We start from the raw sequence: 72,089 nt of genomic DNA, 5'->3' as shown, positions 1-72,089 counted from the left end.
AAGCGCCTTGTCTGTCTACTCACTTTGTCCTGTCCTAGCGCTGTTTGTTCCCGTCCTAATGATGTACCGACCAGCACACTCCTTCACTTGACAATGTTATAAGGTGATTTGCAGATGACGGTCTTGTCAGTTAGTTCGAAAGGGACCTTGTGCGACCTCATCGCTTGTGGATAGCTTCCTACGCGTACAAGTTCAGGGTAGGTCTTTGAAATATCCTCTACGCGCTTGACAACTCGTAGGTTATCTTGTCTACCCTGCTGTGTCCCCTTGGTAGTCCTTCGACTAAAACTGCATCATCCCCGGATACGTTGATTTTCAGTTCCTTGATATCTGGTCTGGATAGCAGAAAGTCGTACGTCACACCCTCTAGCACCAATACTTTATGGCCTTGGAACTCAATGTTTACCGAGGCCCACTGATTATGCAATGTCACTTTTGCATCATAACCTTGTACCCGTAGCACTCTTCCACTATGCAGGTGACTTGCATCCAGCCGCTTGGCATTTATTATAGACACAGAAGCGCCGTTGTCCACCAAAGCCATCATATGTCTGTTTCCCACTTTGACGGGAATGTGAAGTAGGCTAGAGGAAGTTAGATAAACAGTCTCAGATGTGGTCATCGGGCCGGACTGATCACCCTTGTTTATTGTGTAGTTTGTCGGCAGAAACTCTTCAACGTCGTCGTCGGCATTGTTAACTCGACCTGTGGGAGCGCATCAACCCAAGTTCTCTATGCTGCTTGCAAGGTGGCTCTGTTCTTGCGCGTCAGTCTGTCTGAAACAGTTATTTTTTTCTTCTGAAGTAGATGGTATGTGCTGAAGGCACTCCAGGAGCTCATCTATAGTTTTAGGTGATCGTGCTTGCATTAGCTTCAGCACTTCTGCATGCAGGTCGTGCATTGTTAGGGCTATTATGACGGAAGATAGAAGCACGGAAATACTCGACGAGGGAGCCTTGCTTGAATTTGAAATTAAGCCCGGGGTCCCATCTCTGTACGAGGTTGCTTTGGAAAGTCGTCAAGAATGTTTCCTTCCGCTGACTCCAAGAGTTTTCATCTTCAATAATGTGCAGCTCATACCACTTGCGTGCAACACCTCTTAACTACGCATGTTACGAGGGCGGTCCGATAAGTACTTAGCCTTCAAAAGAAAATTTTGGAATGGTGTCGATTTATTTCTCAACATAGTCCCCTTTCAACTCTATACACTTGACCCAGCGATCCTCCAACTTCTTGATCCCGTCAGAAAAATATGTTTTCTCCTGAATTGCAAAGTAGGCTTCTGTGGCGGCCATAACTTCTTCATTCGACTCAAATTTTTGTCCGGCGAGTGACTTTTTCAAGTTGGGAAACAAGAAGAAATCACTCGTGGCCAAATCGCTGGATGGGGCACCACTTCGTAGCCCAGTTCGACCAACTTGGCCGCGTGAGCTGGCACGTTGTCATGGTGGAAGAGCACCTTTTTCTTCACCAAATGTGGCCGGTTTTTTTTGCAGTTCGGCATCGAATCGGCCCAGTAGTTCGGCGTAGTAGGGTCCTGTCACCATTTTGCCCTTCTCAAGGTAGTCGACGAAGATCACACCTTGAGAATCCCAGAAAATGGTGGCCATCACCTTTCCGGCCGATGCGACAGTCTTTGCCTTCTTCGGAGCAGGTTCTCCGGATGCAGTCCACTGTTTCGTCTGTTCTTTGGTCTGGTGTGTACCAGTGGATCCATGTTTCGTCGACGGTCGCAAAACGACACAGGAACTCCTTCGGATTACGCTTAAACAGCTTCAAACACTGCTCTGAAGTGGTCTCACGGACACGCTTGTTGTCTGGAGTGAGAAAACGCGGCACCCATCGCGCCGACAGCTTTCTCGTGCCCAAAATTTCTTGCAGGATATGACCCACGTGGTCTTTTGAGATGCCTACTGCCTCAGCTATCTCGCGCACCTTCAGTCGGCAGTCTGCCAATACGAAGTCGTGGATTTTTGCCACGTTATCGGCCGTGGTAGCCGTTTGCGGGGCCCCTGGGCGAGGCTCATCAAAAACCTACGTGCGACCACATTTAAACTCGTTAAACCAATTTTTGACGGTTGCCATCGAAGGAGAAGACTCACCGTAGACGGCATCCAGTCGCTCTTTGATTTCGCTGCGCTATTTCCCTTCCAAAATCAAGAATTGAATCACCGACCGATATTGCTCTTTTTCCACTTTTTTTACGGACACACAAAAAATCACCTGCTTCCTCTTCCTCAAGCAGCCAAAAACAAAACCGCGAACCCGATTCGACTGGACCTTTGCATGTGTACTCAACATCAGTATATGTCTCATGCGATAGCGTCGCGGTGAGGCTAAGTACTTATCGGGCGGCCCTCGTACAAGTGTGTATGGTAGCGGCAATTTCAGCCAGCCTGCCAGAGGTCACCTATTGCTTTTCGAATAGGTCAGAGCAGATGCTGAAGGAAAGGCGAGCGTTTCCTCAAAAGAGGAGCAGGGAGAGTTTTGTCTCCAGTAAGGGAGCTTTCAGGGCAAAAACACGCGAGGAAACTCGGTAAACTGATAGGAGTGTACCCCATTGAGCAGCGGTCAGAAGACCAAGATACAATTTCAGAGGCAGCTGCAAGCAGTGACTTGTTAAACGTGTTAGTAGCCACAAGTGTGGTGAAGGTGGTCATTGAAGAGAGCAGTGGTTTTCTTGCTTCAGTAACGGAGGGCCCTTTAGGCCAATTGTGGCGCAGGCGGCAATTTCGGCCCGGATAATTTCACCTATTTCTTTTGGAATAGGTTAGAATACATGCTGTTGGAAAGGCAGACACATTGTGAAAGCCAAGAGGGCAGCGCAATTTCAGGCATGTGCACTGATGCCGCGGGTTCTGTGAATCATGCCAAACAGAAAAGGCGGGACGCAGTCAGGCCGTGTAGAGTGAAACGTGCGAAGTGCCAAGGCAACATTAGTAAATACAATAAGGTCAGGATCCAGCCAGATTGCAAAAGCGAAGGACGGTAAATCTCAAGCTTAGGCTTGAGATCTGGGATCGGCGTGGTAACCGTCGCCTGACAGCATTGCCTATAGCGCTTTACAGGAACAAAGGGGAGCATCCTATAGGCTGCTACAATAGTCGATCACTCGCGGCGGTAAAGAAAGGCGACTGCCTAGCAGGTAATGGGACAGTGCGTGCGCGGGTCTGTGAAAGTACCCCTCTCCCAGTACTTGGAGGCTGCTTTTCTAAAGTTGCAGCTACGAGGTGCGTCAGACAAATTAGTGGCTTTTGCCATCTTTGTGACCGCACCTTGCGAAAACCTTGGAATGCGCGACGCCCTCGAGCCTGTCTGAAAGAAAAGGGCGCATTTGAGGCCCGAGAAAGAATTCAGGAAGATACGTTGCAAATTGTTTTGTTCTTTTGTATTCAGTTTGTAGGAGATTAGTTGAGTGTTGAACATTTGACAGGTGTAAGGAATATCATAGTTTTCTTTTGTTAGGTTTTTTAGCCTTTTCGACTCAGGTGAGACCCACAGTTCCAAGTGAAATGTTTACACGATTACAGGTATAGACTTAAATTGCAGTGTCAGGGTTGCATACAGTTTAAAAGGTTGTGCGTAAGTGGATCAGCTACGCTTTTGCGCGAGTTCATGACGCGTCTTGTTTTGTTGCCAGGAGTGCCTTTATTCTTTTGGAGGCACGTTTTGTGGGCGGGCTGCGTTCATTATTTTTCATTTCTTTGAGGATAACTTTTTTTGAAGGCCTTTGAGTTTTAGAAATATTTTGTTAGGCAGAAGGCATTGTTGGTCTCTAGTGATTGTGGTGGAGGGGGATTTATTTTTTTAATGTTTCCTTTCAAGGAAACATGACAGCAGAATGCTTGACAAAGAAAAGCATCAGTGTTTTTAGATTTTCACGGAGATGTAGGTGGAAGATAAAAAGCCTCTGTGGTTTTGATTGCGACTTGTTTTAGATAGCTTGCGTGAGTTTTCGTAAAGATAAGACTTCCTTCTCGAATTTCGCGATTTCTAATTACTAACGCTGTATCAGATTAGATATCAGTTATTCTGCAGTCTACTTCAGCTGATTTTGGAAAGCGTTGGATAGTTGTAACCGCGCGCACGTAGAGAGGATCTCACCTTAGAAATTGGTTTCACTGATCACTTTTAGCGATGGCATATTCTGCAGATTTCTTTTCTCAGCACCATTTAGAAGTGCGCTAGAGGAAAGGCAGAATAAGCCAAGGCTGTCGGGACAATTTAGGCAAATGATAAGGCTTTTAGATGGTTTTTCCCATTTGTTTATTGGTCATTTTTGGCCTAATGTAATGATTATGTAGCTCTAGTGTGCTTAGTGTTACAGACTGTGAATTACTGGAGGCCAGTTCTCCCTTCACCTTCCTGATCTCTGGAAGCTCTAATTCATAATTACTTAGCTTCATTACATAAACCCAGTTGGTGTCTGTTTGCGAAGGCACGTCATCGGAAGTTTCTTAGTGTTTGTCTGGATCAAGGTGCACCTTCCGTTTCAAGGTTTGCTTTTAGATAGGGGGGTGGTCAGATTATTTGAATTTGTAAAGACTGGCGATAAGCGTGGCTTGCATCTGGCACTTGCGGCATTGTGTGTGGCTGACAAAGGTTGCTCTTTGGAGCTTGTCACCTTGCATTTCTGCAGTCCAGTCAATACCTACCTGTCATGAAGCCTTTGGACAGAAGATCCTCCTTCTTGGAAGCTGCAGCCCCATGGCTTTGTGCAACGCAGGCATCTAGCCAGCCGAGCTGTGAACAAGTGGACCTCTCGATGCACCATCTGACAGCAGGCGTACATAGCATATAGTACGTACCACGTACATAGCCACACTCTCATTAGGCTTCTGAATGCGCGACTTGAGAGCCCCTTCTGCTCGTTCCCGGCGATCGGAGCTCGCGTAGATGTCCAAGAGCCTGTGACGGAACTCGCGCCATGTTGTCAGGACGTCTTCGCGGTTCTGGAACCACGTGCGAGCACCATCCAAAAGACTGAAGTAAACGTTTCGGCGCTTCGCTTCGTCGTCTCATCAATTGAACTCAGCTGCGCACTCGAAGTCCGCCAGCCAGTCTTTCACGTCTTCAAGACGGTCGCCATGGAAGGGCCTTGGCACGCACGGTTTTTGCAGCGTGTAATGAGGTACCGGAGCAGCCGTCGCATGGTTAGTCGAGGTAGTACCAGATGTAGCATCCATGTGTGCTGACGTTCATTCTCCTCTCCGGTAAAGGCTCAAACTATGCGGCCAATCCCTGGATTCTCCAGCTGGCACGGTGTACTGGCGCGAGCCCCGGTATCGGTCTAACTTTCCTGCTGCTGGGAGGTGTCTGTTGCATGGGTCGAGAATACCCAGCACCTCCACCAGAAAAATGTCACGTTTAATAAACAGGCGACTTCTAAAAGAAGCCGTTACAGTAAGTCTGAGTCGTCAAGGGGGCAGCGCAGCACCGACAAAAGACCAAGGCGCTAGTTCGAGAACTAGACTGTCCTCGTCATCTTCTGGGAGCGAGTGGCACAAGCCAGTGGCAATATCATGTACATTTCTATATAAAACCCTTTTCTCATCTCTTGGACATCTCTCTGGACCTCTCCTTCTCCTGGCACCTGGCATCCATGGAACCTTCGTGGCCGCTCGGACCCCCGACTTCACAACAAGCCCTACCTTGCTAGAACCACAGCCAAGAAAATCTCCATTGATTTTGCTCCTCTCACCGCCATGCCAGTGAATCAACACTCGAAACCGAGGCTGTGGTTTAGGCTACGTCAGTTGCTATCTGCAACACAATTTGATCCTGGGACCAATGCCTTTTTAGGGCGATCACTGGTGATATATATATGCATATGTACTTTGTCGAATGAAATATTTGGCTAGATGCTAATGTGGAAAGCTTGGACCAATTTCTTTAAATGTTCATCAGTGCTTCTCAGTTAAAGCAGAAAGCATCTTTCGTCTCTGTAGCAACAATCCTGATACTGCACAGCATGTGCACACTTCGTATGAGCAGTGTGTGGAAATCTATATGCAGCAACTGCAAAAGAATGTAAACTTTATTTTGAAATCAATCAGATTCAAGTTTGGCGTCTTTTTAGTGGGTCTGGGCACCCGCCATGGACGCGGTTCCGAGACCTTGTCTCGAAGTGGCTTCCTTGGCTCGCTGGACAGCCCAGAGTTGTGATGTCAGGTTCGAGCTGAGCAGTGCGGTCTTCCAGCGCGAGCGGAGGCTGGCGGTAGAAGAGACGGAGGGGTCAGCCTGAATTGTTTTAAGTTATGACACTCCCATAACATGTGGCTAAGTGTGGCAACCTCGCCACACGATGTGCATTTGTTTGTAGTGTAGATGTCTGGATACATGGCGTGTATAAGTCTGGGGTTTCTGTAGGAATCCGTTTGTAATTGTCTGTAGTGTACTGCTTGCGGCTTCTGGGCATTTTAAGGGATTGTATTTCTCAATGTAACTGTTCTGGGCTTGCCAAATTTGTTGCTGTTTAACATTATCCTTGCCACAAGAAATGGGCATATTTTTGTTGCTTGTATGTTTTAATGTTTATGTCAGTGTATTCTTCACGTGATGCCTAAAACTTTGTGGTTTGAATGAGAATAAAAGCAGAAAGAATTGCTCAGACAATGTTTGAGAATTGAACTAATAATGAAAATAATTTTTCATTTTCACCAATATTGTTAGAGTAAAGAGAACTTGAAATATACAAAACATGCGCCATGTTCCTGGTTTCCAACCTCTTCAACTGGCATCAAAGCAATGTGCAGATTTGGTGACATTGGTCACCATTGGTCATTGGTCTTGAATATTGGCCATAGTGATGCCCATACTGTGTGAGAAAGCAGTGGATACAGGTATGCGCCCCATTGTTCAGGCAATGCGTGTTTTCGCTTCTTGCAGCCAGCATGTGGTTTCTTCATTCTTACCATACTTTGCATTTTTGAAGCAATGCTTGTCATGTATTGGAAATCAACAAGCCTTCTTATGCTCGATTAGCTTCTCTGGACAAAAGGTGACCGTCGTACACCTTGAACTGACTCGGGAGCATTCTTGCACTTTGTACAGTATTTGTACTTTGTTGAACATTAATAAATAAATAAGTTTTAATAAATAAGGGCATTTACACAGGCGGTGCTACAAAGGGAAGAGATTAGACTGCTAGGGCACGATCTTGTACGCGTTCCAAAATGGAACGGAGGCGTTCCGTTCCATCGAGCTGCACACGATTGGCCAATTTCAACCGCGACGTTCAAATTGACCAATCGTGTGCGGCTCGATAGAACGGAACGCCTCCGTTCCATTTTGGAACGCGTACAAGATCGTGCCCCTAGTCAAGCATTTGAAAACTGCACACGGACGGATTTCTGATGTGTTACATACGCTGTCAAAATGCTAATGGATAAATGCAACTCGTTGCAGGAAAAATGAAGTCCCGGATATTTTAATGCAAGCCATTATTTGCCTACCTTAGGAACTTGGTTCTACCTGTCTAGCCACTTACTACCTGGAACAACTTTAAGGTATCATTAGTGCCACCATGATAGTAGTGAACCAGGTAGTAGTGAACACGTGCCAGTTGTTTAGCGCTGTGCTGAATAAACTACATGAATTTATGGTTGCAGTAACTTCGCTTCAAGTAACGTATTCACACATTTTGTGTGTGAAATCTTTTGGTGAACATTTCTTACAGAAATATAAGCAAAGTGCAGCCCAAGGGCATTAACGAAATTGTCATTTTTGTCTTCAGCAGGCGAGATGGTAAATATTGCACACATATTTATATACATGTGACACCTGCATTTCGAACTTCTGAGCCTCGGCTAGACTCGGTGCACAGAGCCGTTAAGGCAAACAGCGGTGTAGAAGACAATACGGCAACAGATTGGGCAAGCATTTTCACGACAGCACGTTTAAAAACAATTTCACATATATGCCTATCATCACAAGTGTCAGAATCTGAGGAATCGTCGTTGGTTAGCAGCTCCAAGGCGCATCTCACTGACACTGCGAAATAGTGCAGTTACTGTGCGCCCTGTTGACTGATGTCTCTTCTGAATAATGTCTTCATATACAAAGAGTGTTACCTGCATGCAAGTAACAGCTTTCTGCAAGACGCACAATATGTAAGCTAGAGGTCATTTTGAGTACTGACAATATAACAAAAAGCACACGGGCCAACAATGATTAAAAAGAGTTTGACATACTCACCTGGGAGTGGTGTGGAGGAGTGAAGTTTGCTAGTAGTATTTAACCTATCTACTTTTTGCGCAGCTTATCATCATGAGGAAACCTGAACATGCTAGTACCTTTCATCCTGGGTTGGAATTTCCATGGCATTTGGGAACACCACACTTGTGTGTGTGTGAGGAATAGTTTATACAGTCAACTTCCGTTGATTCTATCTTATGGGATCGGCGAATCTGGTCGAATTATCCACTCGGTTGAATTATAAAAATGCCAGAAGAAACTTCGACACGCCGTTTGCCAGTATTTGCCTTTAAAGCTACCTTCATCGCAATACAGCTGTGCTCTGCAGTGAAGCACACCAAGGAAGGATAGGTGCCATGGTTGTGGCACATAACATGTTCATTAATTTACATGCGCAGTCTCCGGTCACATTAGGCGTAGTGAGACGCCTAATAAGTTTAGTGGCAGGCCTTCAAAGTTTGACAGACCCCCACTCTTTTGTTAGAAACGTCCCCTCCACTATTGAGTTTTTTCATCATACCGCCTTCTTGTTAGGACACCAGATGGTTTTTCTTCACATCTCGGTGTGCTTTCGTGTACAATTACAAAACTCATACAAGGCACCGTTAACACTCTCGCATACGATCTGAAGTGAAGGCGCGAAAACGACGACTAACGAAGAGAGCACACACACCCAAGGGGCGCGTTCCTTAGGCGCCCTTGTCTGTGTGTTCTCTCTTCGTCCGTCGTCGTTTTCGCGCCTTCACTTCAGATCATGCTTAACCAACATGCCCAACTATCCATCCTAACCTCGTATATGAGACACACGTGTCAGGTAAATTGAGGGCTCGCGTTGCCACAGCAACATCAGAAACAATTCCGAATGGCTGCCAGTATGCTAATTTGGCATCTAGATGCTCATTTTGTGACCAGGAATGGAGTGTGTGTGCACCTGCATATTTAAGGAAGGTGTACTATATCCCATGGCAGTAGCCCCCTTTTCATTTTTGCTATGCTTCACGGCTGTATTCTTCGCACAAAACCTGACTGGTCAAGCTGACCAGTCAAGTTTTGTTATAGTTTGTTATTCTCAGCATGGTCATAGAACAGAGCAAAGATAATTGAAAATACACTAACATAAACCCGTTACCTATCAGAGAAAAATTCAAGCTAAGTGAGTTACCCTCCACACGGATTTTCGCGTCTAGGTGCCACACTTTACTCTCCCTTGATGTCATGTAGTGACGCCATTGATAGACTTTTCCTACAATAATTACTAACTCTGTCTAGCACTGCAATCATTCGGCCACCATGGGAATTATCAATAGTTCATGGATTTGTCTGTTATTCGTGCTTGTGGATTCAGACATTCTTGGGGCTTTGTTTATTATGCTTTATCTGCCTTTATTGTCTTAAATTTCAGCGCCATCTGTACTTTTCTAAGGGCAGAAGACTGTTGACATGCACAGTCGCTACTATTTGCAGCTGTTCGGCCTGTTGAGGTGGCCAAATTGAAATGCACCAAAGCTTCTGAATGCACTTGGCTTGCCAGTGAGAAATTCATACAGGTGTTATGTGCCACTTGTTCAAGCATGCGTGTGTTGTGTAATGATACTGCATGTTCGAACCACCAGATATGAAGTCATGCGGAGGTAATGCGTTCCACGCGTGAAAAAAAAGCAGGTCCGCAGCATTTTATGACATTTTATTTGTTCTAGGTGGTGTTGCAATTACACCAATCCAATAAGACAAGCCTTGGCCATTGGGTATACCAGTGTAGTTGTTTCAATATATATGTATATATATTGGGATATGAATTACACCTGGTAGCACTTTGTTCGACCACATTCTATTTAAAGGACCTGGCAAACCTCACCCTTGGTTGTGTTTAAACCTGCAGCGGTAACTTTCAAAAAGCATGTGGATATTTTGTGAGCAGAATTTACTGTTTGAGCAGCTTCTAAAAAAGGAAAGTCTCTCTCCAGCAACGCTGAGCAGTGAGAGCAATGCCGGTAGCCCGCCTCACAAATAGTGAAAGCCGACCATCGTTCTGCTTTCACAGGAGTGAGTGCAACTGTGGTTAACCAACCCGCATTTTGACCTTTTCAGCCACTCTTGAAAATAAAAGCTTGCACAATAAGTATGCGTTGTTGTACAGACCTTTCTTATATTTGTACCGCGTTATGGCTGGCCCTCGTCATCGTTCTGTCGATAACCAAGCCAACTCAATGAAGGTGTAAAAAGCACCTCTTTTGTACTGCATTTCAATAATCTAATAGACCAGGAACTGCATACACTAATAGAAGGTCACGGCCTTTTATGCATTTTCATGGTTTTGCCGCAAGGGCGCCAAAGGTCACTTTTTAAGACTTTTAGTGAATTAAAAATAAAACGTCACATTTGATAAGAAAAACATGGCTTGTTTTAATTAATAGGCAGGGTTACCTTGATTCATGCTCTGAGCAGTTAGTTGTCTGTCCAATTAACATACGGTCAAGAGCCTCCACATGCACTCTGGCAAATAGTGAACGAGCATGTAATACAGATGGTGATATAACATTGCAGTACGTGTAAAAGTGCCTGTTGCATGCTCGCTTATACTGGTAAAGGTTGGAACAGTATTAGCTTGCTCCATGTTTTGTGAAACGACCGTTTATTTTGGTTCCAATTGTCATATTCTGACTAGCTGCATTTGGCGTGCCATATCTTCGGTTGTCATCCATTTTGATTCCCAGTCCAATTTTTCTTTCCAGATTTTTGAAGACTGGGAATACATCACTAACTGCAGCGTTTCCAGGAGCTTTAAGAACCGTACAGCAAAAGCCTTTTCTTCATGAATTTTTCTCAGGATCTGATGCCTGCAAACTCAAGGCATAATTTAAATAAACTGCAATGGCCTGATGCACTTCATTAGACATGTCTGTCCTTTTTAAGACTCGCCTGCAAGTTGCTCACTCCTAGACTGATTTTGTACTCGCCTATTACATCGCATTGATATTTACATCTTGTAGCCCTTTCATGCAGTGAAAGTTGTTATTGTTCAAAATTTACTAAGTAGTGCTAATTCCGTGAACTGCTCATAAATCACCATGCTCCCAGAGTAGTAGTAGTACACTGGCATTAATACTGATGCTGCTTAATGTCTCCAAGAAACACTTCGCAAGAGGCTGTGGATCTGTATTTACTGCCTTAGTTAGTAATATACGTCAGTGCACTTAAAAAGTGATGCATCATGTACAAAAAACACTTGCAGCACAAATGTCGACAGGCAATGTAAAAAGCATGAATCCTGTCAAATGCCTTTATAGCGGACGTAATGACGGATGAATCGATACATCCCTCGCCAGTAGTAATGAAGACGTAGACGTGTGTATGTCTTTAGTACACCTGCATGTGGGCACTGGGGCCGGAGCAGGGCCGAAATGCAGGAGCGCTCGTGTACTTAGATTTAGGTCCACGACGAAATACCCCAGGGGATCAAAACGAATCCGGAATCTTCCACAACGGCATAGCTAAACCTACCCAAGTGTTCAGGACCTAAATCCTTCTTTTACATTTTTTACAGGTCACTTTTAAAGTTACCGTACCACTGTATAGAACAGGCTAAGCACATCCAGCAAAATAAATAACTCAAATTCAAGAGATACTTAGTAGAAAAAAGTTTACTGTTCTCTTCTGCACATTCATCTGACAAAACGTGCACATAGTGTGGCAGACCTTATGTCACCAAGATTCATACACCCTCCACAGCGAAATCTGGGAGCAATGCAAGGTAAAGCTGCAGAGCTTTGAATGCCGCTATTGTTGACAATATTTTGTCTTCAGGCTCTTTATCAATGTTGTACTTGTCGACCTTCGCCTCTTTCCCGTCCTTGTCGGTTTTGACGATATCGTAGGCCATCAGAGCAGAGTGACTCGCCTTGTTGGCAACTTTAGTGTAACCTTCAGCAGTCTCACGCGCTGCAACCAGTGTCATACGAGTTGAATAAGCAATTCCTGGAGCTCAGCAGCAGGACTGAAGTATTTGCTACGGTTGCCATGCCCATAAAGCACATAGCTAGTTCTAGCACTGACCGTAGCTCAGTTGGGGATGCGCAGGGCAGTAGTGGCACTGCTAGGTGCATTCATCGTAAATCAAATCAGCTTTAGCTATCGGGGACATTCAAATTCCTGTTGTACTGATCTACACTATAAAGGCTACACATGAAAGATGGGAATTTGGCCAGGTCACATGGAATCCTTTGTTGCACAGGCAATTTTGTTGTAGCATTCAACTGAACACAGTATGCTCATTTGAAGCCTTCCATACGTTGCCACATCAGATGCATGTAGTTGCACGGAAACGAGTTAAAGTATCCTACCTCCTCTTTGTGCAGCATGCCGGAAGGCAAGCTGGCAGATGCAGTACATTGCTCGGTGGTAACCATTCTTCAAAAATTTCCAGTGCGGCAAAGTACTTCGTGTGCTTTTTTTTTTTTTTTTTGTCCACCAGTTATCCTGAATATTATCCTCAACAAAGAGTATAATTCGAAAGCTTCTCGCATCCTGCACAAAACTTAGTGCAGCCATTTTCCAATAACATGATGCAACATATTAGCAGCACTCGATCTGGAGTATGCAAAGGTGCTGCATTTGTCTCCATACTTTTCTATCGTTAGCGCTCAAGTTTGAAGAATCTTACTTTGCGTCCATCCTTTGTTGCTGTTTTGAATATGAAGCCTTGCCAATTTGGTCAGTCTTTCGCATAAATGCCAGCTACTTAGTATAGAAGTGCTGCACAAGCCTCCATTTGAAAATTGAATGTGCAGGCCTTGTGCATAGCAGCAGAACACTAGCCAATAGTAGACACGTGCACTGGCATGGCTGTGGACAAAAATAAATGACATGACCTGCATTATCTAATCATGCTTGCACTAGTATTGGGAAGAGTTCTAGCACCACAGTTATATAAGGAAATCATTTACCCTACATGTGACCAGCTTTGCTCATAGCCATTATCAGTTTCTCATGCTGCAACCAGATATTCAATAGTAGTCACCACTATAAAACTTTGCTACAAATACATTCAATTCCAAACTTGACGCACAGAACTTTATCTTCAACACAGCATAAAGGTATATTTCAACTCTGCATTATTGTACAGAAATTGTAAAAATTTCACGAACCAAAGAAATTGTGCTAGAAGTTCACACACTGACAATACAGCTGAATTCGCATGTCACTGCACTGCACATGTAAGCATAAAATAGTATTACACTTAAATCACATTTTTCCTAAAGCCATCCACACAAAAAAAAAAAAAAAAATTGGAACTGTGTAAAGGACGATGTCACTTTTCACAGCCGGTCTTGTGTTATGTCATCTGTTTCACAGAGCAAGATGCACACATTGCATTGAGTATTAAACATTCAAAAGTTTGAACGCTACGTGCTCCATCACAAGCAGGTAAGCTACAATGAACAGTGTTTGGAATTTTCAACTTTTTTTATTGGGTACAATCAAGCAGACTACAAATCATGCAGATAGTGCCTTGATGTCTTTCTTACGTTGATGCCCTGCAGAAAGAAAGGAAGGGAAACTACACTACCTGCCCTCTCTTGAAGGCCCTCATGGACAACTTTCTATGGCAACAAAGGGTCACTATAGTCAAATATTTGTCACGCACACCTTCCCATGCGCCAGTCCTGAACCGAGATGCATCAGCAGACACTGCACTCTGGAAACAAAGATAACATCTTCACACCTACTGGAGACCATAGAAGTTCACATCGACAGCATAAGTCCAAAGTGAAGACGTAATTCATGCACTGGCATGCTGACATAAGTGCTATGCAGCTGAATCACGCATGGCAAGATCACAAAGTGCCTCTAATGGCCTCACTCACAAAGCCACTGCACACTGTCTGGCTCATCGAATTGTGCATTCCATCTCTGCAAGGCCTGATATTTCCCATACAGCACTTGCAACAACTGATGTGGTGCAAGCTTGCAGCTAAATAAACTACCTGATAAAATAACTTTTTAAGAAAGTTTTTGGCATAATGTATTTCTTTCCTGAAAACTTTAATGCCCTTTAGGGGTATTGACATGATCTTTTCAACAATACATTTATTTTTATTTAGCATTAGAAAGATGACTCTAGGCCTCTAAACCCTAGAAAAAATAGTGGCAAGCCTCAGAGCACCCTAAATAATTAAATATATTAGCTTTTCTATAGCCAATTTTAGTTTCATTTCCCAAAAGGATACTGTGTACCAATGTCGCCACACAGTATACAGGCACGAGAGAGCAGGTCATTGCAACATTTTCAAACTTCCCACCTTGCTCAGTCACAGTACATGCTTCTATACATTATGAGGGCCGATGTAGCAGCATAGCAGACTAAGTGAGCCACAGAAAACCATTCCTTCAACAAAACATTCAATTCTGGAGGTGGTTCAAATGCTAGAACTCGAAAATTGGATTTTTTTAGAAAGTATTTGCAAAGGCGGTGGCACACCTTGAGTTTCAATATTGCTCAAGCAGCCCACAATTATAACCTAGCTCTACCATTTCAGCCTCACGCTTATAAAGCAGACAACGGCGTTACTTTACCTCCCATCAACCTAGTGCTGTGGCATATCCCTCAACCAACGTTTTCTTTCATTTCTTTTTTTTATAATGAAGTGGTTCGGATTGAAAATGGTCCATGTTGTCATCGAGATACCATTTGTTGGCAAGGGCTGGGCAAGGGTCTTATATAGGGTGTCCCAGATAACGTTAGCCAAGCTGTTCAACAAAAGAAAAAGTTAAAAGAAATATGATGCAAGGTAAGATGTTAAAAGCTACGGTGATCAGTCATCAGACTTCTGATGATCAAACACTGTAGGTCTTATAATTGCATCCCGCAACATAGCAGCTTGGCTAACGTTAGCTGGATCACGTGATATGCATATAACTATGACAGGCTTCCAATAGTCAGCTCTGCTGCAGTACACCCGTGTTCTGCTGTGAAGCATACAGAATATATTGCTGTGAAGCACACACATTATTGCAGGTGAAGCGCATCTTTGCTATGCAGTGAAGCATATTCTTTCTGGGGTTTTACGTTCCAAAACTAGTTCTGATTATGAGCCACGCCGTAGTGGAGGGCTCCGGATAATTTTTACTACCTTTTTTACTACTGGGGTTCTTTAACGTGCACTACAACGCAAGCACACGGGCGTTTTTGCATTTCGCCTCCATCAAAATGCGGCCGCCGCGACCGGGATTTGATCCCGCGACCTCGTGCTTAAAAGAGTGGAAAGGGGCACTGTCACGGCGCCTGCCGACTACGCGTTCGTTAATTATGAAGTCCTTCCACGACAGTTACCTAGGTGCTCGCACTCTTACTAGAGACGGCACAACGCATAGAGGGCCGCGTCACTATGCTTCACTGCATGGCAGATATGCTTCAGCGCATAACACGACTGTATTGGGGCGAAGCGACCTATGGGGAATTCGTAGTTTCGGTTTACTATGCCACTGCGCAAGTCCGCCCCTAGCGGCATCCCACGAAGCCGAAAAGCGCGGGCTTAACATTTTAGCTTACTCCAAGCTGCGCGACACTTGTTGGGTAAAGCTGCGTACGGTCCTTGCCTCTCGACTGTCTCGGACAGCCCTGCGATTCAAGTACTCGTCTCGAACGTACGGCGACCTTCGGGCAGCCGAAATTTCCGGACATGGAGACGACCGACAATCCTAAACCGACTGTATGCCCCTACTGCGACCTGCGATGTTCAAAGGCGAGCAATTTGAAGCGGCACATGATAAACGTGCACAAACAACATCACCTGTCTCTGCCTAGAGTAGCAAAGCTGCAATGCGACATGTGCAACGAACGTTTCTTTGCTTTTAACGAGATACGGTCGCACTACATCAACGTCCACGACTTTGTTCCCGAGTACGAGGAGCACCGCTTCACATCAATGTCAGGTGAGAAATCTTTCGTGACAATGCTTGACGTGGTTAATCAACGGTTATTTATATATGCAAAGGTACATACATAGGCGTTGCAAGGTGCATAGGCGAAACCTTTGTGGTCCTGCACCACCGAAGACAGCAAGCACCTACACCTGACATACTTTTAGCGCACGGTTGAACATTGATTTCGGGCGGGAAAAAGGTACCTATATAACACAGCCGTTCGTGATGCCTGATCTCATTAACCTCAGAACATTTAGCACAATCAGCAACAGGCCTTGTTTGGGGCCCGGCAGTACCCAGTAAAATTCTTTCAGCGCGCGGAATGCGCCGACGGTTGTGCTCTCGATTTCATGGTGTAATGGCTTGTCAGTCGCTGCCCCGGCAGAAACATAACGCGCTGCTTTGTGCAAACCAGCGCGCTTATAAAAAAAAAAAAGAAAAAAAATCTAACTAATTCGCGGCAACTGCCGTTTTAATGGCAACAAACTGCGGCTTCTGAATTTTTACACATGGATTAGCAGGCACAAAGGCTAACCGTGCAGCTCAATGCCGAGTGCCAAAATACTTCGCAAGGACCGTTATGCACATACTGGCGTATATCGCCGCTCGCCTTATCTCCAATAGTAATCGCAATGCGAAGTCGCAGAAGAAACTTTATTCAGAGTAACTCGTACTTAATGCTGCGGTTGCACGTCGGCGCGCACAAACATGCAGGTGTAATTTGTCGCGTTGCACTTTGGTTCGGACACTTGTTTCAGAGGCGACATGCTGAATAAAAAAAAATAATAATAATAAAACATACCTACCCAGATGCAGTTCTCTCGATGAAAATTCCAAAAGCTCGCACCCCCGCTATCCATGGCCGACGCACGCATCCAGTTTTCTCGCCAATGATTGCCTTCTCTTCGGTTCCCTAGCAGTTGTAAAATGGTGTAGGAAGAATTATCAGCACTTGATTCATTAACACACGGAAAACAGCACAGCTCCCAACATTCATTTTCCCCCGCGACACCAAAGACAACGTCGCTCGCACTACCAAGGACGTCTACGCACCTGCGAGGCTATGGCGACCTCCTATGGTTTCGAGTCGGGGATCGTGTTATTGTCCTCTGCATGGTGCCCGTGTTGTATTATAACAGGGTCCTTCTATAAGTATTGAAAGACCCTGATTGTACTTAGCGGCTCAAACCGGCGGTATAGTGTTACTGTGTACTAGAATCTGCAGCCAGCAAGCAGATAACCAGCGGGGAAACGCAGACGAAATACGTGTATGGTTCAGTAAAAGGAGACAAGACATGACCGGCGAATGTTTACCTTGTTCACGTTGAGAGGCGAGCCGAGGCCCGCGGCTCGTATAGACGTAGATGCGAATTAAAGAGTGTGTTAAATAATATCCTTTGACCTCGATAAACTGATGCACCTCAAAAAGATAACGAAACTGCCTCGTAAATTAAAAAAAAAAAGGTGTCACTCAAGATATGAATAGCTTGTTTACTCTCAGCTAAGCAATTTCTTCTTTTATTTCACCAAATAAAAATACGATTCATTCGTTTGAACATACCAATACTTCGTGTTATTGCTGTAGATCTTCATTTGCAAATTTCATGACAAGCATGCATTCTTATTCTTGAGAACTTTTAGCACAGCTACATGCAGCAAATTACTGGAGTGTGCATTACACCCTTATGCTTTATCACTCTCATTTTCTGACTACAGCCTTCAAAACCTGGAAACAAAAAATGGAGAGTGACACACGCAGCCGCTTTGTAATGTCAGCTGGTGCAAAGGTCAGCAATCCTTCAGGAGCACGAGTGACACATTATCGCTGCCACCGGTCCGGAAACTTTATCCCAACAGGTACCACTCGCAGGCTATTATCCTCACTGGTGTGCACAATGCATGGGACACTAGCAAAATGCCATATAATTAAAGGTGAACATTTCCACCTTTTGTTCCTCAAGGGCTGCAATCTTTGTTGTGGTTTATTGGTAAATATATTTTTTGCTTCTGCACACTTCCTCAGAGAAAAATTTACTTATCCTCCTTTCTGATGTATGCATTCTCTTTTGGGTTCCTTCCCCCTTATTCGGTTTTATATTTTTCTGAATTGTGGAAGGTAGTAAAAATCAAGTGTTTTGACAGGAAGAAACCAGGGCAACATTGGGGGGTTTTATCCGGAAGCCCAAAGTTCAGGATCTTTCAGGTAACTTATAAAGATGATTAACACAAATAGTCTCTCTTGGACAAAAATGTTCTATTTAAGCAAGCAAAATCACTCACAGGAACATGTAATGGCAAACAGAGCTGCTTGTATATAATGTGATGAACTCATCTCTACAAATCCTCATTGTCAGGCATTAATACACTTAAAAGAATGCAGAGTTTATTGTTTTAGACTATAAGTGTAAGCTCTTGCAACAAATTTATTACAATGCCAATTAGATTAATCAGCCATTCTTTCTTGAACAAAACATAGTTAAGTATCCTTTCAACATTAGAACTACCATTTGCATTGCAGAGCAATGTCAGAGCTGCGGTACTTGGCTCACCAGCGCATTAGTGCAGCCAATATGTATGTGACATGTGGGAAATGTGACGCAGTACTCCATTGCTGATTCGTGTACATGTGACAACTGCAAAGGCAGCAAGCTTTCAATCACTCAAAGCTGACCGGTGCCGAATGTATATCTTTACAAATGCCAGTTTTTGCTCAAGTCTTGAAGTGAAAACGAGGCCATTCCATCTACACAGTAGTAAATCAATATTAATATATTGACCACTTGCTCACAAAAAGTTGGCAATGTACACCCGTGAGCAAAAGTATGCGGACCAGGGGTTGCGTGAAAAAGCAGATTTTTTCCTCTGCCTATGAACGCAACTTGAGCTTGAGGACTGCAGTCCAAACTTGGCAGTGCAAACTTTTCAGTGTACTCATCAATTCCAGTTTATGATTGTTAATTATGAGGAAATTCACTTTTTCCGCCGTATACTTTTGCTTACGGGTGTACATTACTTCATGTAGCACTTGCATTTATTATCCTTTAAAGGGCAAAAATCGGGTTAAACACAATTTTCATAAACTTCTTATTGGCTGTGCACAAATATGCTATCACATTTTAACCAAAAGGGAGGACCCTAATTTTGTATAGTCGCCTGATGATTCATCTAAGTTTTTATCAGTTGAATATTAATGATGCACAGGCAGTAGTATTAACAAAATGAGGTAACAGCATAACCACATGCTCAACTGCAGCGTTGTTTGATGCACCGCAGCTATTCCCTTCTGAAATCACAAATTGGTGAATACTTAAAGGAGCCCAGAACCAACCCTCAAGCTTAGTGAAAAAACGCACCTCGCAGATAGCATACGCTGCTGTGAACACCTCAGCCAAATTCTGCAGTTGTGTTTGGCGCACGGTGGTACCAAGCAAACCGCGAATTCACCTTTTTCTTGAACACTCTCTTTTCAACAGAAGCCTATTCAGGTGCTATATTTCCGTTATATAGCATATTTCCACACGCAGCTGCTATAGGACAATAACTGACATTAAACAAGAAGGGTGTTTGGTTCAGAATGCTTCTTCTTCTTTCTGGGGTTTTACGTGCCAAAACCAGTTCTGATTATGAGGCACGCCGTAGTGGAGGGCTCCGGAATAATTTCGACCACCTGGGGTTCTTTAACGTGCACTACAACGCAAGCACACGGGCGTTTTTGCATTTCGCCTCCATCGAAATGCGGCCGCCGCGGCCGGGATTCGATCCCGCGATCTCGAGCTCAGCAGCGCAACGCCTTAGCTGACTGAGCTACCCCGGCGGGTAGGTTCAGAATGCTGCTTCCTACTGTATAGCTAGTAGTACTGTATAGTAGTACAAGCCTATGCCCCAACCTCCAGTCACGATGATGAAGAGATAGAACAATTTGATGAAGATGTTGAATTAGCAATGAGAAAGGTGCAAACTCAGTATACTGTTGTCATGGGTGACTTCAATGCAAAAGTGGGGGGAAAGCAGGCTGGTGAGCAAGCAATTGGCAACTACGGCATCGATTCTAGGAACACTAGAGGAGAGATGTTGGTAGAATTCGGGGAAAGGAATAGGCTCTGAATAATGAATACCTTAATCAGGATGCGCAAGAACAGTAAGGGGACCTGGAAAAACCCTAATGGAGAAACAAGGAATGAAATAGAGCTCATACTCTCTGCTAATCCCAGCATAGTGCAGGATGTAGAAGTGTTAGGGTAAAGTGCAGTGACCACAGATAAGTGAGGTCTAGGATTTCTCTCAATTTGAAGATTAGTCACGAAGAAACAGGCCAACCTAGACGTAGTAGGGTAAAAGCAGACCAATACAGGCTGGTGCTCGCAAACAAATATGCAGCTTTAGAACAGGAAGATGAAGACAACATACAAGTAATAAATGACACCGCAACTAGGCTGATCTAAGAAGCAGCAATTGAAGTGGGAGGTAAGGCACAAAAGAAACCAGTAAGCTCTCCCAAGTAGCAAAGGACCTAATAAAGAAACGGCAAAACATGAAAGTGTCGAACTTGACAGATCAGATAGAATTTGCTGAACTGTCAAAACTGATCAACAAGAAAGTAAAGGATATTCGAAATCATAATGTGGTAAAGATGGAGGAAGCCCTAAAATATGGACGCAGCATGAAATCAGTGAGAAGAAAACTTGGCATAGGACAAGGCAGATGTATTCACTGAAAGATAAGCAGGGTAATATCAGCTATTTCGACGAGATAGTGAAACAGCAGAAGACTTCTATACTGACCTGTACAGTACCCAGGGCAGCCAAGGTACTTTCATTCCAAATAGTGACAAACAGGATGCAGAGGCTCCGTCTATAACTAGCAATGAAGTTAGAAGGGCTTTGCAAGACATGACTCGGGGAAAGGGGGCAGGAAAAAATGGAATAACAGTTGATTTAATCAAGGATGGTGGAGATATCATTCTTCAAAAGCTTGCGGCCGTTTATACGCAATGCCTCATGACTTCAAGTGTACCAGAATGCTGGAAGAACGCCAACATTATACTCATCCATAAGAAGCGAGATGTTAAAGAATTGAAGAATTATACACCAATTAGCTTGCTTTCAGTATTGTATAAAATATTCACCAAGATAATTTCCAATGGAATCAGGGCAACACTTGACTTCAGTCAACCAAGAGAACAGGCTGGCTTGTTGAAGGGATCTGAAGAAGGACAGATAGATCATGTCCATGTCATCAACCAGGTAATACAGAAATCTGCGAGTACGATCAGCCTCTCTATATGGCTTTCATAGATTATGAAAAAGTATTTGATTCAGTAGAGATACCAGCAGTCATAGAGACATTACGTAACCAAGGAGTACAGGATGCATACGTGAATATCTTGGCAAATATCTGCAAGGATTGCACAACAACCTTGGTTGTCCACAAGAAAAGTAGAAAGATACCTATAGAGAAGGGGGTCCCAGGCAAGGAGACACAATCTCTCCAACGCTATTCACTGCATGCTTAGAAGTATTCAAGCTCTTAGACTGGGAAGGCTTTGGAGTGAGGGTCAACAGCGAATATCTCAGCAACCTTCGGTTTACAGATGACATTGACCTATTCAGCAACAATGGGGACGAATTACAGCAAATGATTGAGGTAATAATATTGAGATCCCTCAATAGCCTGGCAAGGGAACAAGAATTCAGGATCGCCAGTCAGCCTCTAGAGTCTGTAAAGGAGTATGTTTATCTAGGTCAATTACTCACAGGGGACCCTGATCATGAGAAAGAAATTTATAGAAGAATAAAATTAGGCTGGAGTGCATACGGCAGGCATTGCCGAATCCTGACTGGGAGTTTACCACTGTCGTTGAAAAGAAAAGTACAATCATTGCATTTACTGTTGCTAACATATGGGGCAGAAACTTGGAGGTTAACAAAGAAGCTCGAGAACAAGTTAAGGACCACACAAAGAGCGATGGAACGAAAAATCTTAGGCCTAATATTAAGAGAGGAAGAGAGCAGTTTTGATCAGGGAACAAACGGGGATAGGCGATATTCTAGTTGACATTAAGCGGAAAAAATGAAGCTGGGCAGGCCATGTAATATGTAGGATGGATAACCGGTGGACCATTAAAGTTACAGAATGGGTACCAAGAGAAGGGAAGCGTAGTCGAGGACAGTAGAAAATTAGGTGAGGTGATGAAGTTAGGAAATTTGCAGGCGCAAGTTGGAATCGGGTAGCACAAAACAGGGGTAATTTGAGATCGCAGGGAGAGGCCTTCATCCTGCAGTGGACATAAATATAGGCTGATGATGACATGTTCAATGCAAATTTTCAATTTTTTGGGAGATAATGCCTATTAGACAGCAATACATATTGTATATCTCATAATTTTCGTTAGATTTTCTTATTAGTAGATTCAAGTGTATCTTTACAAACTTTGCTCAATTTTATCCCACAATCTTGATTTTGGCAATTCAAGTTTTTTTATGATATACATCTCGTTAATAGTACTTTTATGCTGGTAAAGTACACTGATTCTGCTTTTTGTTTATTTATTACATAAAATACTGAGTGCAGTAGTTAATTCAGAAAAAAAATCTGGCGTACCTACAAAAAAAATTGGAGGACGCTTAAGCTTCACCTTAAGAGTGGAACGCGATTGTGTCACTCGACCCCTTCGCATTGCATTTTTCTTTACGAGTAGGCTTCACTGCAACACACGTGGGAAAGCCAGCTTACAAAGACCAAGCTTACGCCGATACCCTTAAACTTGGCTTCGCCTTTAAACACAGATGCACTGCTGGGAAGACATTTTTCCAGGGGCAATATATCAAAATGTGAGGGCCCTAGGACCTTTTTGTATTATTTTCTTATTTGTTTGCTGTTGCCCCAAGATGCACATGTCAAAAACCCATTAGGCAGCCTAAGTCCCCGTTCAAAGTCACTTGAACTTGGAAAGTACCGCATCCCTTTTCTCTTCGCCGCTGCGCCGCCAAATGGTCAGTTGCCGTCAGGTGATCATTTTCCACCATAGATGGTCCGCGCCGTGCTGGAGCGGGCAAGCAGACAAAGGCATTGCTCGTACATGCAGCGCGTATGAGCCATTGACAAGGTCGGAGTTTTCATTTTTGTGCAATTTAGGGCATATGTAACTTTCGTAGACTTAAAATGACAAGAAATGCCCGAGCGCTGCACTTTCGAGTGCAGCAACCACCGGGAGTCCAGGAAAGCACTTTTCACGATACCAATTAAGTGGGAAGAGCGACGGCAAGCACCATGCTATCTGGTTGCACCGAATAAAGTGCGTCAATTCCACTCCCACTAGGTGAACTTGATACCGCAACGCTGAGAGTCTTTGCGGTATCATCGAACTGCTTAGATACCATAATGTGATCGAGATGCTTCACGCGTTCGCTTTGTAAAATGCGGTTTGCCTTGCGCAAACAAGGCGAGGAGATGCTCAGAAATATGCAGAACCGAGAAAAATGACCGTCGAAGAGCGTCAGAATGCGGGCGGCTGTGTAAAAAATACCTAATGTAGTGAGAAAACCGCTGCAACAAAGATCTATCCACCTGTCAATGTCGAATATCAAGATATACATTTTCTCGTGTGTTGTTTATTACTGCTTAAAACAACGGGAACGTGACATGGATAACTGTTTTAGCATGCCTTTTCTTGTACAGTTTATCTTCTTTAAAGTCGATCTGTATCAATCGTTTCGAGGGCAAGTAAATCAGTAGCCACGTTCGAAAGCTATTGCATCCATGCTTATAAACGATGCGTGGCAACACTTGATACCTAGTCAGCCTACAAAATTCTGTGTGACACACAGCATCGGGTTCGTTTTGAATTTAGAACGGGGGGTGCGCATTTGAATGCTTCACTTTCCGAGTAGATGTAATTTATATCGCATCTAGCTAAGCGAAACACGGTTTTGTTTGTGGATTTCACAGGGCCCACTGCGACAACCATCGTGCCGGTCTTCACTGTAGCAAGCCTAGAAAACCCGAGGAAGAGCTGCTCGCATTTTCTGCGACACGTCGAATAGCTACGAGGGTAAAAACTCAATGTAAACAAACCCGTGATTCATGTAGGCTTGGGACGTATAAAATCCTCAAAACACTACTAATGTTGCTTTTAGTGGTAAATTTCGCGTCTACTAATTAAGCAATTTAGTATATTCCTTGGATGGCTTCCCAACGAGCACAAAACTCATCGGGAAGGATAACAAACGAAAGGCCGGCTGCTCGAGCACCCGTCCTGTCGCTGGTCTCACTTCATGCAATTTGGCGCCGGTAAAGATCTTCCAATCGCACTTATCTGTACTGCTTCACACGCATAGAAGATGCACCATCTCATCTTTTATTAAAGGACGATGAAATGCGTTTGATTTGCGATAATATAAACCGCTGAAAGCGAAGCTGCATAGCTCAGCTGCTGCCGCCCGAGAGATGCACTGGACCAAATCTGGCAAAAACAGTGCAGTGTTGCCTGCGCACGCTCCGGCTGTTGCAGTACTTTCCAGGTTCCAGTGACTTTAAACTGCTGAGGAGGCGAGCGCTATCTCGATGGTGTTTTTGCAAGTAACCTACCCTGGTGCGCCACTGTTGGTATGGTAGAGACTCTCGCTGGAAAAGGAGTTTGCGTTCGAGTTTCGTTGTAACAGAATTATCTTTTCTCGTACATTCAAATTCCAATCCGACGCTATCATGTCTGTAGGTGGTGGTTAAGTCTTACTTTACAATTTTTCTGACAGATTTTACTATGAGAAATTCAATTAGTTCACTAATGCCTCTGCACCATGCGGAGGGGCCTGCATGGTCGGGGTGGTTCAAGATGATTTTCTGAGCCACGGACGCGGATGCCCAATTTTCTGCGACATGGCGCTCCTTAACGCTATCGCGTTAAAACACCTATTTTCCCCATCATAGTTAAAGAGTGAAACAGTTACGACTGCATATCCACTTGAATTGGTCAAATATTGAACACATTCGTGTAAAATCACACTTTTAAAACACAGTAACCTCATCTTACAAAAAAATCAATTAATGCAGCTTCCAATTGCAACCTATGACTAATACCTAATACAAAACATCATGTTAAATGGCACTGAACCACACATTGATTACTTTGTCTAAATAATGTAGTTAACGAGGCACACACTGATTGCTCTGTTTAGATTATCTGTTAATTTGGTCATTTTTTTCTTCTATTTTTGGTAGATTAATTGTGGCATTGATTGTGTGGCAGTGTATATGAACATTTTATTTGAAGCAAATTAAGCTTAAGGTTTCCATGGTGCTTCAGGTGTACTGCGGCCACACATTACTAGTATGGCCTTCTGAGGCCATACAAGTTCCTGAATTTATGGTTTGAATTTTGTGGTGTGCTTTTGTGGAAGTGAAAATTTACCACTATTGCTAGTTAAGGTATGTTATGTTTTATAGGCACTGGGACAAAAAAGATGAAATCTCAAGGTAGTGTGAAATGTGGCCACGTATGCCTAGCCACAATGGCTGTGACTGAAAGCAGCAAAGGCATCAATGTGGTCTTCCAGAACAAACATCGAGGACACGACTTCAAGCTTTGCCACATTTTTCTGTCCGACACAGAGAGGTCTGCAATCGCTGGTAAGGAAACTTGGGTGGTTACAGCCTTGCACACAAAAATTAGAATCAATATGTTCCAGTAGATCAATTTCAATGTGTGATCAGCCTTCACAGGTGCCAGCAACTGAGCTTTAGCTTGTCCATTCTATATTAAAATACCGAGTTACAGTAAACGTACACGGCAGTAACAATGCTGGTAGTGACATTTTGTGACATTTTAACATGCAAAACACTCTTGCATTACAGAAGTGCTCTCATTAAAGCAATATAAAGCGAAAGGCACAGCGTCTTGTCAATAGACCTTATGAAAAAATGTCAGCATCTGTCGATGTTGTGGAGAAACTAGCTTGTGGACTCTGTGATGGAGGATTGCGCTGGCCACGGAAGCATAAGAGCCCACTGTGGCCATCACATAGGGGTGATTTTTGCAAGTGAACACACCATGTGTTAAGTAGTTGTGCTGTGTTAGTATTGAAATATGTTAACTAGCATTTTATAGCATCAGTAGAGAAAAATTCTAGCAGTCCTTGCGGGTAAGACTGCAGCCACACTTCATGAAACGCCCTGAATGACTAGCAATAAAGGTGTCACAACCAGGGACGCGATCGGATATCTTTGTTCATTTCGCATTCTGTTCAGTTGCTGCAACGTCACAAAGTGGCAGTATGTAAAATTTGTGACAACGGAAGGGAGAGAGCAGCCAATCGGCAAGCGGTGAACTCCCTGGACGTTTTTCGTCCGGGCAGTTAGTAGTTTTCGGTAACGTCGAAATGACGACACGCTCCTGTCAATCATTTTGATTACGAGCACGTCGTATGCCAGGAGCAGAACGTGACAAAAGTTGTGAAGTTTGAGCGATCGTCCACTCGCTACGAGACCGGCTTCGCATGGCACGTCTGGTGGAGTGGATTGGTTCAAAACGGTGGGTGCGGCTACAGAATGGTTGATTGCCGTCTCCCTCCCGTTCTCCCAAATTTTGCATGCTGCCATTTTGTGACGTTGACGCAACTGAACACAACGCGTTTCGAACAAATATCTCCAATCGCACCTCAGTTCAGTCCAACCCGTATCAAAACATCTCAATTTCCGGTGAATGTAATGTGACGAACACATTACTGCGCTTTCATGATGGGAAACAATTGACCCTTTTCCTTAGTTTTTAACAAGAAGAAACTTTGTTTAAAACAAGTGTCACTTTTCTTCAGTTCTGCACTCAATAATGTTGATCTTCATACATTTCCTTAAATAAGACTCATAGTACTTGTGATAAAAATGCTACTCCATACCCCCTTAGCAAAACGGGGCGAAAAATTCGGCGGAGACTCCTTATGTGTGAAAATGCGAAAGCATTATAGTCATTTTGGTTAAATGTAAGTAGAGACCAGATGTGATAGGATTGTTGCTGATGAGTTGGCTGCATTCGTATAGTGTCAATCTTTCCATGGGCGTCAACATATGCACTAGGCACGCCTTTAGTCAGCCAGAACACTCTGTCAAGGAAGTGTGCTTGTCTAACACCCCAGGGTCCCGAGTTCGATTCCCACCCAGACCGAAATGTACCTAATCTTCTTTTCAAAGACATTCCTTTGCTTACAGGAACCTCCCTGAGAAATTTGACGTCACTCTGAGCATTTTTGATGTGTTTTCACTCTTTGCGTCATCAGCCATTTTTGATACCATCTTTCGGTCACTGACGGATTTTCGCGTAATGGGGCATATGATGTTTTTGCATTAAATGTGTTCTGATGCGCAGGCTCAATAATGAGTGATGCATTAGCCAAGCAGATGCTAAGCTTCAGGGGTGAATGTGAACTGCACAAATAAATTAAGAAATTGAAATTTTGGGGCGACTTAATTTTTGCAATGTGCCCATTATGACATTGTCTGACGAACTAGTGCTATCATTTATTTACAAGGTGTCTGCTGGCCTTAAAATAAGGCCATAAGCAAGAGGACAGCGAGACTATGTCTCTTTGATTGAACAAAATACATTATAGCACACTGTAATATCATACAGAAGTGTTACAAAAATACTCTGAACACACAATTGGGAACATAATTAGTGAAATTCAATATACAAATAAATTTGCACAATGCATAACATATATTGAAAGACGTACTAACATCAAAACAACAAAAAAGATAAGAACAGATACAGTGGCAAAAAATTGTTGCAATTTTTTCAGCTGCGCTAAAAATGAAGGCACTGTTTATGCATCCACAACATCTTCCGGGAGACCATTCCACTTGCATACAGTTCACAGGAAAAAAGAATCCTTGTAGGTGTTAGTCCTACAAGAAAAATCTTAATTTTTTTTAATGATACGCCCACGTGGACCGTTGCGTAACTTTTTCAATGTATGCACTCATGCCAAGCTTATCATGATAGAGCAAGTACAGGTAATTTAATCTTTCATGGCATCATCATAGTTGCAAGGATTCCAAGTTCGCTGTCTGAAGAAGGGCACTAACTCTAAGTATGGCGATTGTACGAGCGAAAGATCAAACGAGCGGATTTTCTTCGTACCTTCTGAAGTTTATCAATATTTTTCTTAGTGCACACATCCCAAACCATGGAGGCATATTCCAAAACTGGACGAATATAGGTTTTATAAGCCAATAAATTTATTTCCCGAGTTGTCTGGCGTAGGGATCTCTTTAGGTATCCAAGTTTTCTCATGACTTTTTCTACAAAAGTGATGTGGTCATTCGACTGGAGGTCAGAAGTGATTATTACGCCCAGGTATTTATAATGATTTACAGCAATAAGACAGCAACCAATAAATGAATACGGAAAGGTTAGTGGCACCTTTTTTCTTGATACTGTCATAGAAACAGTTCTTTGTGTATTGATGCTCATATGCCATTTTTCGCACAAATCTGGAGTTTGTCTAGAGCACTACTTAATAATGTCCGGTCATTAAGATTATTTACCTTCTGGTAAAGGATGCAATAATCTGCAATATTGATTTGTACAGGTATTTCTTTCACAATGTCATTGATGAATAAAAAAGAATAATGGCCCAAGGACCGACCCTTGTGGAATGCTTGACTTCACTGGTGCCGGGCATGAGCACGAGCTTGCGATCGATACACACTGGCTCCTAGATGATAAATATGCCTTTATCAATGACAACAGTGAATTATTTTTTAGTATGGATTTAATTTTATTGGGAGCTTTTGACGGGAGACACGATCAAATACCTTTTGGAAGTCCAAAAAGATAATAATTGACAGTGTTTGTCTAAGGCTAAGGCAAAACCATGCGTCTCATGGAGTTGGGTAACCATCAACATAACCAAGCATCATTTCAATGCATGTGCACCGGACTTTTTGTTTGATCACCCTTTCCTCCATTGTGCCCAGGAAAAGCCTGGCCATGCACACACAGGCCCTGGCTAAGCTTGGGGATGAATGCCCGGGCCCGGGCCGGGCTTCATAAAGCGAGCCCGGGCCAAAAAATGAGACCCATGCAGTGCTCTAGCTTACAATCTTACCAACACCAAGAGTGGTGGGCCGTTTAGAATAAGTCAACAAGCAATTATCAATTGTAACACATACTTTTTAAAGCTAGGTCTATTGCACTGAAAAGCCAGTCATTCATTCATCCGGAAAATGAGAAAGGGATGACTGGACCAGAAAACTTTGCAGGAGATGACTGGAAATGGTTCAGAAATTAAACACTGCATGTTGAATTATTGCAGAGATATCTGTCATCGTTATGTCACTTCAACAAATTAGTGTATATGCACACATTAAAAATATTTCCGATATGCAATTGCCACACTATTGTTACCAACTATTGCAGAAGCACTGATTGTGACATAATACATTGGTCACCTTCATTTTCTTATTCAGGCAAACTGAAAGCTGGCACAGCGATGGGAGCTATAATGGATTCGATTAGGGACAGTGTGGATGGGTCATGGAAGCGTCTGCATTTGCTGACAAGGCAGGACTTGTACAATATTCAAAGGGCTTTCAAGATCAACTGCAACGAGCGCCTGCATAATGATGACCAAACAAGTGTCCTGCTGTGGGTAGAAAAAATGAAATCGCAGGATGACAATCCTGTATTGTTTTTCAAACAACAAGGAATGGCTGACAGTGCTACAGTGCTGCAGCGCCGGAACACTGACTTGCTAAAGGATGACGACTTCATGCTTGTTTTAATGACAAAGCCGCAACAGGAGCTGCTCCAGAAGCTTGGCAGTGACCGCCTCTGCATAGACGGGACACATGGCACAACAGGCAAGTGCCAAATGTGACTTTCTGTAATCTAGAATCACGCATATTTATGTAAGACATGACAGCCCTTAAAGGGACACTAAAGGCAAATACTAAGTCGACGTGGACTGTTTAAATACCTTTCCGGAAACCTCGAAACACTTGTCTCGTGCAAGGAAAAGACTATGTTTACGAGAAAATTGGATCTGAAGGGTCCAAATACTTTTATTGCAATTGAAATCACCCGCCACGCCAACCGAGGAGTGGTGACGTTGCATACGCCATTACCGCCCTTTGCTGCCATTGGTGAATGAAACGGTGCCTGACAGATGGCGGTACGGTGCGCAGCTGCAGCTGATTTTGGTAAAGCGGCGTAGACAGTTCAGGTATTTCGCGACATCGCATGGAAGTTAAATTCTCTGCTACTTGCAGTTAGTGCGAGGTTCGCGAGCCAGAAAAACAAGCGCAACACTACACGATAACAGAAAAACTGAAATGCGAAAGTGCTGGCGGCGCAGAGTCGAGCGAACATGAAACCTTTTGACCGCCCGCGTCGTCGTCAACGGTGTCAGTTAGTTCTTTTTTGTAAAAGTGTAATAGAACTGGTGAAGTAGTATTTTCTTTCTTCTTATAATACAGTATGTTTTTATAACGAGTGGTTCAGTACTAGTGACAGAATTTAAATGAGGAGTGCCTTCGTCATCGGGCGAGTACTTGAATGTCCCGGGGGAGTCTCCTAATCGTGTCCTGCATTTACCTCAATTTCTCTATTACTAAGGCTTTGCTCGTGATAATATTGACGCTTTAGAGATACTCCAGCACTAATACATCACTTTAGCTCGACTTAGTATTTGCCTTTAGTGTCCCTTTAACAGCACAAGGAAGAGACTCAGTCACAGAAACTAGAATGGTGTTGAGTAGCAATTAAGTGTTTTCATTCAAAAGTACAGGATATATATTGTCACGTAGTAGTGACGCTGAAGAAAACAGTTGTAAAACTGTGTACGACGAAACTGGTTGTTTATTGGTCGAACCTGTGCTCACAAAAGCAAGGTACACTCAAAGCACAACGATAGCGGCGAACACAGTCGGCGATCGGCGAAAATCTGATCAGCGGCAAGACGCGTCGGCTTTTATACCTGAGTCATCGAAGGTTCCAGATTAATCCCCGATGCCCGCGTGTCTTCCAGAAAGTTCTAGAAAATTCGCGTCGGTCACACAATCAGATAACATAAGCGTCGGTGAAAACAGGCAACGAAAAGAAGCATCGATAACGTTCTAGAAACTTCCGATACAGGCACGTCCTGCGCCGAGCGATAATGTTTAACATTTGTTAGCCGGTGGAAAGCGGCCACCGGTGAAAGATAAACATGTATACGTGTCAATATTTCATGAAGAAAAGGTAAAAAAAAGGAAAACATACAAAAATAAAGGAAGAGGACATGTTTATTATTTCATTATTTGAATTAGAGAACATACTGAAGGACATCGACTTAATTACATGGATGCATAAAGTTCAGCTTCAAGTACAACATCCTTGCTCCAAACTGTTTTTACCCATCATGATAGCTCGAGGTTACCATTATGCTGAGCAAGGATGAGGTGGGTTTGAATACCTGCCATTAAATAACGACCACATTCCAAAGGGGTTGAATGCAACACCCTCGAGCACTTAGGTTTAAGTGCACATTACAAAAATACCACGTAGTCAAATGTATCGGGGAGTGCCCCACTGCTGTGTTTCACATAGCTTGCTTGGTAATTGCTTCAGGACATTGGACGTCCTAATTTTATTGATTCAAGCAATACTTGGCTGCAACAAATCCACGAAGATAACTGCGTACCAGCTCGCAGCTTAACATTCCAAAATAACTCCGCACTTGTTTCAAACATCTAGAACTGCAGTGCCAGGTTCTTGCAAATAAGCTACAAAAAATCATTCCAGCATTTCATGTTTTCTGGTCGCAGCCGAATTTCCTATCCAGCTCTGCTTGCACTGCTCAGGATGTATTTGAAGTGTACACCACAGCTGAAATCAGCAGCAGCGATATCCTCAAACACGCCTCTTATCTATGTTGCCCACGGATGATGACTTACGCAGGAGCCCCATTGTACTGACAGCAGCACCAATGTTTCATCATGATGTGGGGAAGTGAACAAGGCCCGGTCGGCACACCTACTCCTTTGACCACCGTAGCATTGATATTATTAAGCGTGTGGCAAACACTCCTCTCCTCTCGTCTCTCCACCCGTTCTCTATGCTTTAGATCCTAAACATAAGCAAGTTGGTGGAAGAGGGAGAAGGCAAAGGTTCCACAGTTTTCTGGAGAGTCAGTTCAACTTTCGAAGAATCAAGCCTTCCAATCAGTTTGAGAAGCCTTGCTCTAGAGCATTCAATGTGGCTTTTACTGATTGCACTACGAAGCACCCATTGCTTGTTTATATACATTCTTTACTTTCATATAAACTAATCGAAATGCCCCTAGAAAACTTTTTTTTTTTCCTACATGTGAATGGTTCCTTCAAATGTTGCAAGAAAGAAACAAACGAAGGTGTTTATGGTAAACTTGCAACATCAGTGCCACAGCAGTGGTCAAACTGCAGCTAAAAGCACCATTCCCAAAGTACAAAAAATTTAGAGTAACAGGTCTTTTTGCACAAGACATCACTTGAACATTTTTGTAAAAATATAACCTGACCACGACACTGTTCACAATTTTGTTTACATTATTTCTGCAGGTTACGACTTCCAGCTAGTGACGCTGCTCTGTGTCGACGAATATGGAACAGGTTTTCCTGTCGCCTTTTGCATAACCAGCCGAGTTGACAAACAAGGCATGGAGGTGTTTTTCAAAGCTCTGCGCCAGAGAACAGGCCAAATAACAACGAAGGCATTCATGAGTGATGATGCACCGGCATTCTACAATGCATGGAAAGCAGTCATGGGCAGTGCTGACCGGCAACTGCTGTGTGCGTGGCATGTGGACAAAAACTGGAGGGAGAACATTCGAAAGCACGTGAAAGACCAAGAACTCCAAGCACTCGTGTACAAGGTTAGTTACATAATACCTTACGGTGCTGGCTTCAGGAAGGGATATTCTGCGATGGATCATCTCCATGTCATCAACCAGGTAATAGAGAAATCTACGGAGTACAATCAACCTCTCTATATGGCTTTCATAGATTATGAAAAAGCATTTGATTCAGTAGAGATACCAGCAAGAGGCTTTGCGTAATCAAGGAGTACAAGATGCATATGTGAATATATTGGCAAATATCTAGAAGGATTGCACAGCAACCTTGGTTCTCCACAAGAAAAGTATAAAGTTACCTATCAAAAAAGGGGTCCAGGCAAGGAGACACCATCTCTCCAATGCTATTCACTGCATGCTTAGAAGAAGTATTCAAGCTCTTAGACTGGAAAGGCTTAGGAGCGAGGATCGACGGCGAATATCTCAGCAACCTTCGGTTTGCAGATGACGTTGTCCTATTCAGCAACAATGGGGACAAATTACAACAAATGATTGAGGACCTTAATCGAGAAAGTGTAAAAATTGGGTTGAAGATGAATATGCAGAAGACAAACAATGTTCAGTAGCCTGGCAAGTGAACAAGAATTCAGGATCGCCAGTCAGCCTCTAGAGTCTGTAAAGGAGTACGTTTATCTAGGTCAATCACTCAATGGGGACCCTGATCATGATAAGAAAATTTACAGAAGAATAAGATTGGGCAGGAGTGCATACGGCAGGCATTACCAAATCCTGACTGGGAGCTTACCACTGTAGTTGTAAAGAAAAGTATACAATCATTGCATTCTACCGGTGCTGACATATGGGGCAGAAACTTGGAGGTTAAAAAAGAAGCTTGAGAACAAGTTAAGGACCGCACAAAGAGCGATGGAACGAAGAATCTTAGGCCTAATGTTAAGAGAGAGGAAGAGAGCAGTGTTTATGAGAGAACAAACGGGGATAGCCGATATTCTAGTTGACATTAAGAGAAAAAAATGGAGCTGGGCAGGCCATGTAATACATAGGATGGATAACCGGTGGACCATTTAAGAGTTTCATAATGAATACCAAGAGAAGGGGAGCACAATCGAGGATGACAGAAAACTAGGCAGGGTGATAAAGTTAGGAAATTTGCAGGCCCAAGTTGGAATCAGCTAGCGCAAGACAGGGGTAATTGGAGATCACAGGGAGAGGGCTTCGTCCTGGAGTGGACATAAATATAGGCTGATGATGATGATGAGCTTATGGTGCTTAAAGGTACAACCTGTCTTCTTGTACAGAATAACAATGTGAGACTGCATGGCTGAAAACAGCTAGGCTGGAGTGGTGAATGCAATCGCCACCACTGATGTTGCCGAAATGGTATGCTAAGAGAAAAAAAAATACAATAAAAAAAAAGATTAACCTGCATCACAGGGTGGGCCCCTTATAACTGCTGAAGCTATTGTAATCAGGGTGTCAAGTTAATTATAATTTCCTGACATTTCCAGGTCTTCCAAGACTTTCGCAAAATAAATGACATGATAAAAAATCATAAGAGGGCAGAACCACATTTTCAACACAATTTTTTTCATGTCAAAAAAGTTTAGCAATCGAGAAGAAACAAAACCTGGAGTATAAAAAATTCGGCAATCCTGGAGAAACAAAAGTTAGAACATTTTCAGCTTACACTGGGAGCAGTCCAATAATATGATTCCAGTTAATTCAATCAGAACGAAAGGCCCTGTCCAGCACCCCAAAATGCTTTCGTGGGCACAACTTTGTTATTTCAATCATAGTATTGGCCTTGGCCAGATAATTCCAACTGGGCTGATCAGTATGCACATGCTTAACCCTAATGGTGACTCCGATAGCGGCAGCATCTGTCTTGGCGGCATTTAGACTACAGTGAATGCATGATACCTAGTACATGATCTCCCATCAAAAACACTTCCTTGTCTGTACACCTGTGATGGGTACCAAAACCACAAAAGACAGGCTTTTTGTTTCTGACAAAAACTCTAAAGCTTCTGGGAACAAATGTGCTAAATGTTTAGGATACTAAAGAGCAAGGTAATTTCAAATGTATTAGTGAATTCTCGTTCTACGAAAGCAATAGAGCCACTCTTACAATGAGCAGGTGCTTGGCAAGCCAAAAAAGTACAAAAACAAAAGACATATGGTGGCACTGCCTTGCAGTTTCCACATCAGCACGCTGTGACATCCTAGATTTTGATGGCATCTGCTAGGACCTAATTAATAATTTATCAGTAAAAATGCACTATATACTAAGCGAGATAAAGATAGCATGGGGCAAGTTTTGCCAACTTTTACTGAGCCACCAAGACACAAATACGACAAAGTACTTTGAAATCAGTGACGTCAAACTACCAAGCTAGCGCTGAGGTTCTGGCACAAAATTTACGAACTTGGACCTTCCTTTCTGCTTTAATAATGCACCTATTATTGGGAAATTAGGAACAATACATTTTCCAAAGGATACTTTCTCACTCCGAAGTGATTTAGTGTTATTTTTTTATTTCCCTTTGAGATTATGCGCCTAAGTTATCACTTGCAATGGGATACAAGCAGATGTCCTATGAAATCAAGTGAAAGTGAATCCTTGCAGGGGGTCTTAAATTTCGACCACTGTTATTGTTGGACTCTATGAGTGCACAACCATGCAGTGATAAAATTCTAATAACAGTACAACTGTAAATAAAACCCAACTCATCAAGCAAAATGTATATTGAAAGGACCCAAAAGGCCTCTTCAAAAAAAGTCAGCAAACTGACCATAGCTCTCAGATTTAAAAAGCTCCTGAACCACCCCTTGGGATTGGCGAAAAAACAAAGTCAGCGGATTTGCAAATCTCAGGCACTTTTAGTGAATCTATCTTGCCTCCTACGCTGGTGGGGCTAGCGCTGCCTACCAACTTGAACGGCTGGGCATATGCCTATGTTCTCGTTGCTGGCAGCGTGGCCACAACATCATCATCTCCGACTCTCGCCTCTTTTCTTACATGTGCCGAGCCAGACGGTGCATGTAAGTAAATCCGGGTATGTCAAGTGCAGAATAGCGGATGGTGGTAGCTTGCGCACTAACAGAGATTCAAAAGCAAGTTTCCTACCCCAAGCACGTCAACCGGCTCCTGACACTGCCAAAGAAGCTCTTGGAAGATCACAGCTTTGCCGAGAAATGCGTCAATTCGGAAAATGCATTCCTCGGAGGTTTACTTGAGCAGCTCAACGATCGCATACTACTTGGGTACTGCTTGGTGCCGAGGAAGGTAAACATGTTCGCAATGATTGAGCAGTTAGGCAAGCCCACATTTTTTCCGACCCTCAGCATGTCGAGACTCAACAATGAGGGCCTGCTTGAAATCATCGAGAGAGTCAAAGGGCTGGTCAAGGTGCACCGCCACAGGGTTAATGCCATAGCCAGCTACAGGAAATATGGGTCACTTAACTTCAATTCCCACTGTTTGTGGGATCTGCATAATCTTTTTCTTGATATTTTTTAAGTGTCTGCACAAGAGGGTTATTGAGTTTAAAAGAAAAGAAAACGCCAACCAAAATTTATTTTAATTTTAAAATGCAACGTTTCGAAGCCTGACCGACTTTTTCTTCCTAGAAAGCATTTGTCAACACAAGCATGTCCTTCACCAGCTAAACAGGGAACACAGTGGAGCTGCACAACACTGTGAGCCCTTTTTAAGCAAAGCTTTCTTTGCTTCTTCCTTTAGAATTTTCCACAGCTGTTGCTGTTTTGCACGCTGTGTCGTGAGGAGTCTGTATATACATGGCATGAGCACGGCAGACAGAGAGGAAAGACGACATGAAAAACTGATTTGGACCTTTCAATTGCATCACCACAATGCCCTCTGGAGCTCCCTGGGGTGATATCGAACGTGATGTTCTTTGGAGTGTATTAAACCTTGAGACAGCAGATCGTTTTCAGAGACAAACATTCTTAGACCATGGTCCCACGCATCGCAGGCTTACAAGGTGCTGCGCGCATTGCTCCAGTTCATGAAATCGACTGGCCTCAGTGACTGATTGTGAAGTGTAGGACAACGACATGTGTTCACATTGAGAGTACCTTCTTCCCTCTCCCTTTTCATCGCTTTAAACCCCTTCCTCCATGCAGGGTAGGAAACCGGACGTGCATCTGGTTGACCTCCCTGCATTTCCTTCTTTTTCCTCCTCTCCTCCTACCGGGGTGTCACGACAGTACCTTCTAGACAGCTGTAGTTATCCATGACACCCACCTTAAGGATTACGGAAACTGCAGCACTCACATTTGTACTAACACGGAACAGTCCTGAGGGGAGTAAGAATTGTAGAGGGGAGATAAATAGAGGACGCGGATAGAACCAACACAGTCATGAAACGAGTGAATAACAGCATTGCCACTCTTCACTTGCAACTCGCATACATAGGGGGAGTGCAGGAGAGGAACAAGGTGAGGCAAGGAAACACTAAGTCCCTCAATGCACGTGCCACAGCCGATTTTGCTGGTTAGTGAAAATGCGTATGAAGGAGCGTTACGAAACACTACCACGAAACCCTTGAAGCCGACGCCTTGATGTCGACACCCTCTATTTTATACCCCAAGTGTTACCCCCCCCCCTCCCCAAAAAAAAGAAAAAAAGTAATTCGGGTTCAGTGGACTTCGAATTAGTTTCAGTTCATTTCTAGTTTGAAGAAATACAAATATGTAACGGTTTGGGAGCTGGTTCACAAACCAGTTCAGTAAAATAAACTTTATCCCACCCTATAGACCTTTCCACAAACCGACGTTCTTGAGTAGAACCATTGCCCGACACGGGCGACGTCTAGCATCAGAACATGCTATGCCTCCATTTTGGACTGTGGGCCTTGCGAGAGCAGGCTGGCTGCACTTCGGTTGTGTGATCTTCGCCGAGAATTATTTCGACTGTTTTCTTCCGCTTCGCTTGTCATGTGCCACTTGACTTGTTACATGTTTCACGTTCTCGCGTGAGCGCTCAGTGTGAAGTGAAATGGCAATAGAAAGCCCAGCCAGTGTATGTGGTGTTTCGTCGTCGGTAACGGCCGCAGCCGCGTCTGCTTCGTCGAGACCTGGCATGCTAATCAGCGCTATTTTAAGTGCGACACACTTTAGGGCCCGGGCTGTCGGCGTCCGTTGCGCGTGATGACGCCCGGGCTGTTGACGTCGGCATCCGTCGCGCGTTTAAGTGCGAAGCACTTTAGGGGCCCGGGCTGTGGGCGTCCGTCGCGCGTGATCACGCCCGGGCTGTAGCGCTACTTAAGCACCGGCGCATCACTGCTTCGCTCTTTTCCAGGTTTCACGTTAGTGGAGCTACATTTCTTATCGCGCTCTTTGCTGCTGTCGAATGTAATATATCTTTTTTTCATTGTTATTACTGGGCACATGTGACTGTAGTCGTCGATTAAATATGATCACCATTACGTTCCGCGGTGGAAGGTTATCTCATTTAGCGAAAGCAGGCGCGCACGTAGCTGTCCGGCAATGCTTAGAACCAGGCGCCGACGCATGTCAGCGGTTGGTAGATATCCGGTGGTTACCCCATATGCTTCCGACGCAACTCAACAGCTCAATCATGCAAACTTTATTGAATCTGGTGCAGGGCAGGGTGCTTATAACCAAATGTCAAAGCAGAAGCGTAGCGCTCAAGCTGCGCGGTACCTGCGGCGAACTGATACAGCCCAGAGGCTACATTTCGAAATTAAATTTATATGCAAAGCCGCGCAGGGCGCGTGTGAACGCAGAGGCAATGTTTTTGCGGACACATTACGTGTTCCATAGGGCACGATTTTTTCAGATCGTTGCGAAGTGTATTTACCGACTAGTTCTCCTGCAGAATGCTTCAATTTGTCTCATACCGGTTTCACCCGGCCACTTTTGATCGCGATCGAGCCCAATCTGGATCGGAATGTTCGACCACAATTGGCTCCCTTCCGCAGATTGAGCAAAGAAGCCATTCGTGCCCGAGAAATTCGATCCAGATCGGGCACGATCACGATCAAAAGTGCGCCGTGTGACCCCCCCCCCGTATTAAGCACTGGAATGAAGTGTTTGAAAGAATAACAAACGTAGCCTCTGCCACTACATACGAAAAAATATTGCATCGAAGAGGTGACAATTCTCGCAACCTATTGGGAAATATGCCGAAGAGGGTTTACCAGAATGCATACTTTATTGATGTGTGCAATGGTTCACATTAGACTGAAACGTCAAGTCCTCAGGTGATGCAGGAAACCGGTGAAGTGTGAACATACCACATCGGCAGTGGTCTCGCGGAGTGCTGTGTTGTGGACACACTTAGTCCCCAAAATCGTTATTTTACGCTGGTTGTTCATGCACCCATAAACTGCACAGTGCTGGCCTGTAGCCTTTTGGTGAGTATATATGCCATTATTTACGAGCGTAAGTCATTCGTGACAAAAAAAAAAGTCGCAGTTTCGCCCGAAAGGCGAAGCATTAATTGCGATAGCAAATTAGTAGAGAGCTATTCGGAGTAGGGATAGTAGTTTTATCGGCTGCATAAACTTGGACACATCCGCTTACTAACTGAATTAACAAGCGTGGTGTCAGCGCACACAAGCAAACATGAATAGATCACACTGAATGGCCGCAGACGACTGTCAAAACGCTGGCAGCAATCGCAGCCGCCACAGCGGGCAAGGTTCGGGCAAGGAGTGGGCAAACTGAGCGGCGGATGCAGAGCGCATACAAAGGTCAGAGCCGTGTGGAGATAAGAGAGCGTGCGGGCGGTGGCCACAGCCGGGCAAAGTACGAACGGAGTTGTTGGCAGAGTAGAAGCTGCACCCTCCCCCTCCCTCCCCGCGCTGCCTTCCCGCTTTCTTGCTTTCACGTGGGAGATTGAGTGGCAAGTTCCCCTTACGCCCGATTGCAAGATACGCCTTTGGTACCGGAGCATAGCGTCGCCCCGCCTTCCTCCTTCCCATACCCCCACAACCTTTCGCGCGACGGTCACGTTTGCTACCGCAATAATAAACGGAAACATCGAAGGAAAGCTACCACTCCACAATGCAAGCACAAGGCAAGCTCACAATCCAGACCGAACAGGCAACACTGACACATACTCTCCACGCCAGACCGTTGGAAGCGCCCTCGTGAAAACGTCTATACGAAATGCTGCAGAGTGCTATGGACTTGTCCGCATGACACATGCACAGGCTTTGTCGGGAGCTAGAAGGAATGGGGTTTTGTGGCACATGGGAGACAAAAATCAATGCTTTTTTACATGAATATTAGTGAAGTTTAATGTTGTACAGCGACAGCAGCTTTATTACAAAGATGTCTTTATCTGAGCCTCTGTAGTCGGAAGAGTGTGGGGCACGTGATGCGGTGCCTCAACACATCCTCCCTCTTTCCCGCGTTTTCTTTTATTGCCATCCATACTGAGCAAGGGGGTACAGTAAAAACTTATAGGGGTGATGGAATGGCAGAATTTTCGAACCAACTCAAATGGATGTATTTGTGGAAAATGACTGTCCAACATCAAATTGAATATTTACAATTTCTAAAAAAGTTAAATAAATTTCCCGCAGCGTGTTCAGCAACAAAAAGCTTGCTTACATTATTTCATACATGTACACTGTGCTTTAAAAAAGTCAGGAAACAACAGTGCATTCTTACTGCGCACATCTTAAAACCATTGCCGTATGCAGAATTTGTTAAATGTTCCAAGTCTATATTGTTTACATATTAACTAGCTACAGTTCGTAAATAGCAATATGTGTTGTAAAATAACAGTAAACTTAATAGTGAAGTTATGTTAAATAATTAGTCATTTGGTTGCTCGTGGAAGTAATGTGCCTGATTGAGCAATTTATTTCACAGGTTAGAATTGCTGCTATTGTCACAGGCGATTTATAAGTATTTGGTGCAGGTAAGAATTAAGTATCTGGTGCTGGTAACGACTCGATATGTCGATGGTGTGTATCACGCGATCCAGATTTGCTCTACCACCATAACATAAAGATAATTCACATACAGCTATCCCCTGCATGTAAAAAAACGGAGTACCAGGTCGCAGTGTCTTGCAAGCACACAGACGGGCTAAGTGTGCACTTGTGTTGAGCCAAACATCAATGCTGCACTTAATTTATGAATGAATTCTTTTATTATGGTGATTAAAAGCTGAACTATTGTGCATAAATGCTGACTTGTGTTGCTGCAAAGAGCCTAATAACTTTGTGGGGAACCAACTGACACAAATTTGCAATTTGGTCAGTTGAAGCAATCATTTTCCATGACCAACTCGCTCAACAAAAGATTTCCCCAAAATTCTGCGACTTTTCCTGGTGCTCATAATTGCCTGCACTTTTCGAGGTCACTACACCCCCTGTGTAATATCTCCTCTTGCAAATCCTTGACCTTCCGTAACGAAATGTGTATGCAATAATATAAATAGGCACTGTAGATGACGACGTAGATGATTAAAGTAGTAATTGACATAGAAACTAGAAAATCGATTTGAACAGCCACTAGAGTAAAATGTAAGAATGCTGTGGCCATGATCATAGAGGTTTCATGTTACAAGGCTACACTGCTCACCTTCTCTAGGATGAAGACATGGCACTTGTGATCATCGGTTGGCGCAATCGTAGAAGTGATGACAGGGCATTTGTGTAGCAGACAGCATCAATTGCGTCTTCAAGATGTCAAACATGAAGAGCGCTCGGCACCTTTGCTGTTGTCTTGCTGCGTTAACTGCACAGATGAGCTGCTGATAACCTGCAATAAAAACAAAATTGCAACAGAATAAGATAAAAAGAGCATGAATTCTTTTGCTTCATGTGTGTGATAAGCAGTTTTTTTTTTTTTTGTACACACTAAAAAGGCACGCCATGGTAAATGGATTTTGGTAAACAAGGATTATGTAATGCTTCAGCATGCTATTATTAAAGGGCCCTTAAACCACCTAATAGGTTTTTAAAACATTTGAAAGAAACAGCCATATTATATACAGAACGGCAATATCATTGCTTTTGGCAAACATGGCAGCACCATGTGCTGCACAGAAGCCACAAAATACAGTCATGTGTTCCTCTATGGTCCCTTCATCACTACTGCAGGAGCTGTCTACTTGTAGACCGACGCCGCCATGACAAAAGCAGGCTGAGTGTTCAGAGAAGGGAGCGGGAGCTTGCCCGAAGATCCTATGAAGCTTTCATTCAGTCAGTGTTGCACACTGACTGAATTTGGTCATTTGAACCAATCATTTTCCATGACAACTCACTCAACAAAAAATTTCCCCAAAATCCTGCGACTTTCCTGGTGCTCATAATTGCCTGCACTTTTCGAAGTCACTAGACCCCCTGTGTAATATCTCCTCTTGCAAATCCGAGTGATCATAGCAACCCTTTATATTCTTTGCCACAACTTGCAGCTTTCGCTGCACTGGACAGAGTTAGTGATCAAGGAGCAGAGAATTCCCGTGGGGTGGGTAGGGAATGCAAGGAAGAAAAAGCACTGGCAGTATAGCCATCCATCAGAGGAATGTAACTGCTGTTGTAGCATCATTTCAAAAGATGCTTGTATACAACAGAAAGGCAGATTTTACACCGTGTGGCTGTCAAATGTGCTTTCCTGTTGTCCCTGTCATTCAGCTTGCACTACAACAAAATTGAAGATCTCAATTCGGTTTCTAGACATGAAGAAGCAAGTTTTCTATATATAATTTCATCATCATCATCAGCCTATATTTATGTCCGCTGCAGGATGAAGGCCTCTCCCTGTGATCTCAAATTACCCCTGTTTTGTGCTACCCGATTCCAACTTGCGCCTGCAAATTTCCTAACTTCATCACCTCACCTAGTTTTCTACTATCCTCGACTGCGCTTCCCTTCTCTTGGTATTCATTATGAAACTCTAATGGTCCACCGGTTATCCATCCTACGTATTACATGGCCTGCCCAGCTTCATTTTTTCCGCTTAATGTCAACTAGAAAATCGCCTATCCCCGTTCTATCATACACACCGCTCTATTCCTGTCTCTTAGCATTAGGCCCAACATTTTTGTTCCATCGCTCTTTGTGCAGCCCTTAACTTGTTCTCGAGCTTCTTTGTTAACCTCCAAGTTTCTGCCCCATATGTTAGCACCGGTAGAATGCAATGATTGTATACTTTTCTTTACAACTACAGTGGTAAGCTCCCAGTCAGGATTTGGCAATGCCTGCCGTATGCACTCCAGCCCAATTTTATTCTTCTGTAAATTTGCTTCTCATGATCAGGGTCCCCATTAAGTGATTGACCTAGATAAACGTACTCCTTTACAGACTCTAGAGGCTGACTGGCGATCCTGAATTCTTGTTCACTTGCCAGGCTACTGAACATTATGTTTGTCTTCTGCATATTAATCTTCAACCCCACTCTTACACTTACTCGGTTAAGGCGTTCAATCATTTGCTGTAATTCGTCCCCATTGTTGCTGAATAGGTCAATGTCATCTGTAAACCGAAGGTTGCTGAGATATCCGCTGTTGACCCTCACTCCAAAGCCTTCCCAGTCTAAGAGCTTGAATACTTCTAAGCATGCAGTGAATAGCATGGGAGAAAATGTGTCTCCTTGCCTGACCCCTTTCTTGATAGGCAACTTTCTACTTTTCTTGTGGAGAACCAAGGTTGCTGTGCAATCCTTGTAGATATTTGCCAATATATTCACATATGCATCCTGTACTCCTTGATTACGCAAAGCCTCTTGCTGGTATCTCTACTGAATCAAATGCTTTTTCATAATCTATGAAAGCCATATAGAGAGGTTGATTGTACTCCACAGATTTCTCTATTACCTGGTTGATGACATGGTTATGATCCATCGTGGACATGGATATGATCCATATAATTTCATGTACAATACTAATACAGTTACTGTCTTAGCTGAGGCAATAAGATCTCCTCCAGCTGTCAAAATAAAACAGCAGTAACATGGAATTATGAACAGGCATGTGCTTTCACCTGACAACGTAAGTCTTAAAGCCATCTTTCATTGAATTCTTACAACTTCTTGCAGCTGTAACTTCTCCCTTCTCTTTACATGAAAAAGCATGAAAAAGCAAGAAACACATTTCTCCAGATTAAGTATGTGGAGAGTGCACATTTTTTACGGCGAAGCTCTTAAGGGCTCAGTCTTCGATGGTCGTGTCCGCTGTAGAAAAAAAAAAAATCTCATTGGCTCGAGCATTTTATATTGTGAGAGGGTGCAGATGAAAAGGAGACCGGGGAGGGGGGGTTGACGTAAGTCACGCCGTCCAATATTTGCGTTGGAGGGGGAGAGCAGGAGGCGCGCCAACCATTGGCGGTGTACTTCAAAAATAGGTCAACGGAGGAGTGGGCTGTGAGAGGAGTTCGCGTTAGCGTCGATTGTCTATACGGAGCTTTGGTCAAGGACTCTTGTCTGGGAACGTCGTAGAAAAGTGTGAGGAACACGCTAGGAACGCCGTCGCCCGTGGACGCCGAGCCAGTTCTTTCAGAGCCGGGCATTGTATAGCCATCGTCCAAGTGTTAAAAAATACCCCATTGTGCTACTCGGAGCCGGCACCGAAGCATCTTTCCCGAGTACGTAGCGAAGGGGTAGGTTTACCATTTTGTAGCCAAATTCAACACAGCAAGTCCCCAATACAGCTAAACCCCAACATAGCAAATCCCACTAGAGCGCCAGCTTCGCTGGACTTTCCTCTTCACAGGGTGGAAGGGCTCCGACTTTTCTTTTTATGTGGCAATATAAAAAAGAAAAAAGGATTTTATATTTCTGCTTTCCTTTACACTGTCAATTCTGCAGGCACTGAGGACAATGATGGATGCACCCACAGAGGAAATGTTCAAGGGCACCATGGAGGACTTCTCAGACTTCTGTGATGACCATGGGAGAGACACCAATGGCCTCATCAGATTCAAAACTTACTTCATGCAGAATTACTTCCACCGTGCAGAAGTGTGGGCAGCATGTTACAGGAAAGAGTATAACATTAACACAAATATGCGATTGGAAGCCCTACACAGAGTCATCAAATATTGCTACCTTGGAGGCAAAAACAACAAGAGAATCGACAGACTAATTGCAATGCTGCTCAAATTGGTGCGGGACAAAGTCTTTGACCGGCTTATAAAGCTGTCGAAGAATGCAGCAACAACATTTTATGAGGAAACACAATCCCGACATAAAGCTGGTGAAGAAATCTGCAATTCCGAAATTGAGGCAGCTGGCACTGGTCAGTGGTGTGTAAAGTCACAATCAGCTCAAAATTCCTATGAAGTCACATGCCTCGGAAGCAAACGTTGCAAGGATAGTTGCCAACTATCATGCAAGGAGTGTGGAATCTGCATACACAATGCAACATGCACATGCAATGACAATGTCCTGGCAAGACATATCTGTAAACACATACATGCAGTTGTGAAAGCCAAGCTGCAGGACAGTGCTCAACCCAAGCCTTCAGCAGAGGAACATTGTGACCAGGTACGCTCACATCTTGCCATCAGTCTAACCAGCATTTGTGAGAAACCATCTTTTGTGGGGAACATGAGACCATTTTTAGTGCACCAGATCAAGTACATTTCTTTCAAAAAATAGAAAGTAAGCTCTCTGGGTAAAACAATCAGGTGTGAAGGGGGCCTGTACCAGTGCTGACAGTGTAGTTTAAGAGACACTGCTCTTTCCTTCACGTCACTGCCACTTTTCACGCACACATCCTGTACATTTTTTAAGCATGGTGACCAATGGCTCAATTTTTTTGGATACCACAGCTAAAAAGTACCTTCAACAGAAACAAAGCAGGGAAATATCAACTGATTGGGCAGTGGTACCACCTGGTGGCGAAATATTCCGTTACATAGAAACTATGGCCTCATAAATAGGATGGTGGAACAGGTTTGTGTGACAAAATGTCAAGATTGTATCAATACAAAAGATTGACATGGTTACAGAAGGAGCATAGAAGGCATTTGACTCGGGCATGGCGGCAGTGCATTGAATGGGGCCATGGCAGGAGAGGAAATATAAATTTGCTGCTAAATTTATACAATGCTTATTCAAAGACATTTTACTTCTACAAGCGAGTGAGATGATGCCCTTCAGTATTAGTCTTATTGGTTCTTCTTTATGACTGATGTTTCATTTACACAGTGCTCGAACCTTTTCTTAGTATCTAATGAAAATCCAAAAATTCTTTAAAATTAAAATGAATTTTTTTGACGTGCACCCAAAACAAAGTCCGTGGGCATTCTTGTATTTCCCCCCCATCTTAATACGGGTGCCACTGCCGGGATTCGATCCCGTGACCTCGTGCTTAGCAAAGTAATGCTAAAGCCACTAAGCAACCATGGCGGGTACAGAGGTTAACGTGCCAAAAATCATTAAATGCGAACATTTGTCTATGTTTTATCTATCTATATAGCCACCTACGTCTTGGTGCTCTCATAGTTGTTTTGTTAACTTTCTTTCTACCAAAATTGGCATAGTATGACAAGAGTGTATGATGAGAACATAAATGATATGTCATGACATGCATGTCATGTAGGTCATGAAACAGCTGCCCACGTCTTGGTGCTCTCGTGGTCGTTTCGTTAACTTGGTAGGCTCCCTGCACACTGTTTCGCATAACATCGATTCCCACAGGGCGTGGGATCTGCCGGCTTTTTTCATTTACATATACTTCAAAACTAAAGCTTTCATAGATTGGCCATTAATTGAATGGCAAAATATCCCGTTTCATTTAGTGATAGAAAGACAACTGCATACTTCCAGTATAAGCAAATGGTAAAAATGTTTAGTACAACTTTATGATGGTACACACATGAAGTAAATGATAATTAACTCATTGAAACGTGCCATTACAATTCAGTGACCTTGAAAAAAAAAAGTGGGAGACACCTTAATTCTTTTCATAGAGACAAGTGGGCTTCACCAACATTAATTTCCAAATAAAATTGAAATGTTAAGGCAGCTGCATATTTTTATTCATTTAGTCAGGTGAGATGACATGTTTCTGCTCCAGAATTGTCGCATTTATGGAAGGTGCAAAAATGTTTGGAGCCAGCATTAAAAAAAATTTTGTAGCTTTTCTCTTACACAAGATAATTTTATGTGTTTGGGGATAATTTTATGTATCCAAATTATGGCCTCTTGCTAAAAACCTCGCTAGACACCCCCTTTGAGATTTTAACCAAATTTCACATGCAAGAATCATTTTGACTCTGCACCAGTAAAAATAGAAGTGCACCATACGTGCTTGTAATAAATAGTTAGTCAGTGCAGTGTAAACTGTATACTACGACACAGAAATTGAAGAAGCATTTGATTTTTTTTAGGATCTGTCAAAAATTCAAGAATGCATGAAATGTTACCAAATTTTTTAGCCCTGAAATGGTAAGATAGCACGTGGCAAAAGATTAAGAAGATAATTGTTGCTTGGGTCATGCAGGACTTATAGTGTACAGCATTTAACAGCGGAAATCAGCTGTTATGAATGTGGTGAGCCACAGCTCTAATCTCCTGCAAGATTATTGCTGAACTTTGGTGTTTGCACATGTAGCCTTGTGTCTAGCATCCGGAATATTAAAAGTTTAAGGACTGTTTTTTTTGTTTTGTTTTTTTTGTGCTCAGGACTGCAATGACAAAGACGACGTCGAAAACAACCTGATGGCTGCTGCGACATCTCTTCAAGCAGTCCGCGGAACGTGTGATAGCACAGCTTCGGAACGCTGCATGTTGCTACTCGATGCAATTCGAGGGCACCTACAAAAGCCCACATTGCCGGAAACATTCGTCCAATGGTTCGAGCCTCTGCTGGAGGAGGCTCTTACAAGGCTAAGTGCACCAACAAGCAACACACAGCCATCATCGAGCATACCACAAAAAAGAAAAATCGAACCACAGCGCCGTTTTTTTTCCAAAAAGCGGAAGTTCACGGCAAAAGGAAAGCCAAGTATGGCCAAACCTACAGCTGAAGAGCAAATGGTGATGAGAAGTATCTTAAAGGGCAATGAGGGTGTACCCGACCACAATGCCAAAGAAATTTGCCATGAAAGTGACCATAGTTACTGCAAGAAAGCCTAAGCCAGGCATGCAAGTAAACCTAAAAGTCACTGATGGAACTGTGAGCGTTTCCATGTCAAATGTTTGTTAAAGGGACAGACAACTGCTCAGAACATAAATTGAGATAACTCGTTGTTGCGATAAATCGAGGCACCCACTTTGTCAGCATCGCCCAGACAGCTATAGTGCCTGACACCGAACGAGATGGGCAAACAAGCGCCCCAAATCGGCAGTGCGCATCCTTTGGGTGCTTCCCCCAATGCCACCCGCTTCATCAGTGGCCGCCTACCTGGCGACGCGGCCTGACACTGGCTGTGACGCGATGACAAAGAAGCTCACTTAGAAGCGACCACAACCGCCACCCTTCGTGGAAGTGGGGACCAGCGTGAAGGCCACTCTCCCGACCCTGAGAGCAAGAAACCATCACAGAGAGCAAGAAACCAAGTCACCGACTTTAGTGGAAGGAATGTGAACTCCTTGTTTCCAGATTGCCTCGTCCTTGCTTCAAAGGGTGACATCAGAGGTGGGGTTCTGTGAACAATGCTGTTACGGAAGGATAATAGAGAAAATAAGATCGAGAGACACTGGCTGCTGCATGTGGTTACTGGTCAGCTATCTCGCCCACATTAACTCTGCTTGTATATATATTGTGAGTACATTCTGTCTATACTCCCAACATCCCTGTAAGATATTGGTGGAGGTGTGGGGTACCACGGCTGGAAACAAGCTCCGCAGTAGACGTCGCATCACCGTCCCCACCATGACTGACGGTGAGCACGCAGGATCGTCATTACTGCCTCCAATGTCATCGTCGCTGTCCCCATCGGTTGTGGTTGTGCAATCCAAGGATCCCGGAACTTTCTGTGGGACCGATGGCGCCGACGTTGAGTGGCTGGCTATGTACAAACGCGTGAGTGGAGTCAACAGATGGGACCCTACGCTTATGCTAGCTAACGTGTTGTACCTAAGAGGCATGACAAAGATGTGGTACGAAAACCACAAAGAGGAGCTAACCAGCTGGCACCAATGCAAAGAGAAGTTAAAAGAGTTGTTTGGCCAACCAGCCGGCCGTAATATTGTCGCAAAGCAGGAACTGGCCTCCGACAGTCCTGTGTTTCGTATATCCAGGACGTGCTGGCGCTTTGTTGTAAAGCCGATCACGACATGACTGAAGCTGAGAAGGTCGGGCACGTGCTTAAGGGAATTGCTGAGGCCTTTAATCTGCTCATGTGCAAAAGCTGTTCTACAGTTGATGCTATCATCAAAGAGTGCCGACAATTCGAGCAGGCCAAAAGCCGACGCCGTCCCTGCAACAATTCGCCAGACTTCCCAATACTGCCGCAACGTCAACGTGCCATGATCAGCCCACACAGCAGCATGCGTCGCCATCAAAGGACGTGGTGCGAATCGTTCGATGTGAACGGGAAGCGATGGCGTCCGCAGCTATCTGTTCGCGTCGGCCTTACACTACCCCTCTTTCAGTTCCCCTCATACAAGCCATCGTTCGCCAGGAACTTGACAAGATTGGTTTACATTCTGTCTGTGCTGTCGCCAACCACAGAGCCAACGAATGCCCTTCTACTATGTTTGCTCCATTGTAATGCTTTGCTCCGCGTTATCGCAACTCGACTGAGCGGAGAACTGCAGACGACCAGCCGATATGTTTTACCTGTCGCTGCATTGGTCATGTCGCCCGATACTGTCGCAACTCGTGGCCCTCAACACCTCGCACGCCGACCAACCTGAACCGTTTTGATGGAAATGCCCGCTGTGTTTTGCCCTCCGCCGAGTCTAACAGCGCCAACAACACGTGCCAGGAACACGTGGTACAGTCGCTCACCATCGCCATGCGGACACCAGATTCGTTCACTGCAACCTTGTCACCTTTCGTTCCCTGTAGCTTTTGACCGCATTCGTTTGGAACACTAAGAACTAGAGCCATCGGAGGTGGTGCTGCATTGACTACTACTGCCGCAAATTGTCTATGCCCATAAAGAGAAGTGTAATTGACGTTAAAGTAGACAGCGTACCTGTCCAAGCACTCGTTGACACTGGAGCCCACATATCTGTGATGAGTGCTAGCCTATGTAGACGTTTAAAGAAGGTCCTCACCCCAGCAGCTGCACAAGTGCTTCATGTGGCTGATGGTGGCATGCTGGTTGTTCTTGGAATGTGTAATGCGCGTTTAAGTATAGCCAGCCGCCCTAATTCTGTTCTCTTTGCTGTGTTTGAGGTGATTGACAACTGCCCTCACAATGTTATCCTTGGGTTGGACTTTTGGTCTCATCGACTGCGCAACCGGCGTCCTTCAGTTGGAACTGCCTCAACTTGCCGATGCTATAAGCACTGCTCCACTGCACCTATTCTTGCTTCAAGATGTGCGCCGTCACCCGAGGCAGTCACTTACGTCACTTTGACTGCACAGCCACAGGTTCCTGACGGCGAATATGTGCTTCGCCCCATCGATGACGTGCTTTTGAACCAAAACGTTGCTGTTCTGCATATGCTGATCACGGTTACGAATAAGGACGTCTTAGTGGTATTAGTAGTGAAATAACATGGCTTAGTGGTAGAGTGCCCGCCTCGGCTGCGAAAGGCTGTGGGTTCGATTCCCCCCGCCGCCGGGCACCCACTGGTTCAAATGGGCACAAGCGTACCCCGGCCTGGTGTTCGGCTTCCTTCAGGGGTGATACGCTTGCGAAAGGGGCCTGCGCCCTGAATTCCCATCAAAACCCTCGTGAGCATGAAAAAAAGTTATGTTTGGGCCGCTCCAGCCATGGCGGCTATTTCCCATGTGGTGCCCCAAGCACCTATTAGGTGGGGACGCCTTCGGGTTGAAGACAAACACCCCTTTCCAAGCATTGAGGTCCCATAATGGCGAAGCACCAGGCCGTGAGCGCACTTGTACCTATTTTACCGGTAGGTACCCGGCGGCAGCACTTGCCTCCCATAGCCCCCGCGGATGCTCGTCAACAAGGCCATCTGTGGTTGGACAAGAGGCGCCCAGAGACCACTCGTGAGATCTCTATTGCGCCCTCTTTCGAGATGTTAGCCCCTATGAGAGCCGAGCACCAGGCCATGGATGGATGGAAACAACTTTATTAAAATCCGGCAAAGTTTACCGACCCAGGCTCAGGTCTCCCATGAGGGGACTTCGAGGCCTTGCCTCGTCACCGCCTCCCGGGCCCACTGGACTGCCCACTCTTGTGTCTTGAGGTTGGAGCTGCGCAGAGCGGTAGGCCCACTTCGACGCAAGAGGCCAGAGAACATCTCTACCCATTCGAAAAACAGGTGGGTTCCCGGCGGCACCGGGATTTTAACTCGGTACCTCCCGCATACAAGGCAGATGCTCTACTGCTAGGCCACCGCTGCGGTACAAACGAACGGCTCTTATGAAACGTCTCAACTGAAGACTCACAGAGATGATGTCGATGTACGTTTCCAATGATCACCACGACTGGGACGCCACGCTGGCCTACATGACATTCGCGTATAACTCGTCTAGACATGACACCACAGGATATTCACCGTTTCATCTTTTGTATGGTCGCGACCCCACATTGCCTTTTGACATCATCCTACCTTCTGTGCCATGTGTTACAACTGAGTACACTCGTGAAGTCATCGATCGTGCTCCTATGGCGTGTCAAGTCACCCGATCTCGTCTATTGGCATCGCAGGATATACAAAAAGAACAGTACGATCGGCGCCATCGCGATGTTAAGTTCGCCCCAGGTGCTTGGGTGCTCCTCTGGTCACCCCCCATGGCGCCGTGTCGGTCTCTCCCAGAAGCTTCTCTCTCGCTACACAGGGCCTTATGAAGTGCTACATCAAGTTAACGACGTCAGTTATGAGATCTCGTCGTTACAGTTTGATCCGTCATCAAGTTCGACGCTAGTTGACACCGTGCACGTTTCGCGGCTGAAGCCATACTTCGCAAGCAGTTCTTCGCCTGACATGCGCCAAGACAGCGCTTTAGCACCCGGGTGTCCTGTTGCAGAAGGATAATAGGAGAGAAAAGAAGATCGAGAGACACTGGCTGCTGCGTGTTGTTGCTGGTCGGCTATCTTGACCACATTACCTCTGCTTGTACATATATTGTGAATACATTCTGTCTATACTGCCAACATCCCCGTAACAATACTGCTCCGATTGGCCGCACCAACATCATCCAATTCCCTGGTGTAGGGAACTAGGGAAGACGAACTGCTCAAAAGGGGGCTCTCCAGTCTGACTGGGAGTGCTCCGACTAGAATCTGACTACTTGTTTCAATATGTAAATAAACGTTTCTCTTTCGCTCCTACTCCTGGACATACTCATCCCCATGCCTGGCGGATTCCCGACTTTAACTCAACTCGGAAGCACAACTGGATGGCGAGCGGTGGGATCAACACTGCACATCATGACCACATGGTATAGGGCGAGTGCCTGGCTTTGTGCTTGAGATACATTGGGTCTTTTAGCCTAAAAATTGCTAAATACCGACAGCGTTGTCACTGAGCGGCATATTTTCGAGAGTTTTCAAGTGGCTTTAACGCCAATTAACGGCCGCCAAAAACATGTCCTCATGGGGCAGCATATAGTCTCTCGAGACATCGACACGCCGATTAATGGCCGCCAAAAACGTGGTGTCCTCACTGTGCGGCGTGTAATTTCGAGAAGGTGACATGCCGATTAACGGGCGTCAAAAACGTCGTGGCACCACGGGGTGGCATCTCGTTTCGAGACATCGACACGCCATTAATGGACCCAGAGGTGTGTGCGTGCGTCCGTGTGGTGCAGTGCCAGGGCTCGACCTTGGAGAGAGGGGAATCTACCGGCCCTCTTCCATGGTGAGAGAGGCGCGGCCAAGACCTTCGGGAGGAGTCATGAATTATTTAGGTGAACTCTGCATACCGGCAGTTCCCCTACATAGGGATCTAGGGAAAGGAGAGGCTATTAAAGCGCAGGTTTTGGGCCCTGCTAAGGAGTCTAGAAGCTGAACCTATGCGTTGCTGAGAAGCCGTCGGGGGGCTAGTGCCGTCCAGTATCGCCTGGGCCACCTGGCCATGTCGGAACTCCGAGGAACTAGTTGACACACGAGACGACAAACCAACGTCTGCAACGAAGCTTAAGGTAGTTCGCCTCAAGTTAGCTCAACCTGCTTGAGGGAAGTCGTCAGATCTAGACTTTCGGGAAACGCAGCCCAGCAATCGCACCCACCTCGACAAGATCAGCCGTCAGCATTCTTCGGGAAAGCTCTGCGCGCCGACTTCACGGTTTATGGACTTGCTGCTGCAGCCCGGCCATGTGTATGATACCATTTGTTTTCTTTTGAACTTTGTTTTAGTCAATTACTGTTAAGTGTATTCTTGTGTATTTGATCCTCGCGCTGTTTCATTGTTTATATTCACTGTTAATTGCTCGCCATATTTACTTGTCTTCATCATTAAGTTCAGGTTTGTTAGTCTGTCTTGTGTCTTTTTTATTTTATTAATCTGTGTATATTTATCAGCCGATAAATATCTCGTTTTCTTTTTTGTTTACTCCCGACTCTTTCACTGTGTTCGGTCGAGTACGGAATGACCAACCGGCTTGAATACCCCGTCGATTAACTTCGCGCCAACGACGAACGGGTGACAGCCGTGACAAGCGTTTACAACTGCCTAGATAAATTGTGGTTGTTGCGTTGCATGTCTCAGCACAAAGGTGCCTTTGGCATGGATCGCACGAGCTAAAGAAGCCAGACCTCGTACGCATGTGCAAAGAATTGGGGGTGGACGTTAGCCAAGTAAGCAGGAAACCACATTATTCAGGCCATTCGCGGCATAGGACGTGGCCGTCGCAACACCACACAAGGTGAGCTGGTGCCAGACTACGCAGCGATGCAGCTGTGACCACGGTCACGGGCACCACCACGACGACACACACCGGCAAGTGCATGAGTGCTAGGCCACATTGCTATAGACGGACTATTATAACTCATATAACAGTACGCGGCACGTAAAACGTTCTGTACCGTGCTAAAGTGTCTGTATAAATTCATTGTTGCATGTAAAAAGCTCCCGTCTGCCGTGTCATTATTAAACGGATCCTGGTCCCAAAAGAAACAGCAAGTCGTTTCCATCACAAAAGGTTTCCAGAAACTGACAGAGGCTACGGTAATGACCTAAAATACTATAGCCCTGGTATGCTTGAATAAATGACAGTGACACCAATTTGCATTTCTTGCAGAACGTGACTTCAGCTTTTTTTTTTTTTTTAGTGCAAGGTTTACGATAACTAACTTTTGTGAACATACTTCTTACAATTTTAGAGCTATATTGAACATAATTTAGAACTATGAACAATATAATAGGGGCAGTTGCACTAGGTAGGAAAATCAACTCTTAATTTCAATTGTCGAAGTATCTATACAGTTCCAATTCAAAATGTGTATCATAGTTCTTTTAGTCAAATTCGAACATAGATCGACCTTTTTTTTCCCCGATAATGTTACCCAAAATGGGCTATCTACATACATTCATAACTGAAGAATGTGGACCAATATTTGCACACAAATCAAGCAAATGTACCGAGATAATGGAGTTCCTCAGACGCATCTGCCATAACGTCAGCCTAGAGACTATCCAGAAGCCTTTGAGAACATATCCTTCGCACTAGACAATACCAAGAGCAACATTGTTTGGGGTGCCAAGAACACCTGCGAAGCATTTAATGAAAACAACTTATATGACAGTTGCAACGAGAATGAAGCTTGTGGCATCGAGCTTACAGTAAATAATGGTGTGTTATGTTGAAAGTTCAACATTCTTTTAAAAGGATATGACCTCTGTTTGAACTTTAATCTTGTATGTCTCAGCGAGTTCCATTAGACAGTTCTCACAGGGGTCGACTATATTAGTTTTCAAGCTATTTTCGAGTAAATGAGGTCTTTTAAATGTGCATATGTGGGTTAAAAAAAAAACGAAATTGTTCTTCTTTTTTTCTCAACTACCACTGATACCATCAAAAATTTAAAGGTCACCTATGTTAATGACTACTACGATTACAATTTGTGCATACTAGCTTTCGGCGTTTCACGCCAACATGAAACGACTCGAAACTTCAGCTGGGTTCGCAATTTAGCACGCACGAAATAGTTCATGATCTATTTTTCCACGCACGGTAAAAGAGTGGGAACGCATTACCCGATCAAGACTTTCACCTGCCACCGAAACTTTCTGCCTAGTAGCTGCGGCAGGGTTGACTGGTGTTGTAGAAGTCGAAAGTCGCGGGGCGCCTTTTTCGTCGCGACGATTGGACTATTTAAAAGAACTGCTCAATGAGGGCACATGTAACCGGCAAGCGGAGGCCTCAGGAGAGCACCTGAGATTATAATAACGCTGTGTTTAGGTATACGTCGGACGTACGTACCTGCTTTGTTTTCGTTTCGCTAGCTCCGCGGCTCGCGCCTACCGATTTTTGCCGAAGAACGTTTACTTAACTCAAAGGGGACCATTTAAAAAATGCTTTTCAAATGTCACAGGGAGCAGCACACGAAAAGCCTAGCACGAGCGAACCTAATGTTCCAGGAGAGCAGGTCCGGTCTCTACTACGGCCCCCAACTGCTCTCCCGGGAAAATCAGTGATGGTGAAGGTAGAGCGCTGTAAGGCGCGAGAAAGGTATACTGCGGCATGACTAGCTAACCCCGAGCGCCGCAGAAGCGAGAATGTCTGTCCGACGTACACCCAGTAACTAAAAAAACGCCCCGTGACTTCTACACCACCAGTCAGCACTTTGCGTAGCTGCTGCCTGTCGAGGGACGGACACATCGGCACCGTCCAAAGGAAAAGCGCATGCACCGCCCGTTATGAAAAGTGTGTAGTGTCCTTAAAAGGCGTTTATCCAGAAGTCAGAGAAAGGAAAGGAGTGTCTCACCTGCACAAACGTAGTGCCGGTTCACTACGACTGTTTTTGACTGTCAAAACACCACTTTCACGTATCAGAAGGAACACGAACAGAAAGACACTTTCACCTGCTAATCACACGCCTACACAAATGCTGTAAATGCGCACAACATCGCCAGAACTGCGCCAGATTCAGTGGCCATAGAAGCGCCATTATAACTTCTGTAAATATGTTCGCAAATGAAAACAAGTAATATGGCGACCACAGTGAAGACAAGCGTCTGGGTTCGAGAGTACCTTTCTGGGAAAAAAAAAAAAAGCAAAATAGAAGCAACTTTTTTTACGTCACATCCGGTAAAGAGGAGTTGTCCTCCTTTCTCACCTTCTTTCACCTTGAGCATGCGCAGTGACCACGGAGCCCTCGGGGGCGACGTTCAGGTCGCGCGATAAGCTGTTTCCATGGCGCATGCGCATTCTCGCTTTGTGACAGAATGTGCCCGCGCCGTCCGAGTTTGCGCGCGCTTTTTCTCGCTCTGTGCGCTGTTTGACTGCATTTACGGCATGACGTTAACTCGCCCTCACAGCCAGAATATCGCACTCATATTGCTAGTGCGTCGGCTACGCAAAAAACGGAAGCGGACCATGTACATAAGAGAGCTTTTTGACAAGCGCCCTCAACTCGGCGACTACCACCAGCTGGTGCAGGAGCTCCGCCAAGTGGACCCTGAGTACCACTTTAAGTATTTCAGGTAAGGGATAATACTGTTTGTTTAACACCAGTCTGCATTATCCGCGATGGGCCTTTCTTTGTGACCTGCATGTGTGTTGAAAAGTGTCATTGTTATAACACGGGAAGCGCTAAAAAAAATCGTGTCGGCAGGTTTGCACATGGCTCCGATGCGTTCTGCTCCCGGTCGTGGAGGCCGCATTTCGGTGGTGGCGAAATAAAAAAAAAAACGCCCACGTGGATTGCGTTTTAATGCATGCGCTGTAATGCATATGCTCGAAATTAATGCGGAGCCCTCTACTACGGCTGCCATTATACCCCGCAGTGGAAGGTTGGGGGCGATAAATGTAAACATTGTGACTCACACAAAACACTTGCTTTCGCAGAATGACCAAGGCGAAGTTCGATCACCTGTTGAGCTTAGTGTACGAGAGAATACTGCATGCGCCTAACCACAGGAGACCGATACGCCCTGCGGAAAGGCTGGCAGTGACTTTGAGGTGAGTTCATTGTTCTGACGCCACCTGAGCATAGCAATTCCTATCTGTAATCTTTTTTATTGCGCACTGTTCCCTTTTATTGAAGTTTTATAAATTTTAATGCATAAGGCGTTGAAGTGATTATTGTAGCTAAACATTCGAGAAAGTTTTCATCACATATTTTGTGAACTTATTTTACTATTGGTGATTTTCCAGGTTTCTGGCAACAGGTGCCTCAATGCAAGACATCGCAATGAGCTACTGTATGCACGCTACAACGGTTGCTGGAATTTTAAAAGAAACGCTACCGGCGATATGGGACTGCCTATCGCCGCTCGTCCTGAAGCCCCCAGCAGGTGCTGATTGGGACAAAATTCGCCGGGCATATAGCTCAAAGTGGAATTTTCCAAATGTAGTCGGAAGCATAGATGGCAAGCACTTTGCAATTCAGTGCCCTGATAACAGCGGGTCAGATTATTTCAACTATAAAGGCTTCTACTCCATTGTTCTGCTTGCCGTGGCTGATGCAGACTACCGGTTTACTCTTGTCGAAGTCGGGGCCCAAGGAAGGACTTCAGATGGTGCTTTCTTTAATGACAGCTCTATTAGAGAAGTTTTTGAGCATGGAAGTTTGGAGCTCCCTACAGCAGTCAATGGGTGGCCAGTTTTTATGGTAGGTGACGCAGCATTTCCGTTGCGCACATATCTAATGCGTCCGTACCCAGGAAGGCAGTTGGACGAAAGGAAAAGAATTTTTAATTATCGTCTATCAAGGGCGAGAAGGTGCGTGGAGAACGCATTTGGAATCCTCGTGTCGCGGTGGAGGGCTTTTCTAGGCACTGTCACGGGACAGCCTGAACTGCTCACTGACATGGTGAAGGCAGCAGTGTGCTTGCACAACTTCTTGATGGTAGATTCGGCGTACTGTCCTGCAGGCTATGGCGACACAGTGTGTGGCGAGGAAATACAGGATGGGTATTGGAGGCATGCCATCACACCGGTTGGAGCGACTGCAGTGTCTAGCAGTAATCGATCTTCTCCTACAGCCATGTCACTCAGAGATGACATTTCAAATTACTTCTTGTCTGCAGCAGGCTCTGTGCCATGGCAGGTTAAAGTGATTAGGCGGAACTGAGTGACTCCTGGATGTTTTCTGCACCTGTGCTATTGTTGTTTTGCCTCCATTTGGTATATATCTTGCACGAGGCTGTCAACAGTTGCAATAATAGTATGTGACAACGTTAATTTGTATCTGTATTGTGTGCTTTCGTGATGTTTACTTTTATTGCTTTAGCGCTGCTAAATCACTTTTATATTCTGGCCGATCTTGTGTTCTTTTATGTTTTAGTGTACATTGCTGCTGTGTAAAGATATGTATCTAGTAACCCCAACTGCTTGGTTTACTTGCTCAAACATATACAGTATCTTTAAAATAAATAAACTTCGAAGACTGTAGGCTTCATCTTTATTGATTTTTAAGCATTACAACAGTGGAATGACTGGTGGTGTGCACAGCACATGACAAGGCTTAGTTTCCATATATAGCATTAACAAAATACTCGTAGCAAGTTTTCAGACAGGTAGGTAATCGTAAAGCAATGGGTGATAAAATAGAAACTGCGAGTGCAAACAATCTAAATTGGGCTCATGCTGCACCACACTTTTCAAAACAAATCGACAAAATAACCTGACTAGGATAGGCTCCTCATTCCAAGGCCAAAAGAGCAATATACTGCCCTCATCGAAGAAAAAGGTTGGGCGTGCAGACACAGACACAAGAGAAAACGACAGATCAAACGCCGTGTAAAGACATGTACGACGTTCAGTCGTTTTCTCTTGTGCCTGTGTCTGCCCCGCCTCATCTTTTGCTGCGATGAATCTCTGATGACTAGCTCTACTTTTTGTCATTCTAAACATGTTGCCCTCCTTTAGATCCAACATGACACTGCAGCCTTATACAGGAGAATACGAGCAAACTGCACACGAGAGTATGTAAAAATAATCTTAATCGTGTTCGTTCAGTACAAAACATGTAAAAAGGAAATGTATTAAAACCCTGACTAGAATAGCTTTGTCACTTGAAAACACAGACACATATATGTATTGCACTCTTTACAACATGCAGCCTTGCATATAAAAATGCAAGCAAAGTACACTTGCGAATATATAAAAGTGATCTGAATTGCGTTAGTTCCGTACAAAGCATGTGTAAAAAGACGTTACTAGAATATATTTGTCACTTCAAGGCACAATGAGCATTGTACTATTTAAAATACCGCATGCGGCTGCAGCCAAGTGCAAGGAAAATAGCTACACCTGCACATATGAGCGTCAAAATGTATTGTGAATTACCCTAGCAGGTACACATGAGTAAAAATATGTTTAAAAATTGCTATCACAGATATATCACTTCAAGGCACATAGTACACTCTTTTAAATCCAACATGATGATGCAGCCTTATCGTATAGTAAGAACACAAGCTGCACACAAATAAGAAGTGTGATCTCACTCACGCTAGTTCAGAACACAAATTTACAAAGGAAATGTACAAAAGACCTGCCTACAATGGCTCTGGTACTTCCGAGCCAAACAAATATATTCCTTTTAAATGCAACACGCTGTTGCAACCAAGTGTAAGGAAGTATGGATTGCACTTTGCTTTACTAGCACATGTGAGTATACAAAGGTACTTTCACCCGCTAGCTTAAGCTGCACAGTATATGCACAGATACTGCAAGTGAACTTTAAAAAAAATGTAATCTGATTCAGGCTGCCATCAAAGAAACAACATATAGATTGATGGGATGAAAGCAGCATGGCTACGTTTCATAACAAATGGGAAAGTAATCAATTATGCTACTATAAAAAATTGATTTGAATGAAATCTGAAGGCACATGAACACTTGCTTAAATTTAGGGTAGAAATGCAAACGTCAATACAGCTGCAACTACGCTCTTGGTAAACAACAGCATTCTCGCGCTTCTTGATAAATGCAACGGGATAAAAATTATGGTACAGTGCTTCTGCAGACTCATTGTACAAGAAAAAGAACTACGTACTGCTGTCCCGTTTTTTTTAACATGAGTTAACAGGATCAATGAAGGTAGCTGCTGCATATTTTTAAGAGATTAAATGTCAAACTCTGCAATTACCTCCATTAACCGTGCTTTGCACTTAGCTGCGACTTGCTTGGCCAGCCTGTCCAATGTCAAACCGATAGAAAGGCCAAATGCCTCATTTTCTGTCATTTTTTCCTTTAGGTGGTTCAGAAGCTGCTGGTCAAAATCATCATTCTTTTTGCGCTTTTTCGGAACACTTGAAGGCACTGTCCCAACACAAGTGCGTCGATCAGCCTATAGAGAAACCAGTTCAACGCTGTACTGGTCCGCTTGGCCTGCTTGCTCCTGGTCGAAGCTGTCCTCAGAGGGCAACGGAGACACACTGGCGGTGCCGCACATGGTATTCAGCAGCTCCTCCGCCGTGCTGTCCTGGCTGGTCGCTCCTTCTTGTGAAGCACGCACGTTCGATACGGTTCTAAATAAGGAAAATTCGGGCCAGAAAGGTAGAAACATTGTTGAATGTCGTGGTCTGGTCAGCATTTCAACCATTTACTCTGAGCCACAGCGCAGGTTTAATATCTCCCCCACCCTTCATTTGAGGGCAGGTAAAACTGGCGCGTCACAGACACTTCAAGGGACTGCAATATGATAGTCTTTTGACTCATACAAATGCATTGTGCTGGTATGGGTGGTTGCCATGAATGGCATGTCAATAGACTATCGTGTCATAGGAGCAGCTCAAAATATTCAGAAAGCTTTAGAAATATTTGCGAGCACGCTTGCCAAGAGTGTGCTTTCACAAAAGCAGACAACTCGAATTCCAATGTTATCGGCACTTAAGCAGCATAAAAACATCTGAATGTCTAAAAGTCACATATCAATACAGTTCTTACCTGATAATTTCATTGTTATAAAGGCGTTATTCTGACACAATAAAATTAAAGCTTACTGCGCGACACACGACCTCTAGATGAAGCAATGCAACTGTTTAACAGTTGTCAGAATATGACGCGTTCTAGCGCAAGCAATAAAACAAAAATCCTGTCACTGCTCATTACCTCAGCCGTGTACTGATTGTGTCGAGACACGCAGAGATAGCCGTCGCGTTTCAGTAGTGTCGTTGACGACAAAATCAGCCACCTTCTTCAAAGCTGTAGGCCAGAATTCGCAGATGTAAGTTATATAAATAGGGTTCCCTGTGTTCTGTATCGCAAAAACATCAACGCGCCTCCCCCCCCCCCCCAAAAAAAAAAAAAAAATGTAGAAAAAAAGAAATTGAAGGACGAAATCGAGGGTCCCTTTAAAATGCTCTATCATTCACAAGACGCAAAATAAACTACAAATATCGGGTAATTGGGATAAAATAACAGCCGGTAAACGGCAAAGTTTTGTAAGTGAAAAAAAAAAAAATCCGCGTAATTTTCTCAGAAATAAGCACCGCAAACTTCGACCTCTAGCTAAAAGGCTGCGAAAGGGCAATGGGTTCTTGATCGTAAGTAACATTCGCGCAGCGACCGAGAAATGTGGCAAAAGTACTCCCAAAGTATTCACTAAAGTACTCACGGTCTCATACGCCCGCAGTCCTTGTAAAATTCCATTGCGGAGAGGAACTCCCACGTGCGCTTGGCTACATACCCGGACCCGCTCCTCTTCGTCTGCTCGATTAACTTCTTTCTCGGTTGAAACGGTCTCGCAGCCTCTTCCATAATTTCAGGCACTGGTCAACTAACGCAGAAAAAAGGGCGACAATAATTGGACAAGCTACACTGCGACAACTGTCCGCTATAACTAAAAATGAATGTGAAATGCAGCTTACCTGTGGCGAGACCGCACTGCTTTCGTATAGCTTCCCATGCGTTGTTCTTCCGCTCAGTGTCGCGGTAGCCAGTGGCGTAGCCAAGGGGGGGGGGGGGGGTTGGGGGGGTTCAAACCCCCCCCGAAATTTTTTGCACCGCCCCCCCCCCCCCCCCCCCACTAACCCACCCTTTGCTCTCGTCGCTTCGCGCTGACATATTTCAAGAAACCGGTGCTACTTCACACTTTCATTCCTGGGCGCTTCGGTTTGGGTTGGTAATTTACAGCGAATCATGTCTGCATATGGAAAAAAACTGTCACGGTGTTTGTCAAGGCCTTGACACTCTGTGAGGTTTTGGGCGCGAATGTGGCGGCCGCATTCTGAAACAACAAATGCGCAACAAATGAAGCAACAAATGCGGCTGCCGCATTTTAGATGAAGGCGAAAATGCTCGAGGCCCGTTTGCTTAGATTTAGGTGCACGTTAAAGTCCCCAGGTGGTCGAAATTTCCGGTATACATTTCCGCCGCTTCCCTTCAGGTGCCGGTTAGGCCGCGTTCGCGTAGGAACTTGGTCTCGAAGCTGGCGGAAGCGGCAAATCTTGCAAAAATCCGCCCGCCTAGGCGGCAAAACAGGCAGAAAAACAGGCGGCGAACCAAATTGGTCTCGGACCGATTTTTTCGCCATGGCGAAGCGGAAAGTCGTTCTGCTCGACCGGAAGCTACACTAGCATGTAAACTTCCGGTCGTAACATTGAACATGGCACCAAAAGTGTAGGCTGCAATGCTGATCGACGCGATCAAGAACCACCCCTTGCTCTACGACAAGAGAAGTACTAAAACGTACTGTCAGCAATACTCGCGATAGTATTCAACGTCGCGCGACCGGAGGCGCGGCAACGAAGCCAACGGAGTCGCGTGACCCAACTTCTCGCGCTTTTGCAAAGCCAGGCGAACCCACCACCGCCGTTTCCGAGGTTTTCTTGTCTTCCGTTTATTCATTGTCCATTTCTAGAAAACAAGTAGGTAGAAGTATAAAAGCCATTTCTTCTTCCACTTCCATGACAGGACAATAGTTAGGCAGATTCCTCGTTTGCGCTCCATAATTCTCCTCGCACGTGCACGGTATGTTGCAGAAGTCGCGGGGTGCTTTTCTCGTCGCGACGATAGATTGGGAGCGTATGTCTCACGTAGGACGCGCAGGCTTCGGCGAGCCTCAACACAAAGGGCCAGCCGGGTTTTAGCTTTGGTGTTCCCGTTGCCACTTTCGTGTCCTGGAGGCGGCGAAAATAATACGAAATGATGAAATGTTATTACAACTTGTAAATAAAAGCTATTAAAGAAATATAATCACGCCTAGGCAGCAACCTGTGACACAGCGCTACCGCGCCCGTGTGAGGAGAATTACAGAACGCCAACGAGGAATGTACCGAAGGTCGCAGATGACCCGCGAAATTGCGCAAGATGATCACTTTTGATGACGGGTGGGTCAGTGAATGAACATACCGCTCGAAATAATGCGATAATGAGCGCCACCACGCCGACAAACGTACGCAGACTAGATAGATGTGGACGAAAGCGGCAGCGGCGGCCGCGGTGGTAGCAAAACAAATGTGAACTTGGACATGCGCGGAAAAGATTTTCCGGCCACTTTGGCCTTTCCGGCCGCTTTGACCTCTCCACCCGCTTGCCGCTTCCCAAGTGTGAACGTAGCCATAGTCTGCAGCGCAAAACGTCTCTCGTTTGCGATTGCGCCCCTACGGAAGGCTGGTAGTTACTGTTGTGTTGCTGAATCCCAAACCAGCAATTACGAAAGGCTGATAGTTGCTGTTGTGTTGTGGAATCCCAAACCAGCAATGTACACACCAAAGGGTTGATGCCAGCAGTGAAATTCCACCGACTCGCAACAGAATGCACGAAACAGACAGCCGACAAGCATGGATTACATGTGCGCAGTACAGCGTAAGTAAACTCTTGTTGCAGGCGCTGACAGTTCTCGTCGGAGTTCACGCGTCCTGAGAAATTGATTATGTGCACTATGCACTGAACAAGACCGGAGTTCATTCCTGCATCACTAGTACACCAATCAGTCGAGATTCTGTGAGGTACAAGGCCGCTTCCTGTTTGCACCGGCCTAAGTGAAGCAGAAATGACTCGCACGCACTACTTAAAATGCGTACACATGCCATAACTATGCAGTGCGGTGAAATATTCTGTACAATTCTGAATCTGTTGACGTAAAGGCAAATGACGGCTGCACGCTCGCACACAGCGGAAGACACAGCGGCCCATGCACTTGCCGCAGGAAATGCAAGGCGACGAAAGCTTCGTAAAAAAAAGCATTACTCGTTTTTGTGCGTATTTCAGTTTTCTAGCAAAGACGCAGCGAACAAGCTATTGCTATGGGAGTAGGTATATAGCCTGCATGGTCACACGTGCATTTTCACGTGTATAGCCGTCCTTGACTTGTGAAACGCACTTCGCCCCGACGAGGACGACGCCATCTACGCTTAACGGAGATTAACAATTAATGATGTCTTCTCCGATCGGGCGGGTCGTCTCAATGATGCGTTTTCGAAGACTGGTCCATTCAGTGGCGCGATGAGAGACGGTTGCTCCAAACGCCCACTGTACCTGTCGTACTTACTGTATTTTACTGAGCTTACATTACTTTTTACTTAATTTCTTCACAAGCACACACTAGAGCACTGCACGGGCCGATTTTTTCAGCCCGGGCCCGGCCCGGGCCCGTTATTACGTTGGGTGGCCCGCCCGAGCCCGATCAAAACTTTTATGGCGAGACCCGGGCCCGGCCCGGGCCCGGAAATAATCTACGTTACCCGGCCGGCCCGGCCCACCACCCCTTTACCTTAGGCCCGAGCCCGGCCCGAGCCCGACTCTAAACCGGCCCGAACCCGGCCCGAGACCGAAAAATAATGTTTTTCAGAGTTGAGTCGCCCGAGAATAACTCACTGCACGTTACATGCACACCACCAGAAAGCCCGAGCCCGGCCCGGGCCCGGGTCAAAAAGCACACGCCGTGCCCGAGCCCAGCCCGAGCCCGGGAAAAAACAGTTCTACCCGGCCCGGCCCGGCCCACGGGCCCGGGCTTTCGGGTAAGCACGAGTCCGTGCAGTGCTCTAGCACACACACACGCGAGGGGGGAGGGGGGGTTCCATGTCTTTGATATACATACATAGAGGGTGCTTAAACTACCGATATTTATTATCGATCACGTCACGTAGAGGAAAGCAGACGCTTGCCCCCCCCCCCCCCCCCCCCCCCCCGGTCGGGCCGACGAACCCCCCCCGAAAAAAATTTCTGGCTACGCCCCTGCGGTAGTCCATTCGTTTCACATCATACACACATGGATGGCTGCGAATTCCTTCCAGCAGGCGTTCAATAAGTGCATCCTCACTTGCGCTGTCATCGTCCACGGACGTTGTGAAAACCACAGCCGCACTTTCACTGCGAGCGCCACAAGCCGCCATTTTGCCTTTCTGCCCGCTGACCCTACAGCGCGCAGTGCATTCTGGTCTAGCGGCAGCCGCGCGAAATAGAACATGTTCTATCTCCGCGCCGGCGGCGCCGAGCGCGCCCGGCGCAGCTGGGCACGCCGGCTACGCCGTGACGCCAGACTGTAGATGGTGCACTTTTGAGCGGCGTTGCTTAACCGCGACGCGCGTGGCCGCGCGCTCGCGTTACGCCAGACGGCGCCGCGACTGGCAGACATGGAAGGAGGATGAGATTGGAATTTTCTGCTTCCCCCCATGCCCGGCGGCCCTGGCTGCATAGCGCCTCTTCCTCTTCACAACCTCTCTCTCTCGACGCCTCCAACTATCATGTGACGAAAGCCGTGAGCGAGGGCGTTGGTTTGGTCGCTTGAGCTCAACCTCCCTTTGCCGTTCTCTCTCGTGAACCTGCCCTTTCAATCTTTTCCCTTTCACATCTTTCACGGCGGGAAGCGGCGCCCGTTGCTCGGGCAAGTCGGTTCGCGCCTTTGTTTTCGATTTAGAAACTCGCAGAGCGTGCTCTCCATTCTGTGTCTTCGATGCGTTAACCAAGGACCCTTGCGGACCCTCGGAGTACGCGGCGTCGCCTCTTTGACTCGGAAAGCGGATCCTGCCTCGTCGATACGGACAAAAAAAAAAAAAAAAAAAGTGAGTACCGCACGAAAGTGCCTTGTTTCTGAGAATTGTTACCCCCAAATGCCCTTTGTATGGGCATGTCACGTTTGCGCGACGCGCTCGAAAAGTATACTGTGCAGCTTGCCGCCGTCTTAAATTAAACGTGGTTACATGTTTGTCACAGATAAAATAATGCTTGCTTTTTCCACATTGTGAATAACTATATCATCACGCGTTTTCGTGTTTTCTCGATGATCTAGCCTGACAACGTGCGAGATATAGCGCTGCACTGACAAATTTAATTCCTAATTACATTGCAGTCATCCATGGTCCGTGGAATGCGTTCGGGACAGTTAGTGTCCCTGTGGGGCGAAGTGCTAAAACACCCGTGTACTTAGATTTAGGTGCGCGCTAAGGATTTCCAGGTGATCCAAATTATTCCGGAATCCCTCACTTTGGCGTGCCTCATAATGCAGAACCTGGTTTTGGCGTGTAAAACCCCATAATTTTTAACGTTAAGGAGAGTTAATTACTCATGACAGGTTTATCACAGCTGCTGCTGTACGCATGCCGAAATTTTAGGGCTTCAACTAGTGTCGCTCGTTTGGCGATACAGAACTACGCTGCTTGCTCTTTCAGTGGCCCACCATTCCCGCATTGTTGGCGATCACGAACGCGATCAGACAAACTTGAGTAGCCGACATAATTTGTTTCGCATGTTTATTGGTATTGAATTCCTGGCTGTGCGACAGCGCCCCCCCCCCCCCCCCTTCTCCAAATTTTGTCTTTTTTTTTTATGGCTGGCGCCCTGCTGCCTTTTGTGCCTGGCACGTCGCCTATTAACAAAGGCGCGTATCCTTCGAACGTGCGGCTATTATGGGCATTCGCGTCTCAACGCCTCTCCGAAGCCTGGGAGCTTAAAAGAACGAAGCACCGCAGTCAGGACGATCGCGGTGCTTTAGCTCCCCCCCCCCCACCTCCGAAAAAAGTATCCGTGCTACGCGCATGGCTCAAATTACGTCGCGAACATTGTGAGTGCGGTTTTTTTTTATTGCGATAAAGACTTGCCGTTAAGGCATAATTCTTGATGTGTATATGTGTATTATATGTGTGCTGTGAGGCCTGTGTTGTGTATGAATTACCTCGGAAGTTTTTAATTCGTTGCGTAAAACATCGTTCAGGTTGGCCAGTGAGAGCTCGCTTGGCCGCGCGTCCTTGAGTCGACGCTGCCATTCAACATGTCCCCAAAGCTGCATTTAGACATTAAAGATGTTTATTCTCTCTCTCTCCAAGAGGAGGCCTTGTCATGTGTTCTGAAAACCTATGACGCGCTGCGGATATATGTTCCTGCCTGTACGTTGCATCATGAACTGGTACATGTGAAGGACACGGTGTAGAATTGTTTTTAGGGGCGAAGCTCCTTATAGCGGCACCCGTTCGTCCCCGTCGTAGTAGGTAGCCACGTCTAATTTTATGAATTGCTCAATAGATGGCGTTGTGTGTCCGTATATGTATGTACACCCATATATATGTATACGTATAGTATAACCGGAAGCCGACTTCCTCTTCCGGTTCCACTTCCGTTTCCGGTTCCGGAAGCCAGCTTCCGGCTTCCGGAGAACGCTTCCGGCGTTTTATGAAAAAAAAAATTCCGAAAGTTGTGTCCGTAGCGCGGAATCGAACCAGGGACCCCTCGCTTCCGAACGCGCGGCGCTAACCACTACGCCACGAAGCGCACATAGACACACGCACCACGATGGCAATAAATACCCAACATTAACGAAAGGCCGCGTTTGTGCTAGCGCGTTACGGCCCGTGTAAGAAGCTGGTGTAAGACGCTGTGGCCTCTCCGCCTTACCTTCAACGCGTTTCGAACGCGCTGCCCAAGGCGGTGGCAAGTCAAGTTCAAGTGGTAAGTGGTTCTTGAGGGAAAGGGAAAGGTTGGCGCTATCTGTCAAGTTCAAGTCGAGGAGCGTTTATGAATACGGGGGGTATACTCTCTCAGCAGTCATGTGATAGCGTCGGCAAACGCGGTGCACGTTCCGGCATGTGTAAATGGCTGCGTAAGACGCTGTGGCCGCTCCCCCTTACTAGAGAGTACTGCACGTTTCTAACGCGTTTGTGCTAGCGTCCCCTTAAGCGGGAGATCCGATGATTCCCTCCGGAGCTTCGCCCACTCATCATCATTCACCCCGTGGATATGCTGTGATTTTTTGGTGCAAACTGCTACTACGTGTAAATGAACAAAAGATGCAATTTCGAAAAAGGGCTTGCAGCATGTGTATGATTTCAAAAGAAAAAAGTTGTCGCAGTTTCACCTGAAAGGCGAAGCATCAATTGCGATAGCAAATTTGTAGAGAGCTATACGGAGGAATAATATTAGCTTTATCAGCTGTATAAACTTGGACATGCAGCAGCACCGGCAACACGCAGAACTGTTGTCGACGCCGTCAGCGTTTTGCCCGCGTTCGCTCAAAATGCGTGCGGCGTTGGTGACTGTTGCCGGAGCCTCTGATATAAATAGGCATTTGGTGCCGCAGCTAAACGTCGCCTCCCTTCCCTACCCTCCCCCACGGCCTCTCGCGCGTCGGAAGAAGGCGCGTTTGCTCTACATATATGGTGATTGTAAAGGAGGAAAGAGGACGCCTACTTCTGCAGCCCTTAAGCGAGCACGGTGCAGAACGCGCGTTTGTTCTCCGCCGTGCGTTCACTCCCCGTGAAAGCGCGCGCCCCTCGTGCCCTTTCACTCGCACATACAGCGTTCGGCGCGCGATTTCATCTTCATTGACGTCATACGGAACCTCACAGCGACGGCGACGCCGACGGCAGAAATCTGCTTTTGAGTGTCCATATAATTGCTATCGCAATAAAATTTCGTTTGCGACGTACTTGCGGAGGATGTGGCAGCCTCCAACCATGACACTGGCCTTCTAGGAGAAGGCTGTTGTTATCGCCAAGAATCCGGATTTCACGGTAGTATCTCGGGGGCTTGCTACCGAGGCTACAGATAAGCCGGAATCGCAGAGATGGCATTATTGCATCTGCATACGGAAGATACCTAGGTCGGATTTCTAACAGTTACTGTTTGCAAACAAGGCTGCGGTATAAATGAGTGGGAACTCTTATCAATCATATGCAATAAAATCTTTTTATAGCGAAGTTGAAGGGGGAGCCAAAATTACGTCATTATATTCATTACTGCCGTTCACTGTAATATATACGCAATGTCACGCACAAATTTGAACTTGTGTTCAAGAAGACGGCCTTTCGGCCAGTAGAACCACTACATGGCCACCTGCTCGCTAAACTTCTAATAAAACAGCAAAAGAAACTTCGGCGTCCTTAACACACCACTTCTTAGCATCTGACACGATTGCCTTTACGATAGCTGCCTTCTGGTTCAATGTGATGATCTTTCGTTACCGCTTTTAGTTGGGTCGTCTCTAGCATCGCCAAACCGGTGAAGCGGCGACGCGGTTGAACAGGTGGCACGCTGCGACACCAACAATGTTCGTCGTGTGTGAGCAGCACGTGGTACACACAGGGAGGCGTGGCCTCTGAAATTGGACTGGCACAATCTCCGAGGCCACGCCTATAGCTGCACTAACTAGCCTGCGCGGTGCCGCAGTGAGAGGAATTGCGATGGCGATCTAGAGTGATTACGTGCAACTACGCGTAGTGGTGACAAGGACCAGTGTTCGACGGTGGATTCAACGCAAATACCTAAAGGTTTTAAACATCGGCACCAAATGTGTGATCTACCCTGCGGAAAGCGGAAACGAGCCTGCGAGGGTCGGGCATTTCTTGTTTCGGAGAAAGCTAAAGTTTGGTGTATCTATTGGCAGGATAATTTTACTTCGTTGCAACGAGGTTGTAAAACATGGAAATCTTTGGGGATTTCAGCGGGAATGTCATTTTGTTGCATACAATAATTTGTTATATCCCGTTCAGTTATAACGAAGTTTCACTGTAACATATTTGTTAATCTTTTGTCTTGCGTTCTAATTGCAGGTGCGAAATCTGAGGTCAAGCATCATTGGAACACGCTGAATTTTCTGCGGGTGCATCAGCCTGTGGAAATGTCTAAGCCAGTTCCCTGAATTGTGAAGTTACCAATTTGTTATGACTGCTACAATACAAAACTCTAGGATAGGTGCATTAGAAACATTTGCTTATGTAGTGGCGTGTTACTGATTTATTAAAAATTCTTTGAAACCTTTGACCGCTTTAGCGATTCATTTGTGTGAACAATCATGGTTTATGTTAAGCGTACGTGGCTTTGAAACGTGTTTATCGCTTTTGTGGCTTTGTCAATAATTCAATGTTGCTATGGTGGGTTGTAAGAAATGGGCCATAGCGATTGGTACTGTCGGTAAAGCCAACCTTTTTTCAATCTTGCGAGGAATACGAACATCCTCATTGATTTCTCTATGTAGCAGATAACAGGGAGACACTCAATTCGCTCATAATTAATGCTTTAATTGAAGGGTGTTTTGTGTATCTAAATTCTTGTGCGTGCCAAACATCCATGCAAAAAAACAAAAACTTCTGCGATAGTATTCACCTCGCGGGCGAACGACCACTCGACTAGCGTTGGGTGGGAGCGGTTGCTTGCTACGCTGCACTGTAAGGCGCGTCTCATTGGTCGCAGATGGTAGGCGGACCGGCGTCCTGCCGCTGCCGGTTGCGGCTGCTGCGTCGTGCGCCGCGTTCCTGGCGTTCGGCTGCCTCGGAGGTAGCATTGCCGGAGTGGTGAGGTGGTTTCGGCAAACTGGCTGGTCGGGAGGCGTAGGCTTTATACAGCACTGGTGTCCAATCGTCTGACTGGAGCTCTTGTGCGGTTTATGGTGTGGCCTTCAACCGTTGCTTCCATCATAACGGCTGGCGTCGCCGGCGGTGTCGCCGGAGAGGCAGAGTCCGGGTGAGTCTGGGCAGCTGAGCGTCTCGGTCCGATAATTGTTCTCAGCACAAAAAAGGTCGGATTTCCCTGTCTTCCTTAGGCACTTAAGTAGCTTTTCGAGCAGATTAGTGGCCGTAGGAGAGATTGGGTAGGAGCAGTACGTACCGTTTGCCGGAGCCGTTGTTGCAGGCATCCGCTCGCGTTCCGGAGACTTGTGTTTCAGGCTTCCGAACTTAAGGAGCCAGTGCGGAGAAGGACTTTGAAGCAAACGGACGCAGCGCGCCGCGGACTTGTGGGACCTGACGAGATCACTGCCGACCGTACCACGCCAGACGCCGGGTGAAGCTCTTTTTGAGTGTACCTCAATATGTCGAATATTTCCGCTCTTGGTCTTGTCATTTCTGACTCTGAGTAACGCTGTTCTTTTTTGGTTAATTGCTATTGAGACGAATCTTCCGTATAAAAATATGATATTATCAGAGAAATTCATCGCAAAACTAAAAATATAAAGCTATGAGTAAAATAGTAGTTAAAAAGTCACATAATTTACATACTGAGATATTTACCGAAAATAATTACTCAAAAACAGTTGCTTCCCTCAAATAGTCAAGGCCTCCAGCAAGTGCCTTCCCCCCCGAAAACAATTCCTGGCTACGGGCCTGTTCGACAGTGTAGAATATCTTATTCTATTCAACAAAGTTCAGACTATGAATTCGCCGAAGTGTATAACAGCTTGGATATATGAATTTATGACAGATAGGAAACTCTATTGTTGTCAAAGCGGTCTTTCGACGTCTAAGTACAAGTGCACAAGAGGTGTATCGCAGGGTGCCATTTTTTCTCCTGTTGTATTTGATGTTTTGCTAAGTTCAATTCCTTTGTCTCGTGAAGTACAATTTTGTGTTTATGAGGAACCAGCGCTGTCCAGAGGGCGCGCGTGATGAACGAGTCACAGCGCCATGAGTGAGAAAACGCCGTAACGTGCAGCGTTCGCCCGTGCGAGTATGGAAAACGCCGCACCTAAAGTCCCTAGATTTTTTTTTTTTGCTTTCTTTAGGTAGCGACAAGCTTTGAAGCACCGTCGTCGAATCTCATTGGGCGGCGCTCATTTCAGCAGCCATGTTCTT

At 45.2% G+C, this 72,089-nt stretch overlaps 1 protein-coding gene and 2 long non-coding RNA genes across 3 annotated transcripts in view; 2 read left to right on the top strand and 1 right to left on the bottom strand.

The window, feature by feature from the left end:
- LOC119455516 (uncharacterized) overlaps positions 1-11,075 on the top strand; it is a 19,572-nt gene extending 8,497 nt beyond the window's left edge. Inside the window, exon 3 of the long non-coding RNA XR_005192966.2 lies at positions 10,929-11,075. This is a non-coding gene — a long non-coding RNA (uncharacterized LOC119455516). The remainder of the gene's footprint in view (positions 1-10,928) is intronic.
- Positions 11,076-13,346: 2,271 nt separating this feature from the next.
- On the bottom strand, positions 13,347-56,118 carry LOC119455515 (uncharacterized). Its single transcript, XR_005192965.2, has 4 exons — positions 55,907-56,118; positions 41,526-41,705; positions 16,926-17,032; positions 13,347-13,891 (listed from the first exon to the last, which is right to left on the bottom strand). It is a non-coding gene; the product is annotated as an uncharacterized LOC119455515 (long non-coding RNA).
- A 281-nt stretch (positions 56,119-56,399) lies between these two features.
- LOC125946242 (uncharacterized) lies at positions 56,400-58,492 on the top strand. Its single transcript, XM_049668843.1, has 3 exons — positions 56,400-56,624; positions 56,989-57,102; positions 57,298-58,492. The coding sequence occupies exons 1-3, from the start codon at positions 56,437-56,439 to the stop codon at positions 58,214-58,216; spliced, it is 1,221 nt and encodes a 406-aa protein (XP_049524800.1). The 5' UTR covers positions 56,400-56,436; the 3' UTR covers positions 58,217-58,492.
- Positions 58,493-72,089: the final 13,597 nt, after the last annotated feature.

This window comes from Dermacentor silvarum, chromosome 6 (genome assembly GCF_013339745.2).
Source record: "Dermacentor silvarum isolate Dsil-2018 chromosome 6, BIME_Dsil_1.4, whole genome shotgun sequence".
In the NCBI taxonomy this organism is placed as follows: Eukaryota; Metazoa; Arthropoda; class Arachnida; order Ixodida; family Ixodidae; genus Dermacentor; species Dermacentor silvarum.
This window is presented reverse-complemented; position numbering and strand designations above follow the sequence as displayed.

What these genes read in the sequence shown, in the direction of transcription:
- LOC125946242 (XM_049668843.1), top strand. Translation starts at nt 56,437, where the DNA reads ATGACGTTAACTCGCCCTCACAGCCAGAATATCGCACTCATATTGCTA. An exon ending in TACCACTTTAAGTATTTCAG is followed by an intron (nt 56,625 to 56,988) that starts GTAAGGGATAAT and finishes TTGCTTTCGCAG; the next exon opens with AATGACCAAGGCGAAGTTCG. An exon ending in AGGCTGGCAGTGACTTTGAG is followed by an intron (nt 57,103 to 57,297) that starts GTGAGTTCATTG and finishes GTGATTTTCCAG; the next exon opens with GTTTCTGGCAACAGGTGCCT.